General features: G+C 43.3%; 1 protein-coding gene across 1 annotated transcript; it reads left to right on the top strand.

Annotated features, from left to right (window-relative positions):
* Window positions 1–20275: 20275 nt before the first annotated feature.
* Window positions 20276–62836, top strand: ARSA (arylsulfatase A). Its single transcript, XM_082255286.1, has 8 exons — window positions 20276–20766; window positions 24886–25126; window positions 27542–27760; window positions 29846–30015; window positions 31238–31362; window positions 41014–41141; window positions 55704–55806; window positions 62423–62836. The coding sequence occupies exons 1-8, from the start codon at window positions 20456–20458 to the stop codon at window positions 62719–62721; spliced, it is 1596 nt and encodes a 531-aa protein (XP_082111412.1). The 5' UTR covers window positions 20276–20455; the 3' UTR covers window positions 62722–62836.
* Window positions 62837–72089: the final 9253 nt, after the last annotated feature.

Raw genomic sequence — 72089 nt, 5'->3', positions numbered from 1 at the left:
TCAGAGAAGAAAAAACACACGGAAAGTAAACCAGCACATGACATCACTTCAGAAGTAGATTTTTTTTGGCCGAGAAAATTTGTGTGCAGTCTAGGCACATTCCAACCAACAAAACACCACTCTGGACAAAAGTCAGACGATTGGTCGGCCTATAATCGTTGCGTGTGTACGAGGCATTGGTCTGTATGGTTCAATATTGAGTTTGCCCACCCTTTGCAGCTATAACAGCTTCAACTCTTCTGGGAAGGCTGTCCACAAGGTTTAGGAGTGTGTCTATGGGAAAGTTTGACCATTCTTCCAGAACGCATTTGTGAGGTCAGGCACCGAAGTTGGACAAGAAGGCCTGGCTCGCAGTCTCCGCTCTAATTTATCCCAAAGGTGTTCTATTAGGTTGAGGCCAGTCAAGTTCCTCCACCCCAAACTCACTCATCCATGTCTTTATGGACCTTGCTTTGTGCACTGGTGTGCAGTCATGTTGGAACAGGAAGAAGCCATCTCCAAACTGTTCCTAGAAAGTTCCGGGCATGAAATTGTCAAATATGTCTTGGTATGCTGATGGCTAAAAGGTGGTTGTTACCCTAAAAAAAAAAAAAATTAGATCCTGTTTCCTTATAGCAGGTTAAACAGCACAGTGCTTAGGGGTGTACTCACTTTTGTTGCCAGTGGTTTAGACATTAATGGCTGTGTGTTGAGTTGGTTTGAGGGGACAGCAAATTTACACTGTTATACAAGCTGTACACTCACTACTTTACATTGTAGCAAAGTGTAATTTCTTCAGTGTTGTCACATGAAAAGATATAATAAAATATTTACTAATATGTGAGGGGTGTACTCACTTTTGTGAGATACTGTATCCCGGTGGTGAAAATAAAATAATATTTGTCCAGTAGCGTGCGTTCATGCTCAAAAGCCATACACACATAAACACATAAAAATGCGCATACATGTTGTAACATTAGTGGTGGTTTTTCTGTCAAATTCTGGCAGAAAAAAATGCTGCTTATTTTCACACTCATAGCCAGGGAGTGGTTTAACTAGGTGGATTTACAACCCCCTGACAACCCACCTGAACATAGACATGCAGCTGTTTAGGGCTGTTCATATGCCGCAGCAAAAGTTAACCACTTGCCGACCGCCGCACGACTATTTACGGCGGCGGTCAGCCCCTCACAGGCAAAGCGACGTAGGACTACGTCGCTAGCCTGTGAGGCTCTAGGGAGCGAGCGCGCGCCACCGGAGGCGCGCTCCCGCGCGGTCACGGACTTTCCCGCGCGTGTGCCCGGCGGACCCGATGTCCGCCGGGCACTCGCGATCGTCCGTTACACCAGGAGAAAGGCAGGCGGCTAATGTACACAGAGCCGCCTGTCATTCTTCCCTGTGTAAGAATGGTGATCAAACGGTTCTGCTATGTAGGACCATTGATCACTGTTCTTACACATCAAGCCACAGCCAATCACAGTTAGAAACACGCCCCTAGGCACACACTTAACCCCTCCCTCTCAAAAAAGTTAACCCCTTCACTGCCAGTGTCATTTTTACAGTAACAGTGCATATGTATAGCACTGATTACTGTAGTAATGTCACTGCTAACCCCAAAAGTGTCAAAAATGTCAGTCAAGGGTCCGATCTGTCCGCCCCAATGTCGCAGTCCCGCAAAAAAATCGCAGATCGCCGCCATTACTCGTTAAAAAAAAAAACAACAAAAATGACAAAAATCTTTCCCTTTGTTAGTAAACGCAATAACTTTTGCGCAAACCAATCAAAATACGCTTTTTGCAATTTTTTTTACCAAACATATGGTAAAAAAAAAAAAATTGGCCTAAAATGTTAAAAAATTTTGATTTTTACATTTTTTATTGGGGAATTTCATATAAAAAAAAATGTGAAAAATATTGTTATTTTTGCAAAATTGACGCTATTTTTTTGTTTATAGCGCATGATCAAAAAAATCGCACAGGTGATCAAATACCACCAAAAGAAAGCTCTGTTTGTGGGAAAAAAAGGACGTCAAATTAGTTTAAGTACAGCGTCGCACGACCGCGCAATTGTCCGTTAAAGTCACGCAGTGCAGAATCGCAAAATAGCCCTGGTCAGGAAGGGGGTAAAATCTTCCGGGGCTTAAGTGGTTAAACAGCAAGTTGCAAGCAGCAGGCATTACTGCCAACAAGCACAGTTTTTGCATGTCCATAGGGCCGCACCACAACCGTGTGCAAAGCATGTGATTGCAGCATTGTGGCAAAAGCAGAACCGTTTGATCACCATTCTTACACAGGGAAGAATGACAGGCGGCTTTGTTTACATTAGCCGCCTGCCTTTCTCCCGGTGTAACGGACGACAGCATGACATCATCCACCTCCTCTCTACCCCAGCCAATCACAAGATGTCTTGTATTCAATTGGAAAATACAAAGCTTGCTATGAATGGCTGAGAAGTGCTCAGCCCCAATAGATTTTGCTTAGGATGGGAACTCCCTGTACTGCTGCCGGAATACAGTACTGTAGACTGTATACAGAGCTCTACTACTGGATAGGAGGGGCGGTGGGTGGACCAGCTTATAGAAGAACTGATCCCCTCTATTATCCTTCTGGCTCCTGCAGCTGATGGGAGTGAGAGGAGGAGAAGCGGGCTTTCAGCAGCTGCAGGAGCCAGGACGATATTTCAACCAACCCTGGACAAGGTAATTTTACCCTGAAAAGGACTATAATGGCCCTTTTTTGATCTTTTGGAAGTACATCTAAATTCTTTTCCTGTGTATTTAATACAGGTTTCTCATACCTCTATATCCATTCACAAATGAAGCATCCAAAATGTGAGTTTAACTATGCAGTTATATACACTTTTTCATGAGAAATATATTCTTCAAGAGAAACAATGGCATTAATCAATCACCTTATAGGATGTGAAAAATCCACACCAGAGGGTACAGGAATTTTTGGGAGGAATACTCTGTCTACTCCTTCTGAATCGTGTAAGTAAATATGAGACATAAGATACCTAAATTTCTCCATATATGGAGTAATATGGAGTAATACTAATTCCACACAACCTTTGCTTTTTTAGCAAACCAACTCCTTGCCATACTCCATGCATTAGGGATCTCGCTGCTACCCAGGGGAGGAAAAAGAGAGATACCCCATGTACACTGATCTTAATATGTCTGCACAAAAAACAAAATGTAAGCTATTTACTTTAAAAAGTACAAACGATAACTTTGCAAACAAACTATGTATACTCATCAACTATTATCAATGTTATTGTAGATATGGTGAATCCTAGACAAAGGCACAAGCCGAAACGCGTTGGATTTTAGACGCCCTCTGTACATCCAGAAATGCATGGATGACAGAGAACGAATTTCTAAAGTCACCAGTATCACATTGTCACAACCTTTACTTTCTTTCACCTACTCACTGATGGGCCTTTAGCCCAACAAAGCACTAATAAACTTGTACAATGCAAATCTAAATAAAATGATTTTATAAAAAAATCACATGAATCGCATCTGCAGAAATTTGCCTAAAAGTGCAATTTTTTGCCTGGTTTGAGGAACCAAAAGTTTTGAGGACGATATTTCAGGGGATCGGTTCTTCTATAAGCTGCTCCGCCGCGCCACTCCTCCTATCCAGCCAGGTGCCCTGATCCACTGACGTTTACAAGGAGTCATTGGTCTGCTTCTGAGCTCCACCCCATTCAATGCCAACTCCCTTTCCTCCAGGAAGCTCCTGCTGGGTAAGGCTTACTCCCTGGCTAAGTCTACAAATGCATTCTCTGCCTCCCTCCTGTCACACTGCCCCCCCATCCTGTCACACTGCCCCCCATCCTGTCACATTGCCCCCCCCAATCTGTCACATTGCCCCCCATCCTGTCACACTGCCCCCCTGTCCTGTCACACTGCCCCCCTCCTGTCACACAACCCCCCTCCTGTCACACTACCCCCTTCCTGTCACACTACCCCCTCCTGTCACACGGCCCCTCCCCTGTCATACTGCCCTCATCTGTCAAAACTGCCCCCCGTCCTGTCACACTGCCTCTCCGTCCTGTCAAACTGCCCCCTCCTGTCACTCCTGTCACACTGCCCCTCTATCCTGTCACACTGCCCCCCATCCTGTCACACGGCCCCCTGTCCTGTCACACTGCCCCCTGTCCTGTCACACTGCCCCCATCCTGTTACCCCCATCTGTCACACTGCCCCCCATCCTGTCACACTTCCCTCCCGTCTTGTCACACTGCCCCCTGTCCTGTCACACTGCCCCCATCCTGTTACACTGCCCCCATCTGTCACACTGCCCCCGTCCTGTCACACTGTCCCACCATCCTTTCACACTGCCCCCCATCTGTCACACTACCTCCCTCCTGTCGCACTGCCCACTGCACTCCCCCCTGTCCCGTCACACTGCCCCCTGTCCTGTCACACAGCCCCTCTCCTGTCATACTGCCCCCATTTGTCACACTGCCCCCTATCCTGTCACACTGCCCCCCCCGTAATATCACACTGCCCCCTCCTGTCACACTGCTCACCCTCCTGTCACACTGCTCCCCCTGTCCTGTCACACTGCCCGCCCTCCTGTCACGCTGCCCCCCATCCTTTCACGCTGCTCCTCCTCCTGTCACATGGCCCCCCTCCTGTCACATGGCCCCCCTCCTGTCAGGGGGCTCTCCATGGTTCAGTAAATAATATGTGTGGCGCTAAATCAAACAAAGTGCATATGAAAAATATTAAAGATATTCAATCTCAAAATATTGCAACAAAAGTCCATGTGATTAAATACGTGACATGAATATTGAATAAGTCCTTTCGGAAATAACATATATACAAATCCATGTGTATATAAAGTGCTGTGATCTCTAGATAAATGACTCCTCCAACACAAAGGTGACCAAAACTTCTCAGTGACTGTGAGAAAATCCACCACCAGAAGTGCAAGCCTCTCACCTTAATGTCTGACCCAGGTGCCACCCAGGGTCAGACAAAGCAGTCCCCTAACAGGGGTAATCAGTTATCAGCAACAAGGTATGAGCAAGAGGGTCCAGTATCAGCACAGCTCATCCATCCATATCACAGGGCTATAGATGAAAAAAGGGGAACAAAGCAAAGATTTCTTTGCTTTGCTCCCCTTTTTTCATCTATGGCCCTGTGATATTGATGGATGAGCTGTGCTGATCAATATTCATGTCACGTATTTAATCACATGGACTTTTGTTGCAATATTTTGAGATTGAATATCTTTAATATTTTTTATATGCACTTTGTTTGATTTAGCGCAACACATATTATTTACTGAATCATTTATTTGTGTAGTGGGATCACATTTTAGTGTTTGCAGCTGATCACATTTATTTAGGTTTCATACTGCGCTGATAGTTTTTCACATATTTGTCTCTCCATGGTTTCCTGCACGGGGCCCTGAAGGTTCTAGTTACGCCTCTGAGGTGACTGTAAGTACTGCTTGGACCTTAGAAGAAGTTTGTAGGCCCTGAAAGTTTGTCCTGGAAGTATAACTGTTGGGTACGGGAGTGAGAGGAGGAGAAGCGGGCTTTCAGTGGCTGCAGGAGCCAGGACGATATTTCAGGGGATTGGTTCTTCTATAAGCCGCTCCACCGCACCACCCCTCCTATCCAGCCTGGTGCCCTGATCCACTGACGTTGACAAGGAGTCATTGGTCCGCTTCTCAGCTCCACCCCCTTCAACACCAACTACCTTTCCTCCACAAAGCTTCTTCTGGGTAAGTCTTACTTCCTGGCCAAGTCTACAAATGCATTCTCTGCCTCCCTCCTGTCACACTGCCCCCCTATCCTGTCACACTGCCCACCCATCCTGTCACAGTGCCCCCTATCCTGTCACACTGCCCCATCCTGTCACACTGCCCCCTCTTTGATTCTGCCCCCCTCCTGTCACACTGCCTGCCCTCCTGTGAAAATGCCCGCCCTTCTGTCACACTGCCCCCGTCCTGTCAAACTCCCCCTGTCCTGTCACACTGCCCCCCTGTCCTGTCACACTGCCCCTTGTCCTGTCACACTGCCCCCCCCTGTCACACGGCCCCTCCCCTGTCATACTGCCCCCATCTGTCAAAACTGCCCCCGTCCTGTCACACTGCCCCTCCGTCCTGTCAAACTTCCCCCCTATCCTGTCACACTGCCCCCCAACCTGTCACTTTGCCCCCCAACCTGTCACACTGCCCCCATCCTGTCACACTGCCACCTGTCCTATCACACTGCCCCTCTGTCCTGTCACACTGCCCCCCTGTCCTGTCACACTGCCCCCCTCCTGTCACACAACCCCCCTCCTGTCACACTACCCCCTTCCTGTCACACTACCCCCTCCTGTCACACGGCCCCTCCCCTGTCATACTGCCCTCATCTGTCAAAACTGCCCCCCGTCCTGTCACACTGCCTCTCCGTCCTGTCAAACTGCCCCCTCCTGTCACTCCTGTCACACTGCCCCTCTATCCTGTCACACTGCCCCCCATCCTGTCACACGGCCCCCTGTCCTGTCACACTGCCCCCTGTCCTGTCACACTGCCCCCATCCTGTTACCCCCATCTGTCACACTGCCCCCCATCCTGTCACACTTCCCTCCCGTCTTGTCACACTGCCCCCTGTCCTGTCACACTGCCCCCATCCTGTTACACTGCCCCCATCTGTCACACTGCCCCCGTCCTGTCACACTGTCCCACCATCCTTTCACACTGCCCCCCATCTGTCACACTACCTCCCTCCTGTCGCACTGCCCACTGCACTCCCCCCTGTCCCGTCACACTGCCCCCTGTCCTGTCACACAGCCCCTCTCCTGTCATACTGCCCCCATTTGTCACACTGCCCCCTATCCTGTCACACTGCCCCCCCCGTAATATCACACTGCCCCCTCCTGTCACACTGCTCACCCTCCTGTCACACTGCTCCCCCTGTCCTGTCACACTGCCCGCCCTCCTGTCACGCTGCCCCCCCATCCTTTCACGCTGCTCCTCCTCCTGTCACATGGCCCCCCTCCTGTCACATGGCCCCCCTCCTGTCAGGGGGCTCTCCATGGTTCAGTAAATAATATGTGTGGCGCTAAATCAAACAAAGTGCATATGAAAAATATTAAAGATATTCAATCTCAAAATATTGCAACAAAAGTCCATGTGATTAAATACGTGACATGAATATTGAATAAGTCCTTTCGGAAATAACATATATACAAATCCATGTGTATATAAAGTGCTGTGATCTCTAGATAAATGACTCCTCCAACACAAAGGTGACCAAAACTTCTCAGTGACTGTGAGAAAATCCACCACCAGAAGTGCAAGCCTCTCACCTTAATGTCTGACCCAGGTGCCACCCAGGGTCAGACAAAGCAGTCCCCTAACAGGGGTAATCAGTTATCAGCAACAAGGTATGAGCAAGAGGGTCCAGTATCAGCACAGCTCATCCATCCATATCACAGGGCTATAGATGAAAAAAGGGGAACAAAGCAAAGATTTCTTTGCTTTGCTCCCCTTTTTTCATCTATGGCCCTGTGATATTGATGGATGAGCTGTGCTGATCAATATTCATGTCACGTATTTAATCACATGGACTTTTGTTGCAATATTTTGAGATTGAATATCTTTAATATTTTTTATATGCACTTTGTTTGATTTAGCGCAACACATATTATTTACTGAATCATTTATTTGTGTAGTGGGATCACATTTTAGTGTTTGCAGCTGATCACATTTATTTAGGTTTCATACTGCGCTGATAGTTTTTCACATATTTGTCTCTCCATGGTTTCCTGCACGGGGCCCTGAAGGTTCTAGTTACGCCTCTGAGGTGACTGTAAGTACTGCTTGGACCTTAGAAGAAGTTTGTAGGCCCTGAAAGTTTGTCCTGGAAGTATAACTGTTGGGTACGGGAGTGAGAGGAGGAGAAGCGGGCTTTCAGTGGCTGCAGGAGCCAGGACGATATTTCAGGGGATTGGTTCTTCTATAAGCCGCTCCACCGCACCACCCCTCCTATCCAGCCTGGTGCCCTGATCCACTGACGTTGACAAGGAGTCATTGGTCCGCTTCTCAGCTCCACCCCCTTCAACACCAACTACCTTTCCTCCACAAAGCTTCTTCTGGGTAAGTCTTACTTCCTGGCCAAGTCTACAAATGCATTCTCTGCCTCCCTCCTGTCACACTGCCCCCCTATCCTGTCACACTGCCCACCCATCCTGTCACAGTGCCCCCTATCCTGTCACACTGCCCCATCCTGTCACACTGCCCCCTCTTTGATTCTGCCCCCCTCCTGTCACACTGCCTGCCCTCCTGTGAAAATGCCCGCCCTTCTGTCACACTGCCCCCGTCCTGTCAAACTCCCCCTGTCCTGTCACACTGCCCCCCTGTCCTGTCACACTGCCCCTTGTCCTGTCACACTGCCCCCCCCTGTCACACGGCCCCTCCCCTGTCATACTGCCCCCATCTGTCAAAACTGCCCCCGTCCTGTCACACTGCCCCTCCGTCCTGTCAAACTTCCCCCCTATCCTGTCACACTGCCCCCCAACCTGTCACTTTGCCCCCCAACCTGTCACACTGCCCCCATCCTGTCACACTGCCACCTGTCCTATCACACTGCCCCTCTGTCCTGTCAAACTGCCCCCTATCCTGTCACACTGCCCCCCAACCTGTTACTTTTTCCCCCAACCTGTCACACTGCCCCCCATCCTGTCACACTGCTCCCTGTCCTGTCACACTGCCCCCTGTCCTATCACACTGACCCCCTGTCCTGTCACACTGTCCCCATCCTGTCACACTGCCCCCTCTTTGATTCTGCCCCCCTCCTGTCACACTGCCTGCCCTCCTGTCAAAATACCCGCCCTCCTGTCACACTGCACCCGTCCTGTCAAACTGCCCCCTGTCCTGTCCCACTGCCCCCTGTCCTATCACACTACTCCCGTCCTGTCACACTGCCCCCCTCCTGTCACATGGCCCCTCCCCTGTCATACTGCCCCATCTGTCAAAGCTGCCCCCCGTCCTGTCACACTGCCCCTCCATCCTGTCAAAATTCCCCCCTATCCTGTCACACTGCCCCCCAACCTGTCACTTTGCCCCCCAACCTGTCACACTGCCCTCCAACCTGTCACACTGCCCCCTGTCCTATCACACTGCCCCCTGTCCTATCACACTGACCCCCTGTCCTGTCACACTGCCCCATCCTGTCACACTGCCCCCTCTTTGATTCTGCCCCCCTCCTGTCACACTGCCTGCCCACCTGTCAAACTGCCTGCCCTCCTGTCACACTGCCCCCCGTCCTGTCAAACTGCCCCCTGTCCTGTCACACTGCCCCCTGTCCTATCACACTGCCCCCGTCCTGTCACACTGCCCCCCTCCTGTCACACGGCCCCTCCCCTGTCATACTGCCCCATCTGTCAAAACTGCCCCCGTCCTGTCACACTGCCCCTCCGTCCTGTCAAACTTCCCCCCTATCCTGTCGCACTGCCCCCCAACCTGTCACTTTGCCCCCCAACCTGTCACACTGCCCCCATCCTGTCACACTGCCACCTGTCCTATCACACTGCCCCTCCGTCCTGTCAAACTGCCCCCTATCCTGTCACACTGCCCCCAACCTGTTACTTTTTCCCCCAACCTGTCACACTGCCCCCATCCTGTCGCACTGCCCCTGTCCTGTCACACTTCCCCCTGTCCTATCACACTGACCCCCTGTCCTGTCACACTGTCCCCATCCTGTCACACTGCCCCCTCTTTGATTCTGCCCCCCTCCTGTCACACTGCCTGCCCTCCTGTCAAAATACCCGCCCTCCTGTCACACTGCCCCCGTCCTGTCAAACTGCCCCCTGTCCTGTCACACTGCCCCCTGTCGTATCACACTACTCCCGTCCTGTCACACTGCCCCCTCCTGTCACACGGCCCCTCCCCTGTCATACTGCCCCCATCTGTCAAAACTGCCCCCCGTCCTGTCACACTGCCCCTCCATCCTGTCAAACTTCCCCCCTATCCTGTCACACTGCCCCCCAACCTGTCACTTTGCCCCCCAACCTGTCACACTGCCCTCCAACCTGTCACACTGCCCCCCCATCCTGTCACACTGCTCCCTCTTTCATTCTGCCCCCTCCTGTCACACTGCCCCCCCGTCCTGTCAAACTGCCCCCTGTCCTGTCACACAGCCCCCTGTCCTATCACACTGCCCCTGTCCTGTCAAACTGCCCCCATCCTGTCACATTGCCCCTTCATTCTGCCCCCCTCCTGCCAAACTGCCTGCCCTCCTGCCCTCCTGCCACACTGCCCCCATCCTGTCACACTGCCCCCTGTCCTGTCACACTGCCCCCGGTCCTGTCACACTGCCTCCTGTCAGGGACACAGCCGTACTGGCATTTCTGCCAGTACTAGTCATGGACGCTCCTGGCTCAATCGACACAGCCCTCTGCTGGCCTGTCAGGGAGATGGCCGTAGGAGAACTGGCAACATTGCCAGTAATAGCAATGGTCGTTTCTGCCTCAATTGACACTGCCCTCTGCTGGCCTATAAAAGGTGGCCATAGGAGCAGACTCATTGCTGGATTATCTCTCAGCTTCCTGTGTTCCTGTGCTTCCGGTTTCCTGTTTGGACTTCCTTTTGTGACCCGGCTTGTTTCTGAACCATCTGATCTCCTCCTGGTGTTTGACCCTCGGCTTGCCTCTCGGACTTTGATCTTGCTACTACCTGCCTGTTTTCCCAGTGTATGACCCCGGCTTGCCTAAGGACTCTTGTTTCTGCCAGCTCACCTGTGTATAACCCCGGCTCGTCCCTGTTCTGCTACTTACCTTGCTCTTGGACTGATCACCGATGTTTGACCCTCGGCCTGGCTTTTACTACTCCTCTAGTTGCCTGCCTTACCCAGAGTTCCTGAAATCATCTGGTGGTGCTCACCATGGGCGACCTGTGCTACTTGGGATGCTTCACCTCCTGTACCACTTCCAGGGGTGACTCGCACTGAGCTGCAAGGGAAGCCCTCTCTGCACTTCGGCCTCCATCCAGATTGTGACACCTCCGTTCTGTCACACTGCCCCCTCTTTCATTCTGCCCCCTCCTGTCACACTTCCCCCTGTCCTGTCACACTGCCCCATCCTGTCACACTGCCCCCTCCTGTCACACTGCCTGCCCTCCTGTCAAACTGCCCGCCCTCCTGTCACACTGCCCTGTCCTGTCACACTGCCACACTGTCCTGTCACACTGCCTTCCCTCCTGTCGCACTGTTCTTCTTCCCGTCACACTGCTCCCCTTCCTGTTGCACTGCCCCCTGTCCTGTCACACTCCCCCCTGTCCAATCACACTGCCCCCCATCCTGTCACACGGCCCCTCACCTGTCATACTGCCCCCATCTGTCACACTGCCCCCATCCTGTCACACTGCCCCCTCTTTCATTCTGCCCCCCTCCTGTCACACTGCCTGCCCACCTGTCAAACTGCCCGCCCTCCTGTCATACTGCTTCCCCCATCCTGTCACACTGTCTGCTCTCCTGTCACGCTGCCCCCCGTCCTTTCACGCTGCTCCCCCTCCTGTCACATGCCCCCCCTCCTGCCCCATGGCCCCCCTCCTGTCGGGGGGCTCTCCATGGTTTCCTGCACCGGGGCCCTGAAAGTTCTAGTTATGCCTCTGAGGTGACCGTAAGTACTGCTTGGACCTTAGAAGAAGGTTGTAGGCTCTGAAAGTTTGTCCTGGAAGTGTAACTGTTAGTACAAAAACAAAAGTAGCATTCACATTACTCAACTGTATTGTCCCAAGTGCACCAATACATCTACAATTACCTTTAGCTTGTATTAAAATCATGTAAAAACTACAAGCTAAAAAAATGAAAATCTGCTTTATTGTTATGGGCAACTGAAATAGTACTTCAATACATTTTAAGGTGTAAAAGTGAATGCTATCCTATCACTGCCTTGCATTATGTGAAGGGACAAGATAGCCTATAATGATGGGGTGCAAACTTATTTTTATACTATGTATGTCCTGGGTTCAGGGAATATCAGCACATGCAATGAAGACATTTTATTTCTAGAGCAATGAAATTTACCACCACATAAAAATGGACTTCAAAAGTGGGCATTATATACAGTAAATTGGAATGCTGTGTCCATGCAAGCATTCCACACATATCTAACTATATATAGACCCCCTACGGCAACAAGAAAAATGTGTGAACATTACCCGCATTCAACCCAGTAGATCATTTAAAAGCCTATCAATGCATAATGAAAAAGTACATAATGAATAATATTTACATTTCTAAGGCATAGAATATGACAATAGATTGAACAGGTCACATCTAGTGCAATGCAGTGACAAACTGGTAGTAGAATTAAGTGAAAACATTAATTCCAAAAGAAGGAAAATGAGTAAAAAATAACTTACCTATGTTTTATGTCTCACCTGTTTCTGTAAATTTAACAAAGTGTAGATGCTTTTTGTTAAATGCCAATCTGATGAAGCACATCAATTCTATACAAATAAAAGGCAATCCTCAACAGCAGCTTTTCAGTAAACCGCAAAGTTTTTGGTTTCAGTAACTAAAGTTCATGAACAGTCCGTATGTCCTCTGGTCATCAGGTTTTAGGCTTTCTTCACACATACGCATTTTAAACCTACATTACCGCAATGCAGGGCAACGTACACACCGACAATGCAATCCATCACATGCCGTTTACTTTGATTGGCACCCCAACACATAAAAGCATAGCTCCCAACTGTCCCTGACTTTTAGGGACTGTCCCTGATTTGGAACAAAGTCCCTCTGGCCCCCTTTCTTCTTCGGGTGCCACACATTGGGGGGTGCCACGGAGCACCAGAGTTGACACCCAGGGCCAGCCGCCAGACTGCCTCCACTGCTCACTGACATAGTGAGCAGGAGGCAGTGAGTCTGAAGTAGAACGGGACAGGGAGGATCACCAGCCCTAAATAAACAGCGGGCGCTGCCAGAGTTAACTTTCTAAGTTAATGAGCAGGTGATTGGTTGCTAGGACCCCCTAGCAACCAATCACCTTCTGTTAACTAGCAAAGTTAACTCCGGCAGTTCTCGCTGTTTATTCAGCGCTGGTGATTCTCCCCGTCCTGTTTCAAACTCACTGCCCCCGCTCCGCTCTCCTACTAATAAGGTAGAATATAAGGGTTTTGCTGTGTAATGTAAATAGTTCCTTGGGGGGGGGGGAAGTATAATCTAAAGGGTTCCATGGGGGGGCTTTATAGTCTAAAGGGTTCCATGGGGGAGCTTTATAATCTAAAGGGTTCCATGGGGGGGCTGTATAGTATAAATGGTTCCATGGGGGGGGGGGGGCTGTGTATTGTAAAGGGTTCCCTGGGAGGGGCTGTACATTGTAAAGGGTTCCATGGAGGTGCTGTATAATGTAAAGGGCTCCATGGGGGGGGGGGCAGTTGTATAACGTAAAGGGTTCCATGAAGGGGGGGCTGTATGAATGTAAAGGGTTCCATGGGGGGGCTGTATTAATGTAAAGGGTTTCATGGGGGGGGGATATATGAATGTAAAGGGGTCCATAGGGCGCTGGATAATGTAAAGGGTTCCATGGGGGGGCTGTATAAAGTAAAGGCTTCCATGGGGGGCTATATGAATGTAAAGGGTTCCATGGGGGGGGCTGTATGAATGTACAGAGGTCCATGGGGGGGCTGTATAATGTAAAGGGTTCCATGGGGGGGCTATATGGATGTAAAGGGGTCCATAGGGAGGCTGGATAATGTAAAGGGGCACATGGGGGCTGTGTAATGTAAAGGGGTCCATGGAGGGGCTGTGTAATGTAAAGGGGCCCATGGGGGGCTGTGTAATGTAAAGGGGTCCATGGGGGGCTGTGTAACGTAAAGGGGCCCATGGGGGGGGCTGTGCAATGTAAAAGGGTTCAGAGGTATGGGGGGAGCAGTGAAATGTAAAGGGGTCCAGAGGTGTGTGGGGGGCTGTGTATCGTAAAGTCGTCCAGAGGTACAGGGGCTGTGTAATGTAAAGGGGGTCTTCCTACATTTTACCTGCAGTTATAGCTGCAGTCCTATAGATTTTTTACTGCTTTTTCTGAAAGTGCACCAAAAGTCCCGCATGCCGTATCATTTTTATGGGGGGGATTGACACAAAGGATTATGGCACCAGGTGACACCTTGGGGAGGTGCCAGATATAAGACTCGCCCCGGGTGCCAAATGCTCTAGGTATGCCCCTGCCGTGACCATCACCTTTTAGACACTGGCAAAAATAAACTGAGGTACTTCCTGTGTAGGAGGGGTTATATAGAGGGACTTCCTGTCTGATTGGTTGCCAGTGTGCATTCAACTGGAGGTGGCGTATAACCCATATGGTAATGAATATGGCCCTGTGTCCTGTGATGTACGAAAAGAAATAAGGTATTTACTGGCAGCAAATTAATGTTTTACTATCTGAAATTAAAACAGCAAGGGCAAAAGATTTAGTATAAGGAAAGATGAAAAAATGACTGAATATCTGCTTTTTTTTTCAAAGCTAATCACCCATCCATCCATGTCTTCATGCTTTATTTTGTAGAGAAATCACTTTGAAAAACATCTATCATTTCTAGCCGCAGCCATCTTGAATAAGGTCAGATGATTCCCTTCTCCAGATCAAAGAAAAAAAAAAACTCCATCAAAACTCCTGGGATATACAGTATGACTTAATTTTGGCCTAAACCAGAAACCAGGATACAACTGAAGAAATGCAAAAAAAATAAAAAATAAAAGTTTAAAACAATTAAATATAACACATCTTCGTATCTATTTACGAATGCTAGCTGCATATGGATTACAATTAGTCAATGTTGATTAAGAGAGTTTAGTTCCGCTTTAATTAGAACTGTCTGCATGACTAAACTGAGAGAATCATATTCAAATGTGAACTTGAAACAACCAACAGGTGTAAATTAAAGTGGAACTGAGCTAATAAAAAAAAGTGAAGACTTGCTATGTTATAGGAATATTTATGCTAATTGACCCTAAGCAGTGCCCTAAAAAAATATAGGTTTTGTCCTGAATTTCTCCTAAAGAACAAAAGGCAGCGGATTTCCTAGTGTGTATGAATGTCTAGATCCTCATAGCTGTAAATCTGCAGTGTGAGATTAGAGCACTGTCAAGATGTGGCAATGTCACTCTTGTGCTGCTCACTTGTCTCCTCAATGGAGGCTAGGGATGAGCTTGGTTTCGGTCCTAACCTGGAAGGCCATTGTCAGTACCGGGCCAATGAGCTGCAGGCAAGAGGTTCCTGGCCCTGAAGCTTCACATACACAAAGGGAGAGGGATACTGATCAAATTGTGGCATATTAGGTCAATGAGGTCACAAACATCCATGCCTCTGTAGCCCTCATTTGGGAGGGTTATCAGAAATGGTCCTTCCCTAACCTGTAGGTAAATAAGGGAAACAAAATCTTCACAAAGTGGAGGAGTGGAATTAATAAAAAAAAGTTGGCAGTACCGCCACCCAGGACAAGGTTCCTGTGAATAGAAGGGATTCCCTTCCTGGGAAATAACCCAGCAATCTAATCAAAGTAATTGGGAGCAGAAGAACTACTGCAACCAGCATATAACATTAACCATAAGAATATAGATGCATGCCAGTATAGAAATACTACAAGCTCTATACATTCCTCCCATCCGTCCCGGATTCGCCAGGACTGTCCCAGATTAGCCGGGACTGTCTCAGGATTCAAGTAAATCCCGGAATCCTGTGAATCTGGGCTGAATCCCGCAGTGAGGCCAAGTGCGGGAAGAAGTTCCGGGAATTGACTCCACCTGTCAGTGTGTGCCACGCTGCAACTGTCAAGGCTGAGAACGACATGCCAGCCAGAAAAGCCCCCCTCCATCCAACCTCCACTGACCCGCCCACTCACCTACTCTACCCTACATTATATATGAAAGGGAGAGGAGGGAGGCCAAATCTCCTTCACCTACCCCAATGTCCCCCTGTGCCCAGCATTTTGTGCCTGTGAGGGGGTTTTGTGGGTGGGAATTTTGAAGCAGTGATGTCTCTGCCTGAGTCTCTGGAGACCAGCCAGTCTCAGGTGAGTGAAAGTCTGTGACTGAACTCACCCGTCTCTCTTCCTTCCACACAATATAATGACTCTTCCATGTGCCATAGTGGTCCTTCCTTCCATGTACCACAGTGATCCTTCCTGCCTTCCATATACCATAGTGATCCTTCCTGCCTTCCATGTGTCATCATGATCCTTCCTGCCTTCCATTTGCCATAGTGACCCTTCCTTCCTGCCTTCCATGTGCCTTAGTAATCCTTCCTTCCATGTACCACAGTGATCCTTCCTTCCTTCCTTCCTTTAACCACTTGCCGACTGCCCACAGTAATATTACTGCAGCAGTGCGGCTCCCCTGGGTCCAGCCATGTGGATATACGTCACTGGAGGGGAAGTGGTTTCGGCAGTGCAGTGTCTAAACACAGCTGGAGTCAGGCCGGGGGAGGTGAGGTGGCGATTGCAGCCTTCCTCCCCCGATCGTCAGGGAAACTGGGAGAAGACCCAGCTGCTTATGTCAACAAAGCAGGCAGATCTTCTCACTGACAGGCAGGGACAGATTAGCAGATTCAGCATAGCTGAAACTGCGATCTCTCTGCCTGTCACAGAACCCCCCCCCCCCCCACACGTCAGTAAGCATTAGGCATACATTTAACCCCTTGATCACCCACAATGTTAAGCCCTTCCCTGCCAGTGTCATGGCTGGTGTAATAGTGTGTGGTAGCGTCATGCAGCGGGTGAAAAAAGATCAGGCAGAGCCAAGGCGTCCGCGATCTCGTGGAGGAGAGGAACGCTGAAGGCGGACCTCCCCGTCCCGCAGATGTAAGAGCACGCAGCAGCGTGATAACGTCAGTGGAAACACTGAAGCACAGCGCTGGAGGTGCAGCATAACACCAATGTAAAGGTGGACCCGCTCGTCCCAAGGGGACAGCAAGGGGGGCGGAGCCTCCCTCTTAATACATCGCAGCTCCCGGGGCTCGAACAATCACCACTTAGCACATAGGAGCCAATAGACCATTGAAAGATATGACATCCAGTGTGAAAGGCATCACAGGGGGAGAACTCAATGAGTATAGTTGCATGTTACATACTGTAAAAAAAGAAGAATAGATGTAAAATAAAAAGAGGGGGGGGGGGCACCAAGATTGAAATACCAGCCAGGAGGAAACCAGATCATTAATGGGCACAGTGGGTGTCTTCCACCCTAATACAAGTACAACAAGGGAAAATGGTCTGGTTCCCACCAAAGCACACCTCCATCCCAAAATACCTCCATCTCCTACACAAGATCGCGGACGCCTTGGCTCTGCCTGATCTTTTTTCACCCGCTACATGACGCTAGGCAGGGCCGGACTGGGAATAAAAACCAGCCCTGGAGATAATTTCATACCAGCCCCATAGTATTATTATACCGGCCCAACAGCAGAACGTCATTATTTTCTTGTTCATAAAGGGGAAAACCATGCATTTTAAAGCACATTTGAAAAGTGTATTATATATAGATAAGACAGATATGTTCTGGCAATATATGCTACAGCATAGCAACACAGGACAGATGGTCAGAGGCTGCATATTGGATGGAACAGGAGACTTAGGCTGTGCGGACATGGTACAAGAGATGTCAATGGCTGTGTGGACATGGTACAGGAGATGTCAGGGGCTGTACGGACATGGTACAGGAGATGTCATAGGCTGTGCGGACATGGTACAGGAGATGTCAGGGGCTGTGCGGACATGGCACAGGAGATTTCAGGGGCTGTGCGGACATGGCACAGGAGATTTCAGGGGCTGTGCGGACATGGTACAGGAGATGTCAGGGGCTGTGTGGACATGGTACAGGAGATGTCAGGGGCTGTGCGGACATGGTACAGGAGATGTCAGGGGCTGTGCGGACATGGTACAGGAGATGTCAGGGGCTGTGAGGACATGGTACAGGAGATGTCATAGCTGTGCAGACATGGTACAGGAGATGTCAGAGGCTGGGCGGACATGGTACAAGAGATGTTAGGGGTTGTGCGGGCATGGTACAGGAGATGTCAGAGGCTGTGCGGACATGGCACAGGAGATGTCAGAGGCTGTGCGGACATGGTACAGGAGATGTCTTAGGCTGTGCGGACATGGTACAAAATATGTCAGGGGCTGTGCGGACATGGTACAAGAGAGGTTAGGGGCTGTGCGGACATGGTACAGGAGATGTCAGGGGCTGTGTGGACATGGTACAAGAGATGTCATGGGCGGTGCGGACATGGCACAGGAGATGTCAGAGGCTGTGCGGACATGGTACAGGAGATGTCAGGGGCTGTGCGGACATGGCACAGGAGATGTCTTAGGCTGTGCGGACATGGTACAAAATATGTCAGGGGCTGTACGGACATGGTACAGGAGATGTCATAGGCTGTGCGTACATGGCACAGGAGATGTCAGAGGCTGTGCGGACATGGTACAGGAGATGTCTTAGGATGTGGGGACATGGTACAAAATATGTCAGGGGCTGTGCGGACAATTATCTGCAAGTATAAAATGAATGACTAAGTTATTGCTAGACCTGCCAGTCTTCACATGTTTGTTTCACAATTGCAGCAAGTCCGCATTGCGTGACTCCAAATCAGGGCCGGACTGGCCTACCGGGATACCGGGAAATTTCCTGGTAGGCCGGCAAGTCCGCCTGTCCTGGGGACGCTTTGAGGGCAGCGGCGCCCATAAAGAACATGTCTCCCGGCCCGGCTGACATGGAAACCGCGCATGCGCCGTTCCGAAGATTGCCGGGCTCTGGAAAGCCCGTCGGCATTTTCGGCCATACAGCGCATGCGCATATCCAGTGACGTAATGGTGCTGGGCGGCGCCATTTTTAAATGTATTTCCACTGGTCTCCATGGTGGTGCACACCAGCCCACCGGCCGGGCAATAGGACTGGACACCTCCGGCCTCTGCAGCCTCTGGTCAGTGATCAACTGTTCTCTACCATCCATTGCACAGCCTCTGACCACCTGTCATATTTTGCTCTCCGGTCCCATCCAATGCACAGCCTCTGACCACCTGTCCTGTGTTTCTATCCTGTACCATGTCCGCACAGCCCCTGACATCTCCTGTACCATGTCAGCAGCCTCTGACATCTCCTGTACCATGTCCGCAGCCTCTGACCTCTCCTGTCCCATGTCCGCAGCCCCTGACATCTCCTGTACCATGTCTACACTGCCTAAGACATCGCCTGTGCCATGTCCGCACAGCCTCTGACATCTCCTGTATCATGTCCGCACAGCCCCTGACATCTCCTGTACCATGACCGCACAGCCCCTGACATCTCCTGTACCATGTCTGCACAGCCTATGACATCTCCTGTACCATGTCCGCACAGCCCCTGACATCTCCTGTACCATGTCCGTACAGCCCCTGACATCTCCTGTACCATGTCCGTAAAGCCCCTGACATCTCCTGTACCATGTCCGCACAGCCTCTGACATCTCCTGTACATGTCAGCACAGCCCCTGACATCTCCTGTACCATGTCCGCACAGCCCCTGACATCTCTTGTACCATGTCTGCACAGCCCCTGACATCTCTTGTACCATGTCCGCACAGCCTCTGACATCTCCTGTACCATGTCCGCACAGCCCCTGACATCTCTTGTACCATGTCTGCACAGCCCCTGACATCTCTTGTACCATGTCCGCACAGCCTCTGACATCTCCTGTACCATGTCCGCACAGCCCCTGACATCTCCTGTACCATGTCCGCACAGCCCCTGACATCTCCTGTACCATGTCTGCACAGCAGATGTCAGGGGCTGTGCAGGTCTAGCAATAACTTAGTCATTCATTTTATACTTGCAGATAATTGCTTGCTATCTGGGCTGGTGACACCCTGGGATTCCCTCACTTTGTAGGCATGTGTGTATGTAGGAATTGTGGCATGGGACAGGAAGTGAAGGGAAATCTCCCCTATAGGACGCAGATGGATAGGTGTCATACCCTCCCTTACAAATGTTTTGCCTTTAGTTCTACTTTGATTTTATATCTAATGCCTTTTCTATTGCTTGTACTTTATTCATTGTATATGACATATGAGGACTGCCCGGTGCTCAGTGTGAGTCCCCTGTTAGTTATTAATCACGAGGAATGGATGAGTGTTCAGCAGAGTGATAGCTCCGCCCTCCTGTCATCGACAACATTTCTGTGTGTGATCGTCCGCTCCAACGCCCCGCCTCCTCCCTTCACGTGACCCGAACCCTCTGTACTCCAGCGGCAGGAGAGAAGAGAGGTGCGGGGATTTAAATGTGTCGGTGTGTGATCGCTATGTGTATGTAAGGGGACGGCTTCTATAGAATGTCATCTCACCATCCATGCAATGATCTCATACTGCCATCTCTCTGCAGTACTGTATTACCTCTATCTCTGCACTTCTATATAACTGTAATGGGTGTCATCTCCCCAGCACTCACTCCTTCCTTACTCCTATCGCTGACCTCTGATCAGTCCCTGCACTCTGTATTGTATGTCTAAGAGGATAATCTGTAGCATTGTGTTATTGTACAGGAATGGTGAGAGGAGAGAAGTCCCCAGCATCATAGGAGATCTGATCATGTCCCCCTGGATCTATTTCCTGGCCAGCTTTCTGCTCTGCTCTGCTGATCCCTCTCCAGGTCCTCCTAACATCATCCTGATATTTGCTGATGACATGGGCTATGGAGATCTGGGTGTCTATGGGCACCCCACCTCCCACACCCCTAATCTGGACTCAATGGCCGCCAGAGGACTGCGCTTTACAAACTTCTACACCACCGGAGCCGTGTGCTCACCATCCAGGTAATCATTCTATGGTGTAACTAATGGCTTTCTTTAGATGTTCGTTGAAAACTGACTTTATGTACGCATTTATGTGTGCGTGTCTCTCTCTCTCTCTATATATATATATATATATATATGTGTGTGTGTGTGTGTGTGTGTGTATATATATATATATATATATATATATATATATATATATATATATATATATATGTATGTGTATATATATATATATATAATGTGTATGTATGTGTGTGTGTTTTTATATATCATACTATTATATCATATTATTAGACTAATCTATAGTAGCAGAGGGGCCCCTTTTTTTAAAATTGTCTCTATAGGTAGCATGGTTAAAAGAAACCTGTTTTGATAAAGTTGAAGCTGCCATTGCTGTTCTGAAAATACTAGCTGTCATGCCTATGCCTTAATTTCAGCTCTTTCAGAGATCCTGACTTACAACACGTATTACAATTACTAATATTATTACAGCTGCTTGTATAGTGCCATCAATTTACGCAGCGCTTTGCATATTTATTATATATTCACATCAGTCCCTGCCCTCGAGGAGCTTTTAAAGAGGAAGTAAACCCTCCTCTGCAACTTTTACCTATAGGTAAGCCTATGATAAGGCTTACCCATAGGTACTGTAAATATCTCCTAAACATGTACCGTTTAGGAGATATTTACCTTACATGCAGCCAGTGACATCACTGGCGCATGCGCTCTGAAGGAACGGCCGCTGGTGCCTTTCCTACAGAGCCCCGTGCCGTGACCGTCGGCTCCCGCGCGCGCATGCGCGGGAGTGACGTCACCGCGGCTCCAGCCAATCAGATGGCCGGATGCCGCGATCCCGGAAGACGGGCGACTGAACATGTCGCCCGTCATACAAGTAAGCGGGCAGCACGGTGGGGGCTCGTTCTAAGGTAAGTATTTCATAATGAGCTAGTATGCGATGCATACTAGCTCATTATGTGTTTCTCTTTCAGGTTGAAAAAAAAAAATTTTTAACGGGTTTACAACCTCTTTAACGTCCCTAACTCACATTCATGCATAGACATACTAGGGCCAGTTTAGTGATGAGCCAATTCACCTAGCTAGTAGAAGTAGTAGCAATAAAACAGTCAGGAATCTTGTTTTGTTTTTTTTTAGAAGAATGCTAGCGATGGCAGCCCATATTCTTCTTTTGTGACTGGTGTACTTTAACCTCTTCCGGACCACCCGCCGCAGTTTTACTGCGGCAGGCAGCCCCTTCTGTAGTTCTAGTTCGGTTGCACGCCTGCAGCTACAAAGCGATTGCCGCCTGCCACCCAGGATCACTCACCGCTGAGAAAGGACGGTCAGCTGTTGTAAACACAGCTGACCGTTCTTCTCTCTGGAATGATCACAGAGCGCCCCCGTACAGTTAGAAACACGCCCATAGGTACACATTTAACCCCTTGATCACCCGCAGTGTTAACCCCTTCCCTGCCAGTGTAATTATCACAGTAACCGTGCATATTTTTTAGCACTGATTACTGTAGTAATGTCATTGGTCCCCCCAAAAGTGTCAAAAATGTCAGGGGTCTGATCTGTTCGCCGCAATGTTGCAGTCCTGCAAAAAAAAAAAAACGCTGATCGCCGCCAATACTTGTTAAAAAAAAAAAACAATATAGTTAGTAGACGTGATAACTTTTGCACAAACCAATCAAAATACACTTATTGCGATTTTTGGTTAAAAAAAAAAAAAATGTAGCTGAAAACAAATTGGCCTACAATGTTAAAAAATTTTGATTTAAAATTTTTTTTTTTTTTCAGAATTTTTTTGTTTATAGCGCAAAAAATAAAAATTGCACAGGTGATCAAATATCACCAAAAGAAAGCTCTATTTGTGGGAAAAAAAGGACATTGATTTAATTTGGGTACAGCGTCGCACGACCGCGTAATTGTCTGTTAAAGTAACGCAGTGCCGAATTGCAAAAAATGGCCTGATCATTAAGGGGGTCCAGAAGTGGTTAAGTGAAAAAAAATATTATAATCTTATGGATTTAGATTGTAAGCTTTTCTGAGAAGGGCCCTCTTAATCCTCTTGTATTTTATTGTATTGTCTCCCTCTAACATTGTAAAGCGCTGCGTAAACTGCTGGCGCTATAGAAATCCTGAATAATAATAATTTTTTTTTTGTGTTTTTTTTTTTTTTTTTTTTTTTTTTATAGCTGTTCTTTGGATATTAGAATGTTAGGGAAGGAGCAGACTGGCCCACTGGAGGACCCCTCATAGGTTCCTAAACCCTTATCAGTAATGGCTGCTTCCATGCAGCTGTGGCTTTAATTACATTTTTTTTTTTCTACCTCTAAATAGAAAAAATAAAAAAATTGTAGGTAGTGTGCAAATGAGCCTATATGGAACTAGATCTATAACACACTAACTGTACTGTTTGATTTGCCCTACCATATTAATTTATTTTTGAATTTTTTGCTTCGCTTGTCGTATCAGCACTGTGTTAAAGATTAAATACCAATATCGCAAGCATTTGTAGAACTAAAACATAACTATATTTTTTGAGTGTTCACTGTTATTCGAATTGTATTGTACAATTGTGTATTTTAAATGATGCTGCTGGGTTTCTGTGGCAAATGTTATACAAAATCTCTTTTTTTCAGCCCTGAGATGTCCAAAGACTGGGAACAAATTACACTTGGCAATGAGGTGTGCTTGATCTCCGATCCATTCATTGCTATGGACCAGCGGGTGTAAACAGACTTGTGTACGTTACACCCGCCTACCTCCGATCTAATCCGCTAAAAAAAAAACGGAAACGGATCTGTCTTCCTCCATCTCAGCTGATCAGAGGGCAGTTCAGTGTAAACGGACAGTGGAGTACATTTACAACTGGCCGCTCATAGAACAGAGCCAGCTCTGTCCATGTCTGCTCTACAGAAGCTGAGTGGACAAGGACCTGTCATCACCCCGCTCTGTTCTGATCAGCTGACATATCCGCTGCTGATCAAACCAGTGTACGCCCTGTGTGAAAGGGGCCCTAAAGCTGTTGTATACTGCCGAAAAAAACAAACCCTGCAGGACAAAGGCATAAAAGCTCATTATGAAATACTTACCTTAAAACGAAGCCCCGACATGGACCCCCGGACACCGCTGTGGGAGCTGTCATGCTCCCTTGGCATCTCTTCCGGGTTCGGGGGCTCCGGCGCTGTGAGTGGCCGGAGCCGCGATGATGTCACTCCTGCGCATGCGTGCGGGAGTTACTTTCTGGCAAGGAGCCGGCAAGGAACTCTGAAGGTCAGCCGGACCTTCAGAGCGCATGCGCCGCTAGCGTCAGCGGCTTCATGCAGGGCAAATATCTCCTAAACCGTGAAGGTTTAGGAGATATTAATTGTACCTACAAGTAAGCCTGATTATAGGCTTACCTGTAGGTAAAAGTAAAAAAATTGAGTATACTACCGCTGTAACGGCATCTGACCAGTGAAATTTTAACTTTTTCCTACCTTTATTTAAAAATGGGAAAGAATAGGGGTAGCATTTAGAGCCGGTTCACACTACCGCGACCAGAACGTCGCCCCATGAAGGAGCGACTTTTTAGCGTGACTTTGAAGAGACTTGGAAGAGATTTGTGCACTACTATGAAGAGACTTACATGATAGGCGACTTTGTCTGCGGGGAATGCCTGGTTAATCTCTTTCTTCTTCCTGGAAAGTCTGATAACAAGTCGCTTGAAAATAGATAAGGATCCGACTTAGAGGCGACTCCCATTGAAGTCTATGTGCACAAGTCGGATAGAGGTCGCCTTGAAGAAGTACAGGAACCTTTTCTGAAGTCGGAGCGACTTCTGTAGTGCATTTTAAGACGGCTCTCATTCATTTACATTGAATTTGTGATGACAAGAGACTTGGGGCGACTTGAGGGCACACAAGTCGTGTCCCAAGTTGGAGTAGTGTGAACCGCCTCTTATACGGCTTTAATGTTACAAATCAATTATGTATATTACGTTTGTAGATCAGCTTAGAAAGGGAAATGTTGCAAAATATTCTTCTTACACGTTATACAATTTAGCATGAGTTCTCAGTTGGCTAATTTTCGATTCACACCATTTTTCTCTGTTTTAATAGTCATCTTAAAATGTTTCTTTTCTTTATCCTTTAGAGCCAGCCTCATGACAGGTCGCTTCCAAACTCGTTCTGGAGTGTACCCCGGTGTGTTCTACCCCAGCTCGGTTGGAGGTTTGCCTCTCAGTGAGGTTACTATTGCTGAAGTATTACAGTCCCGTGGTTATGTCACAGCCATGGCAGGTAAATGGCACTTGGGCCTCGGGCTGAATGGGACTTTCCTGCCCACTCGACAAGGGTTTCAGCACTTCTTGGGAGTTCCCTATTCCCATGATCAGGTATACAGCTTCTGAAAAGGGTGATGTGACTACTATTTGTAACCCTCCTAGTCAGCAAAGTGTGTCCATGCAGCGAGGGGGATGTAGTAAAGACTTTACTAGGCTTATATGTGTTTGTTAATCACTGACAGCTTACACCAGGGGTGTCCCACCTGCAGCCCACAATGGCTATAATGCAGTCCAACACAATCATAAACTTAAAAATATTGACATTTTTTGGGGGAATTTTTTTGTAAAAACGCATTTACACTTAGTGAACGCATGCGGCTGAAGAAAAATTTGACAGTCTCTCTTTACCGGACTTTAAAAAAAGTTTTATCTTCCCAAAGAATAATATCCCACTCTTCACAATGCCAACTTATTCATGTCATTAGGGAGCAACTATTTTCAAGCACGTTAAGGAAAAAATTAGAATAAAAATATCTGATGAGCACTTTTAGATATAATTGAGAATTGCTACTACTTCCATAAAAACAGTTATTGATGCGTTTGTTTATCGAAAACAGTGTCTGATATCGCATTCATTTTATGTTACCCTCTTATACTTTTATAATAAAAAATATTGCAAAAAAATTACGTTTTATTACTCAGAATCATTATCTATATCAATGATTGTCAAATTGTGATCTGCCCAACTTTTTTTGCTCATCCGCTATCCTTATGGTTAGTATATTTTATGTGTGACCCAAGACCATTCCTCTACTTCCAATGTGGCCAAGGAAGGTCAAAAGGTTAGACTCCCTTGCCTTACAAGTTCATTAGCAGTGGGTTTTGCTATTATGTAGCAAGGCTGCAGAGGGAAAACCTGCAATTTTCCTTAGTGCTGGCAATTTGCAAAGTAGTAAGACTCCATCCACACTAGCACGACTTGTCAGGCGACTTGTGTGCCCTCAAGTCGCCCCAAGTCGCTTGTCATAACAAATGCAATGTAAATGAATGAGAGCCATCCTAATATGCACTACTGAAGTCGCTCCGACTTCAGCAAAGGGTCCTGTACTACTTTGAGGCGACTTGTATCCGACTTGTGCCAATAGACTTCAATGGGAGTCGCCTCCAATTCGGATCCTTATCTTTTGTCAAGCGACTGTGATCCGACTTTCCAGGAGAAGAAGGAAAATTAGTCAGGCATTCCCCACATTGCAGCCATGCCTACAGTTCCTATATACCATTATCTCTGCCTGGTCTGTGTGAGTGGTACTGGTGGACACTGATACGTGGCACTGGTGGACACTGATACGTGGCACTGATACGTGGCACTGGTGGACACTGATACGTGGCACTGGTGGGCAATGAGGAAATGAGTACAAAAAAAAAAACAGAAAAGGGGAATTAGGTCACAACACATCATATTCTGATTGGCCAAATACAAAGTCGTCTATCATATAAGTCGCTTAAAATAATTCACAAGTCGCGCTGAAGTCGCGCTAGCAAGTCGCCCCTTATGAGGCGACTTTCTGGTCGCGGTAGTGTGAACCGGCTCTAATGCTCCGCTAAAACCGTTTTAACATTTCATTTGATGCTGAATATGCCGGTGAGTGTTTTTAGATCATCTACACAGAGCTAAAATGGGTTGGGACTAGGAATGAGCTTGGGCTCAGGCCAAACCCAGAAGGAAACTTTCAGTACCAGGCCATTCAGCTACTGCTGAGTTATTTCCCACACTGCATCTTCATGTACAAAAGGGGGCTGGGATTCATGACTTAATACGACCATGCACATTCCCACTCCTTTGCGCATGTGCAGCTGCAGGTCTGGGAATACCTTGACCACAGCTGACTGGGCCAGCACTGTTGGCCTATTTCCAGATTCAGCCAGACGGGGGGTTCAGAATGTGAACCCAAGCTCATCCCTGGTTGGGACACTCAAAACTGATATTTTGCTTTTTCGCAGATGCCAGCCGCTTGATTTTTGTCTATAGAGTCCTGAATCAAATATGGGAATAAACCCTGATAAACTCCTTCTCAAAATGTTAGTTGACTGGTATTCTACCTACTAGCTTTAATATTTTCTGACACACTAACCCCAAAACAAGTATGCAGATCAAGTTGGATTAAAGTCCGAATTTTGGCTGCATCTCTAGAATGGGGGAGGGATCTCAATAAGGGTAGCTTCCATATTTTTCTTGTGATAGGCTTCTTTTAGGATATTCCGGGGAGGTTCTGCATACGTGAGTTCCTTGGCTTGTCCACTTGATAAGGCTTAAAAGTTTATCAGGGAATTTTACCATGTTTGATGTTCCATAATATTGAGAATACAGCAGAGAAATGATTGTTTTCCTTGTGGTAGCATTAGGATGGGCACCCATTGGGGGAGCCATAGACTTCAGTCGTTTTCCACTGTTGTTTATGGAGGTCTAAGAAAACATGATGTTTGCTATCTGTGCTATACTTTTATTTATGTTTTTCTTACATGCAGGGCCCCTGTCAGAACCTAATATGCTTCCCTCCAGACACACGTTGTTACGGTACATGTGATTTGGGGGAAACTCTTCTGCCGGTGTTCATTGATGAGAATATCTTGCAGCAACCTGTGGACTTTACTGAACTCGTCCCTCTGTATGAGCAGTTCAGCAAATCATTTATTCAGAAAGCAGCTGAACAGAATAAACCATTCTTCCTCTATTATGCGGCACATGTGAGTCACCACTTTACTTATTCCTAAAGTACCAAGCAATGCATTCAGAGTTGTTCTCACACTGGGGAGAGTTCTGCAATAACACAAGGTCAAAGGGCAGTGTCTTTTCCTGGTACAGAAAAAAAAGAATCCAGGATTGTGTTTGCATTCATAGCATGTAAGTTAGGGCAACGGCTTTGCCATTTTTAGGCTATGGATGGATATGCACATTTTGCCTTAGTCAGTTGTCCCTCACTATCCTTAAAGTGGTCATAAGCTCTGGTACATCCATTGTACCTACCTCCCCTTTTAACTAAACCCACTACATCTTTTAAGAAAGCTCTTGCATAGAGGCAAGTCAATAGGCGTTTCTATGTGGAGAACCCAGTGGTGCTTGTTTTTCACAATCTGCCTAAGATCTACAAATCGGGCGGTCCTGATCAGGGTCACCTGATTGTGGTAGGTATTGGATCACTTTTAGAGCACTTTGGGGAGTAGGCAGACTTCAATTTTCAGCTGCTGGTTTTGTGTTTACTGGGCTATATTAAAGCTACTAGGGTGGTATTGTCTCAGGTCAATACTTTACGTTGGATTTCTAAATTTTTTTGGTTGGTGACTCTAGATCAGGAATCCTCAAACTACGGCCCTCCAGCTGTTGCGGAACTACACATCCCATGAAAAATTGTAAAACTCTGACATTCACAGACAGGACTAGGCATGATGGGAATTGTAGTTCCTGAACAACTGGAGGGCCATAGTTTGAAGACCCCTAGTCTAGATATTAAAGCTCTCTGTTCATTGATTCCCCACAACACTGGACTACAGGCCATAAAATATAATTTGTATAAATATAGTTCTATTCCCAGAAGTGTCAGAAATTAATAATTTTGTGTAGATTTTTTACTTACACATGATTATTTTCTTAATGATAGCTGTTTTTACATCCAGTGTTGTGGGGCATCGATGGGTGCAAAATTCTCACCCTCCATGGCAAATTTGTATATGGGGTGGTGTGAGGTGTTCTCTCCTACCAACTCCCTTTACCAGACACATTCACTGGTATGGGGGCTATATTGATGATGTCCTGGTGGTGTGGGATGGAGATTCTAGCTCACTTGACAGCTTTTTGATTTATGTGAATAAGTCATAGTAATCTTCATTTTACTAGCACATGACATTCTGTCACCGTTGATTTTTTTTTTTTTTTTAGATGTTACCTTGCAGGGTAATTTTGAAATAAGAGCTGTTCTTTCCTGTACATCTCACAAACACAGTTTAGGTAATGCCACTTTATATGCCACAAAGTGTCATCCCTCCCACAATCAGGGCGATACCAGTTGGAGAATTTACTCAGGCTTGTAGAAATTGCTCTACAAATCTTGCTTTTCATAAACTATGGAACATCATGTGATAAGGATGTATTTGCAGTTTTGCAGAGATGTTTAGATTTTTGGGCCACCGTGCGCCCACTTTGGGTACCCTCCTCTTTCCAACCTTTTTTGCAAGGCACAACCAACGTGGCTGTCATATCTGGGATGTTATCCATGTGGCCCAATACTTTGTTTGAATCAGGTACAAAATTGTTTAGCTCTCAGCTCACTGGTGGACAGTTCAGGTTAATACAATATATAAACTGTGGTACAAGTTATGTTGTTTTATATAATTATCTGCACGTTATGCAATTTTCAGTATGTAGGCTGTACCACCTGATCCTTGAGAACTAGAATCAGTGAACACTATTATGACTCTAGTAATCCTAATGTAAAATTTATTTCTAATGCATCTTGGCATTACTTTCCTACGCTGCTCTGCATATGTGGGTGGAACAGTTTGGGGGTTAACAAGGAAGGGGGATCTACCTGTCACCGGTTTGCTCTAGTGGCAAAGTGATTATGTATGCTCTAGTGGCAAAGTGATTATGTACACAATATAATATAGCATGTATTACCAGTTTATTACGATTTGGATTTAATGACACTTTAAAAAATACACATCAATGTACTCTTAAAACAACTAGGTTAACATGAGAACAATGGGACTGTAACATTTTCCATAACATCCCATATAGTCAGCCGATGCACTGGAACTTTGATTTCTTTTCCACAGCACACTCATTATCCACAATTTGCAAGCGCTCGATATACAGGGCAATCTATAAGAGGAAAGTATGGAGATGCATTATTGGAATTTGATGGAACAGTAGGAGATCTTCTAAAGACTGTGTGGGATTTGGGAATTCAAAACAACACACTTTTCATCTTTACCTCTGACAATGGGTGAGTTACACGTGGGTTGGGGAGAGGACCGTGCTTGTTTATAAAATGGGATGCACTGTGTCTTTTTATTTTTTTGGCCACTTTAGAAACAGACATCTGAATCTGGTATTTTCACATGGTGGGATCATTACATTTGATGGAGAACAATATACCAATGTTTCTGAGTAATGCTTTAAGCGTAAAAAAAAACTATCAGGACTTTAACGGTACCACCAAACAAAAAAAAAATTATTTAAAATATCAAATTTTGTTTGTACAATGGTTCAAAAGCATATGTCGTTTAAAATCATAAATACATATAGTAACCTATTAAAGATACCACTATCATCTCCTACAATTGTTACATAGTACATCATCCATAATGGAAGTAGTGTGCTAGGTCGTTTGCCATTTTTTTAATGCGTTTCAAGGGTCATAGGCCGCTTCATCAGGAAGATAAGCAATAACAATGAATCTCTATTCTAGATGAATAGGTTATTTAGTAAAACTAACAAGTCATTCTAGCTCACATTTACGATATCATGGATCCAAGAGGGTTGGAATGTGTCCCATTAGGTCGCCATAAAGAATGGTCTCAGATTAAGGTGCAAGTCCTACATAGTGTACTTTTAGACTTTCAGTGAAATGCGTAGGTTAAGATGAATCCCCCTAGATTAGTATTCCTTGCCAAAAGACCTCCATAAATGATGGTTTGGAAGCAGGGTAGTTGCCCTAATGTTTTAAGCTAAATGGCAATGCTCTTGTGGTTTACAAAACATAATCACATCCAGTGATTGTGAGCCACAAATGTCAGTGGACCTAATTTACTAAAGCACAAATGAATCTATAAAACAGGAAAAAATCTAATGAATCTGTTTTCTAAAATCTAGTCCTACATGGAATTTTAATAAAAATAGTTATTTCTCCTGACTTTGATTGGATACTTGAAGATAATAGTCTTAATCACTTTATCACACTTTTACTTCATGCAAATCGGACCCTGTATGTGTGAGGGATGATCTGTGTTGTTCATAGCACTCAGTTAAGTGTGAAAAACAGAATCCAATGGACTGTATTGGGTAGGCCAGTTTGTCCCCCGTCATATTGTTGCTTGTGGTCCAAGGATGTGTATAATGGCTGTGTTGGATATTAATAATGAATGCAGAGAGTATGACTGTTAAGCTCAGGTATTTAAGATATATATGTACAAGTCTGTATTGATTAACTTTTGTTACTTCTCAAGGCCTGAAACCATGCGCAAGGAGAGGGGTGGTACCTCTGGACTCTTGAAATGTGGCAAAAGTACAACCTACGAGGGAGGCCTAAGAGAACCTGCAATAATGTACTGGGAAGGAACAATAAAACCAGGTAACAAAATGAGCGACACTCCTAAGAGTTTGATCATCTTTCTAGCATCAAGGTCAAGTTGAGGGCCCCTTTTTTGACTTGAGATTAATCTGTAAACAGTGCTCTTCACATCACAGGTCCACTTTCGGTTACATTTATATTTCTTTTTTTTTTTCTCTTCCTGTTTTTTTTTTTTTTTTTCAATGTTAAGCTTCTCTAGGGGATGAAGTACATGTTGTACTTTGTCCCACTTTTTTTATTTGATGTGGAAGGCTAGCTATGTGGTCAGGCAGGAAGCTCTCTTCCCCACGGCCATCTGACAATGCAACTATCACAGAGATGGCTGCACTGATAGCCGACACTTCGAGCACTCTCCTGAGACAAGCACTGGCAAAAGGAATGTAGACAGATGAAAGGCTAACAACCTCCTGAATTACTCTTGCTGGGCCTGGTTCTGGGGAAAATGTTTAGAGCTAAAGACATATGTTGGCTATCAATGCAGCCGTCTCCTTGCTAGCTAAATTGTCTAATAGCCATGGGGAAGAGGCAGACTCCTGTCCAATCGCATAGCTAGCCATCCACAACCCATAGGAAGATAGAACAAAGTACTACATGTACTTTTATCCTCCCAGTGACCGAACACTGTAATAAAAAAAAAAAAAAAGGAATGAGACCGCTTCCTTGATTATTTAGTGGTAACACCTCTTTTACAAATGTAATAGTAATTTGCCCAGTAGCCATAATCTTCACAAGCTTTGTTTGTTATATTTTACTTGTAGGGTCATTTTGATGTATTTTCCTCCAAATGATATATATGTATAAGTTCGGAATTAAAAAAAACATTTATACTTTCCTAGGTTGATGCAGCATTAATCTAATGCTGCATCTGTCCACTGCCGCCTCTACACAAGAACTGCGCAATCAAAGATCACTGGTTGCTCAATTCTTGGTCTTCAGTGAGCACCAGAGTGCTGAGCTGTGGAGTGGCAGGAGCAGCTATTTCAGACTCCCAGTTATCCAGCTGTTAGCCCAGGCATCTGGGTGGATCCGGACTCGGGATCTCTCCGGAGTCTGGACCGACTGAGTGACATCACCCAACAATGGACTTTAGCCTGCTGTCGACTGATTACGGGTCACAGGAGTGTAGAACTAAGTGCACTCCTGTGATCTCCAGGAGAGGTAGGACCAAAGGAGCTTTGACTCTACTTCTCCTTTTAGTTACAATGGGTGAGGAAAGCGAGGAAAGCAGTCCAGTAGATGAATTGTGGATGTGTATACTGCTCCTGTAGTAAATGTATTGCTGCAAGCATGCTTCATACTTTTGCATTAAGCACAACAGACACTTCTAGTCAATACATAGAGGGGAACTGGACAGTTAAGGTACACTAGTCGGAGCAGGTAAAATGAACCTATTAATTACCTGTATGGATCATAACTTAGTATAATGTATCATCGCAAATTTGCATAGGTGCAATTGCCAAATATAATGTTGAAAACTGTGATGCCTACATGTCTACAACAAAATAGCTGTTCTCATGCAAATGGTGTTCTTGTTAAAACAACATACCAAAAAAAAAAATATCTTTTGGGATGTTAAAGGGTGTCATGGCCGATGGCAAACTTTTATGAACCAGTTCAATGTGAGTCTATCCAAATATAAATCCTTAAAGGATAAGTTCACCTTTCGTAACATGGTACACCTATATTTAGGATGTAACATATTACAAATGGATTGGCCCCCCGCACCTCCCCAATCCCTGTTGTGACAGATAGCGGGGTTCTTCTCCCTCCCCCGCTAGCTGTCACAATTTTAAAATAATGTGGCTGAGCGGGGCTCCACCCGCCGGGACGTGTCACTGATTGACAGGGCTCTGGGCATGGAAAATTACAAGGTCTGGCAGTCTTTGCAGATGTCGGCTTTTAGTTTTCAATGAACTACCACTGCGTTGTGGAGCACCGTGGTAGTTTATTCATGCTTCATGTCAGATTATATCTGCTTACCCATACCAGATGTACAGGCATACAGATACACTGGCAGATCTGCTGAAGACCTGCATGGTACCAGCGATCTGCTGGTGCAATGCTTTCCAAGCTCCAAAAAAAAAAAAAAAAATGCTCATTTTTTTTACTTGCAAAATGTGCATTTATTTGTTTCTTTTTCAAAAAGTGAACTTTTAAACCTCATGTTTGAACTCTTAAACCTACAATGAGAGAAGCCCAGCTTCTAAATATTGATCCCTTTGTTAGGCCAGACTTTGTTCAAATCTAGTTTAAAACTGATAATGAGATCTGCCAGTACTGTACCGACAGGATTAATTAGGACAAGCACAGCTGCTCAGCCCCCCATGAAAAAAGTGATTTAAAAAGCATTTTTACAGAGGTATCAGAAAAGAGAATCTAAAGGGAATCTTATTTTTTTATTTTATGCTACTCTATGTGAATGGGAACATGTAACAAAATAAAGTCAGTGTTATCCCAGGTTGGCTGCAGAAGTGAGAATACACTTTTTAATGTAAATGGTCAATCACCCTGTTGTACAAGCACAACAAAGTTGGGTACAGCTTGTCTATAAAAAAATGAAAAGAAATAGATCCATTGCAAACACATAAAGCATTTTAACATGGGTAATGCGGTTTGATGCTAGTTTCAAAGTAAAAAAATATTTGTTTACTGATGAAGAGATGTGTGTACTTGGCACAGGCCTCCAGGGAGTGTAGCATGGAAGGGATCGCTAAATGAATTAAAGAGTACTTGTGATAAAGCTAAGATCTATCTTGGCATCCATCCAGTTCTTGCTATTTTGGTGTGAGGGGCACCCTGGTAAGCTTGTTAAGTGATGTTTGGCACTGAAACTATGTTTCGAAGACCTGCAGATTTAATACCTCTATACTGATCGCTTCTTAGCTTATCCCTGTCTGTACCAAAAGGGCATTGCCTTCAATCTTACTAATCAATTGTTTTTTTGTTGTAAACTAATGCAAGTAGGGATTTACAAAAACAAAATGATAGAAAAAGATGGGGCTTTGCGGGCCAGTGGGAGTAGAAGGATCAGACAGAGAACCGTTTGTATATAATGCAAGTAGGGCTTCCCTACGACTTGTTTTATCTTGTTACTTTGTTCCTCTGTGTATATTTATTTCTCTGTATTGTAAAGTTCTGGATAAAACTTTGGCTTTATGGATAAAATTATAAATGATTAGCCTTGGCACAGACGTGTCACAAAATCACAAGCAGGTTACCATCAAGTGAACCAAACAGGAGAAAAATCACAAGAAATGGCCTCATACAGAAGCATTACTTTTGATCTTTTAACAAAAATAAAGAAAAAATCAAAGCTCACTTACCAGCCTGAAAAAAACAGAATTGACCCTGTCTAAAAGTTCACGTTGAAACCAGGGGTTTAGTTTGCACACATTTGCAAATAAATGAAGAGACACTTCACGGCATCCTAGTTTACTGCAGTCCTAACTCAATAAACTTTGAGTGCCTCCAAACTTGGAACATGTGCACTATATTACCAAAAGTATTGGGACACCTGCCTTTAAACACACATGAACTTCAATGGCATCCCAGTCTTAGTCCGTAGGGTTCAAGTTGGCCCACCCTTTGCAGCTATAACAGCTTCAACTGTTCTGGGAAGGCTGTCTGCAAGGTTTAGGAGTCTGTCTATGGGAATGTTTAACTGTTCTACTAGAAGCGCATTTGTGAGGTCAGTCACTGATGGGGTTGAAAAGGCCTGGCTCGCAGTCTCCGCTCTAATTCATCCCAAAGGTGTTCTATCGGGTTGAGGTGCAGACCAGTCAAGTTCCTCCACCCCAAACTCGCTCATCCATATCTTTATGGACCTTGCTTTTTGCACTGGTCCAAATCATTTGGTGGAGGGGGGATTATGGTGTGGGGTTGTTTTTGGGTTTGTCCCCTTAGTTCCAGTGAAGGGAACTCCTAATGCATCAGCATAGCAAGACATTTTGGACAATTTCATGCTCCCAACTTTGTGGGAACAGTTTGGGAATGGCCCTTCCTGTTCTAACACCAGTGAACAAACAAGGTCCATAAAGACATAAATGAGCAAGTTTGGGGTAGAGGAACTTGACTGGCCTGCACAGAGTCCTGACCTCAACCCAATAGAACACCTTTGATAGTGGAACTGAGAGCCAGGCCTTCTCCTCAAACATCGGTGCCTGACTTCACAAATGCGCTTCTGGAATAATGATCAAACATTTTCAAATGAATGTGGTAGTAGCGTGCTGCCACCCAGTGATAGAAATAAGGAAATTGCAGAGTTCAGCTGCTGCCTTCACCAAATGTGTTCCCACATCCGCAATAAATCAATAAGGGGAAAAAAAAAAAAAAAGTGTGATTGCGCTGCCTCTGAATCACGGTAAAAAAAAAAAAAAACTAGAAAGTGACAAAAATTACTAAGTAGATAAGTGTTTCTCTATATATATATAATATATATATATATATATATATATATATAGTGCCAGTGCAAATTAAATCCATAAACAAACCTATAATGCAAAAAAGGGCTAAAGCAATAAATCATAAAGCTTCTTATAGATTGTGCAATCAAAAAAGTCCTCTATTTGATAAGGTGGTTCATAGAGACAATTTTCCACTTGTGCTCCTTTCACCAGGTGAAGTGCAAGCTCACCTCCATTATAACCGAAAAAATTTCAGCGCTATAAAAACTAAACACAAAAATGAGTACTAAAAGGTTACACAATCAGTTAATGAAACCCAGAATAAGTCCGTAAAGTCCTACTCTGTTCACACAAGAAAGTCCCTCACCAAGAACTGCAAATGGAATATAACAGAAGTTCTCAGATTCCATGAAAATACCTGTGCAGACCATTCAGCCAAGAGGCCTGTTCCTGATCGTGAGTGTTGCCATCTCTCCCAATCTCGAAGCATGGTGAAAACATAAAAAAAATATAGAACTCATAGTGTAGTAAGGTATGAGACTTATGCAAAGCAGATAGGTGAAGTGCACCCGTGATGGAAAAAAAAACAGACTTCCAGTGCTCCACTTCTTCTGACCCACATGCAATGCAAACTCACCAGATGTATGACTTTAATAGGTCTGTCATTAGCATCACTGCGTTCCGTCTCCGGTGTCACCATTACAAGGATTCCAGTAAGTACGTGGCAAAAGGGACAATCACACGCTCTCTCCTCAAAAGATTTAGATCTCTGCTGTAGATCTCAAACTGGGACTTTTGAGTTTATATAATGGAACAAATTTCAAGTAGTGGAAACTAGGGCTGCAACTAACAATTAATCTATTGATTTTTTTTTTCCGATTAGTCGACTAATCTAACGATTATTTTTATTTTTTTTTGCTTAATCTAGTGTTCTTTCTTTGATTGGTTAAATAATCCTTTTGAATAACTTTCCAAAAAATTATACGTACAACTTCTAATATAATATTTCAACTTTTATTAAATTTTTCCCAAAAAATACTTCAATGCGGTTGGAGTTTTTACAGTGTACAAAAATTAAGTGGCAAAAATAAAATGTAAACAACACTTTAGCATCAGGCACAAATAATGCCATTAATTCAGAACCAAAAGCATTCAAAATGCCATATAAATAAACAAAGCACTGCTCAACACTGTGTGTGCAAAAATACAAGAGAGACACATAAAGTGCCAAACATTTTAGGGCATCAGGCATGAAAATGCCATATCTGCCTAACACTTTAACTTCTTTAAACTGCAAGTCAGCTCTCTGCCTTCAGGTAATCTTTTGCTATATTGGCCATTATTTTTGGCCATTGCTTTTGCACAGTGTTGAGCAGTGCTTTTGTTGGACTTGGCTCCTTTAAAACTAGGTTACTTTTTTAGGTATGTTTTACATTTACACATACAGTGTTATTGTTGACCAGTATTTTTTTGGTGTGTTACTTCACTTGTACACAACACTTCATGGCATCATCAGGCATGAATAATTATGCCATATAAAATAAATTCTGCCTAACACTTTGCAAAAGATGCATTCTGAAGGCAATGCATTTGCATTATGTGGTGGTTAAAGTAGTAAACCTTACTACTTTAAACCACATAATAATGGTCAACAAAAACACTATGATGTAAATGTAAAACATACCTAAAAACTAACATAGTTTTAAAGGAGCCAAGTCCAACAAAAAGCACCGCTCAACACTGTGCAAATTATAATGGCCAATACTGAGGAATGATTACCTGAAGGCAGCCATCTTGTAGTTTAAAGCAGTCCAACATAATAAATACAACCCAAGAGTGCAACAGGTACAGGTTGAGGGCCTGTATCTATAATCTAGCATTGCAATGGAGGAAGGTTAGCATATTGACATGCTCTGCAGTTAGGCTTGCTCTTTTTTTAGTCACAATGTTGCCAGCAACTGAGAAAAGCCTTTCAGATGGGGGTTGATGTTGCAGGCACAGACAAGTAACTCTTTGCCAGCATGGCCAAGATGGGAAACCTCCCTTCATTTTCCTTCCACCATTTCAGTGGATTTTCTTCCTTTGGAATGGCCTGCTCACTAAAGTACATGTGTATCTCATTCCTCACAACTTCACTGTGAATTTCTGGATCTTGGATGTGACCAGTGTCATCCTCACCATTACTGTGGTGTTCATCTGAATCTGAACCAAGCAAAGAGTCCAACATAGACACTTGCCTCTTTTCTGAAAATGTCATGTCTGCACTGGCTGACTAAACCTGTTCCTCACATTGACGTTGATGTGTTTGCTCTTCCTCATATCTTCTTTTCTTTACAAGAGCAAGAGCTTGGACCTTGAGGTGAACTTTTAAACTATCCTCTGCTGCCAGGAATTTTAGTTTGCGGAATCTGGGGTCCAGGGCTGCTGCAATAAGACATATGTTTTCTCCACCGTCCTCTCTGAATTTAGTTTCCCGCTCCCATCTTGAGGTCATTTCCTGTGCAGCAACACTTTGGAAAGCCTTGACTGCTGCTTTCTCGCAAATTTGTGCTCTGTATGGATTTCTGGAGGCCTTTTACCAAGGGAGTTAGAGCGGAACCAGTCACATAGGACTCTCCACTCAAGGAAACAGTAGCACACTCAAAAGGCTTCGGGACTTGTTCCACTTCCTCAATTAAGCTCCACTGATCATGTTTTAAATCCAGGAAGCACTTCCCTCGTGGTGTGATATCAGGATCAGAAAGTGTTGCAGTGACAGGCCACCTCTGTTCAAGCAGGCGACTGATCATGTGTAAAGTACTGTTCCATCTTACGGATACATCATTTATTAGTGCATGATCAGGGGTACCCATTTGTTGTTGCTTTGCTTTAAGCTTTGTAGTGGCCAGCTCACTTTTTTTAAAATGTTCCACAAGGCACTTCGCAGCCCTCAATGTCTTGCTGATCTGGGGATCCCTCAGGGCATGGTTGACAACTAACTGCAACGTATGACCAGCACACCTGAGAGAAGAGATACCAGGATGCTTTTCTTCCAAAATACAGAGCAGCGACAACATTTGCAGCATTATCATGGACAACTGCAATTACATTGGCCATGGATATCTCCAACTTCTCAGCTGCTTTTTCCACCCAGTTAGCAGATCTGATTGACCTTTTCATTGGACGCCTTTGCTGCCATTCTGCTATGTGTGGTGCAAAGGTTCATCTTCCAACAGGACAACAACCCTAAGCACACAGCCAAGATAACAAAGGAGTGGCTACGGAACAACTCTGTGAATATCCTTGAGTGATCCAGCCAGAGCCAAGACTTGAACCCTATTGAGCATCTCTGGAGAGATCTGAAAATGGCTGTGCACCGACGCTCGCCATCCAACCTGATGAAGCTTGAGAGGTCCCGCAAAGAAGAATGGGAGAAACTGCCCAAAAATCGGTGTTCCAAGCTTGTAGCATCATACTCCAAAAAGATTTGAGGCTGTAATTGGTGCCAAAGGTGCTTCATCAAAGTAATGAGCAAAGGCTGTGAATACTTATGGATGTAGCACCCTCTTAGGTAAGTGCTAGAAGAGTATAGTTTTTGGGTCTTTCTGTTTACCAGAGAGATTGCCAAGTAAACTTAGATTGCTCTCTGCCTACCAGAGAGCAGGATCCATTGGTAGGGACTGCTCATGGTGCTCAGGTGCAGCTCAGTTTGTCTGAACGTTTCACACTGGTAAAATAGGGAGGCATATTGGACTGTGCAAAGAAAACCTGACAAATGAGTGCACAGGCATTGTTACAGCCCTGGTGATTGGCAGAGGAAAGTGCCTCGTTGCTTGCTGGATGACTGTATAAATGCCAAGAGCACATGTGCTCGGGGTCTTCGGCTGGCGAGCGGGTTCCCGGAGGGAGGAGGGGCAGCCGCCCCTCCTCTGTAGAAGCTGCCATCCAGCCTCGACCTGAGGGCCTAAAAGTCAGATAGCTGAACCCAGATGTCCTGCAGAGCTGGCCTGGAAGGGAGACACTGGATGGGATCTGATTCTGCCTACAGTGAGTACAGATCTGTGTCATGGAGCCTGTCATGTGAGGGCCACCCCTTCAGTGGAAGAGTCAGTGGACAGGTGTCAGTCAAGGGGATGCTAGAGAGTGTCCTGAAGCTAAAGTAGTTGCATCAAGTCTGCTGCTAAAGAGAGCAAGAGGACCTAATTAATCCAGACAAGTAGCAGTATAGTAAAGCAGTGTGTCTATTTCCACAAGTAATCCAGTGAGGCCAAGTGAGAGTTGCCCTTATCTACTGGGAATAGTTCAGTTTGAGTATCCTACTATTCCCTTCTCCCATCCAAGTTCCACAATAAATATCAAAACCCAAACACCCTGGACTGTTTGAGTAACGAGCAAACGGAAGTATGGATGGATGTGTGAAAAATCCTCTAGTGACTGTCTGCAGATAATCAGAAGGAGACCCAAAAAGTCATCACACAGCAAGCCCTACGGGGACAGTGCTACATGTACGTGTGATTTTTTTTTTTTAATCAAATTTGCAAAAATTTCAACCAAACTTCTTTCATGTTGTCATTATGGGGTATTGTTTGTAGAATTATGAGGAAAATAATGAATTTAATCCATTTTGGAATAAGGCTGTAACATAACAAAATGTGGAAAAAGTAAAGCGCTGTGAATACTTTCTGGATGCTCTGTATATTTGCAAATGTGTGCAAACTAAACTGGTTTTAACGTGAACTAGACTGACAACTCTGTTTTTGCAGGCTAGCTGATAAGTGAGCTTGGAATTTTTCTTTGTTGTTTTTTTAAACTTTTAACCCATGCTGTCCTGGCAAGATGTATATAGGTTTAGGTGGACTGGTTGGTTTACCGATAACTAAAATGTGAAGCAGAGACATATTGGTATTGATCTGTAGTCAGTGATTTATCATTTATAAACAATAAAGGGTGTATTTTAAGAAAATTTGAATAGCAATTTGCGCGGTAAAAGTACATTCCTTCTGTGCAAATGGGGCAAAAAATTAAGGTTTTTCTAGATCTAGTGACCAAATGCACCTGAAACAGCCTAAAACATTCATGTTTTGCTCTATTTGTACATGCACTTTCACTTGGGCAAATTGCTATATGATTTTTTGTTTTTGTTTTTCTAATATCCACCAAACTGTTCTGGTACGTCACTAGTTTGCGATAATATGAAATGGCCCCTACTAAAGAAATATAAGCATGCAATGCATTATGTAATTCCTTGCTTCCTTGGTGATCATTGCAGGAGTTACCTCTGAGCTGGCCAGCACACTGGATATTTTGCCCACAGTGGCAGCCTTGGCAGGAGCCAGCCTTCCCAATGTCACCTTGGATGGATATGATCTGGGTAAACTGCTTTTTAGAAATGCGAAAGTAAGTAGTTCTAAATACATATAAAAAGACTATAGAGCTTTATTTCAATTTATGTGCACCAACATATTATAATTTGCCAATCTTCTTAAGATATGAGATGCCACTGGGTAGCTTTGTTTGAAGTAAACTGTATTCACCACAGGATGAACCCTATAATAAAGGTGCGAATTAGATGTGTTCTTCTGACGAATGAATACTCAACGTGCTACCAGCAGTGTATCTTGTATCCAGAACCATTTTTAAAATAACATTTTAGTATCTTTGATATTGGTTTACTCTGATAAGTTTTAATATTGCTAGCTGTTGTAAATTGCTATGCTATTATTTGTAGATCCTTTTATTCATTTAGGTGCCCACACATGTTGAAATCTGCTGCTTTTACATTGAGCTGTGCAACAATCTTGGGCGGGCGCAAACATGACCAAGTGTGTGATTTGTAAATCTGTGTGTTGTAGTTGTACAATCATGTCAAGTTTTTTTTTTTTTTTTTTTGTTTTCTAGGTTTAGCAGTAATTTTTATGAATTGTAATCAAATATTGGAATTTTGTTTTGGCTAGTATACCTTTTTAAAAGCTAATTTTTTTATATGAAGGCAGCGACTGAGCTTGTTTAACATTAAATCATGGGGTCTTCCTCCAAGCCTGGGCAGCCTGTACAACTCCCTACAGACATGAATGGATGTCTTGGCTATACTCCAGGTATACAACAGTACTTATGTGAAACACGAGTGTAGCGCACACCCCAACCTCCTAGGGCCTGATGGTGACCCCCAGAGACAGAGAGGGCTGACATTCCTCCTCAGGGTGTAGATCACTAGGCATGGTGGGTGGTGAACAAGTGAAAAAGATGGGCACCAGTCACTAATGCTTAACCAAGAAGGGTTTTATTTCTTCTCAACAGCAACAACAAAAAATGGGAGAGAGGGGTAGGGCACAGAACACCCTTATTAAACAATCAAATTGGTAGACTCCATACACAAAATTAAATATCAACAGACAGCAGTACAGGAAACAGACCTTGAAGTTCAGACCGACTTGGGAGGAAACTCCTCTCCCCTGGGTCCAGTCCCTTGTAGCAATCTGTACTGGCAGCACAGCTGTCTCCTATATCAACATGACGGGTAACTCACAAAATGATGTAGGAACTCTGTGGAGGCTCCTATCCTGACACTTCCAGGCAGTACACAGGCTCTCTTCAGCAGAGCCCCAGGCACGTGGCTAGGCCTCAGGCTTCAGGCCTACCCAGCAGCAGCTGTTGCATACACCCACCCCAGACAGGTGTCTGGTAGGCAGGAGAGAGATCTTTGGACTTGCTACAAATAAATAGTCTCTCCCAGCATGCTCTAGTTGCAGTGTAATTGGCTGGGATAAACATACATATTCATAACCCAATTGACTGTAATTTATCACACTAATATCAAAGGTGACAGTGCCACCTACTGACAGAAAGGAGAACCACAGCCAATCCAGGATTAGGGGGGAAATCCAATTACCACAGAACTATAGATCAGCCTGGCTAGCTACCACCCAGCCAACTAAATTTAACAGCAGTTATATATGAAGTAGAAATAGAAGAAAATTTAATTTGGATAAAAAAGAAAAAGACTTTATTAGAAACAACAGTAAAAATATACTGTAATTGGAAAAATTACAATATAATATACAAAACTTAGTTGTATTAAAAACACAAACCGTAAACAGCCATATGATTTCATACAAATATCGGCACATATACTCTCCTAACACAGGGGTAGATGATGTATATGCTTTATACCCAGTTGCATCCACAGTGGATGATCTCTGTGCAGGAGACGTAGTGGCCCACAACAATTAACCCAACATGTTTCGCGGCACTGCCACCGCTTCTTCAGGGGTATCTTTGAGGGTATCACATAAGTATATTTGTCATGAAAAAAATAGTAACAGACTAAGATAGATAAAAAAGAAGAAGAAAAAATCAGTACAAAAATAATATGCATGTTTACAATAACGTATACAATTTCTGATAAATTGTCCAAAATATAGAAATGGTATTTATAGTGAACAAATTTGAACTGTGTCCATGACAAAGAGACAGCAAGACTGGTACACAACATCATACCTGTTTGGCATGCAATACAGCACGCTATAGTGGGAAATACGACCACAAGGCAAAGGGCAGATCCCCCCGGGGGCGGACACGGGAGACCGACCACAAATAGGGCACAAAAATGCAGCTGATGGAAAGTGAGGTCTGAAAATTTAAAGTAAAAAGATATACTTTCAGTTCCATGTATAGCCATCCAGTGTCTCACCTTACAAGGAGAGGAAGGAAAGGCACATATGTGGTGCCAGATTAGACTATAAACTCTGGAACTATAGTATCCAAGTAGATTCTTACCTCGATATTGCCCACTAATAGATATGGGCGGGGACTGGGTAAAATAACGATGGTATATATGGTAGATCGAAAAAGATCCACAACACTGTTTCCTAAAAAAAGCAGATATGCAATAATGTATATAGGGTGTTAAGCAGGTATATACATCATATCGCCACAAAAAGTACGTCCTATACGTCATCCGGGTGGAGTTACTCGAACATACAAATAGCGGCAACTCGGCGTCTCTCATTGCGATCTGCAGGGACTGGACGTGACTCCTGTTTCTTCACTAGGTAATGATCTGATTCTATGCCATCTATCATTCAATCTTTCAACATGCAATACTGTCAATGATGGGCGAGTCCAATTCAGTGGCCTGTATCCTTCATTGACGATGCATTGGCCATTGCTGAACATACTCTGATTATAGTTTGCCAGCTATGTTCCCTATATTTTACCATTCAATATACTCATATATGTTCAGATGCATGTGTCATTGGGCTGTTGATGCACATACACGCACTGGCATATTATTTCTTGACCTTATGGCTTAAACTTACTAGTTTGATTTTTGTGGTGATATGATGTATATACCTGCTTAACACCCTATATTATCCTTCTGTTAATATACATTATATATACATTATTGCATATCTGCTTTTTTTAGGAAACAGTGTTGTGGATCTTTTTCGATCTACCATATATACCATCGTTATTTTACCCAGTCCCCGCCCATATCTATTAGTGGGCAATATCGAGGTAAGAATCTACTTGGATACTATAGTTCCAGAGTTTATAGTCTAATCTGGCACCACATATGTGCCTTTCCTTCCTGTCCTTGTAAGGTGAGACACTGGATGGCTATACATGGAACTGAAAGTATATGTTTTTACTTTAAATTTTCAGACCTCACTTTCCATCAGCTGCATTTTTGTGCCCTATTTGTGGTCGGTCTCCCGTGTCCGCCCCCGGGGGGATCTCCCCTTTGCCTTGTGGTCGTATTTCCCACTATAGCGTGCTGTATTGCATGCCAAACAGGTATGATGTTGTGTACCAGTCTTGCTGTCTCTTTGTCATGGACACAGTTCAAATTTGTTCACTATAAACACCATTTCTATATTTTGGACAATTTATCAGAAATTGTATATGTTATTGTAAACATGCATATTATTTTTGTACTGATTTTTTCTTTTTCTTTTTTATCTATCTTAGTCTGTTACTATTTTTTTCATGACAAATATACTTATGTGATACCCTCAAAGATACCCCTGAAGAAGCGGCGGCAGTGCCGCGAAACGTGTTGGGTTAATTTTTGTGGGCCACTACGTCTCCTGCACAGAGATCATCCACTGTGGATGCAACTGGGTATAAAGCATATACATCATCTACCCCTGTGTTAGGAGAGTATATATGTGTCGATATTTGTATGAAATCATATGGCTGTTTACTGTTTGTGTTTTTAATACAACTAAGTTTTGTATATTATATTGTAATTTTTCCAATTACAGTATATTTTTACTGTTGTTTCTAATAAAGTCTTTTTTATTTTTTATCCAAATTAAATTTTCTTCTATTTCTACTTCATATATAATAGATATCTAGCACCCCAATTGAAAAGTCCCCCCCTTTGGCACCCAAAATTCTTCACAATATATTATCCATTTGGGACGTGGTGCTTTTATTTGTAACAAATTTATAGAGATAGTCTTCCTTCTAAATTTAACAGCAACCCTGCTTGTGACAAGGGTGCTACACGAGTATAATGTACAAGTGTATCCAAACAATAGAACATTTTCTATTTATTTTTGTACTGTCTGCAGCGCTCCAAATACACACGTTTTTATACCATGTTTACATGGATCAAAATTTGATCGGTCCGCGCTGAACTTGACAAATTTAGATCCATGTATGTCAGGCTTTAGTTTAAAAAAAAATGTTCTGTTCCTGAGTAGTTTTGAAGTTCCCTTTTTATGAACCAAAATATTCATGTCTTCCATAGTGTGGTCTGGTTGTGAGAAATGATGTCCGATAGGTGTGCAGAAATAATTTTCCTTATATTCCTTAATAGTGTGTCTGTGTAAATTCATTCTTTTTTGTAATTTCTGTCCTGTTTTACCATCCTAAGATATTTTTTTTTTTTTTTTTTATTGCATTGGATGAGGTACACAACATTGCTAGAGGTGCATCTGTATGATCCTTTAGTACTGAAAGTCTCTTTTGTGTGTATGTGTGACACTTTTTGATGGATTGATTGGGATGCGCAGTTTGTAGCATTTTTTTGTTGTAGACATGGTTCCTTTTATTTGTAACTTCATAATCAGAATGAACCTAAATGCAGCTTTGGATCTCTGCTCAGGCTACCCTGGTCCTAAGGGCTGAAGGCTGGAGGATAGCTAGTCCATCCTAACTCGGAGCACACTGTAGAAGCATAGAAACCATTCTTTTAACCATGCACCATGCCGAGTCATGTATCAAACAAATAGTAGCAGCCTCGGCCCGCTGCGTCTAGGCAATGCCCCAATGCGTTTGTCCCTGTCCTCGTGGCCTAATCAGAATGAAGTTGCCTGCTAAATGGTTTGTCTGAGGTTGGAAGATTGCCTGAAAGCCAGCATTGGAGGTTGTTGATATATTTTTAGTTTGATTGATGAAATTAAAAATGGATTGTTCAAGCACTCATGTTAATTTCCTAGATACTACAGTATACAAATCAGAGATGAAAAGTTACACACCTGCATATACAGGAAACCCACTGATAGATAAAACCATCTTCACAGTTCCAGCTGTAAAGTATAACTAAAAGCAAAACTTCTTTTCTTTTTTTCTTTTTTTTAAGTTTTAGATAGAGTGGAGGTGGATTAGGACACCTGTCGGTTTTCATTATTGTCAGTGCCTCCCATTAGGGAGATTTACCCTCCCTTTTTGTCCTGTTTACCATTATCATTGAAAGTAAAAGAAAATCCCAAATTTTTGGTTGTTCCCAGAAAAGTAATTGAGGGGAAATATTGCAATGAGACACTCGTTCTGGTGACCTGGGGGTCCTCAAGAAATTCCTTTAATTTGCAGGGATTTCCTCTCACTTCCTGTTTGGCTATGGGACAAGGCGTGAAGGGAAATTCCTGCAATGGGACACAGATGGCAAAAAAAAAAAAAAAACTGGCAGGAGTTTTAACCCTCCCTTCCTCTATCCAAAATGGAAAAAAAAGCCCATAGTTCTTCTTTAAGTAAAAAGTGCACTAATACAACTATAATTGCCTCAAAAATGAGAGAAACCTTTACAAAGGCAGGCGTCCAGTTGGAATCCTCTATCCTGCGGATATTTTTGATGCAACTTAGGGCACATACAACTTTGTTAATAAATAAACCCTTATCTCCCTGTTGGACTTCTGTCCCATAATGAAGTGTTTAAAACTACCTGCTGTTTCTTCTACCTTTGCTTGTGCAGTAGAAAGGTTTTTTAAGAGATTACGTTATGTCCAGAGGCACAGCTTGCCCAAAAGGCCTACAGTATTGTCCTCCACTACTACTTTTTACAGATTGGCGTTTGTTTGCTTGTTTTGTACCTGTGTCTAGATAAGGAAACAATTTTATTATCTAAATTCATAAGTGCTATTTTAGTTTAGGTATATGCTGGTGGGTTCAAGTGACCTGATATCTTAAATATCTTAGATACTCCAACAGTGTTACCTTCCTTCTATACAAGAGACAAAAAAGGTCCTGTGCACTGCACATTGGTGAAAAGACTCTTTGAATATGTGAAATGGCAGTCACGCTGTGTTGTGTGCTGATAAAAAGTAGAGCAGGCTGCATTTTTGCCCTTTCCAATGTGTGTCAATGCAAGTCTGCGCAACGCACATTAGCTCATTTAGATACAAAACGGCTGCATTTTGACTCCTCTGGTGACCTGTAGTCCGCATACTATTTCCTGAAAAGAGCAAAGGAAAACATGGAAAACTGGAAAAATTGCCAGCACAGGATGGTTAGATTTAGATTCCTTTATCGCCATGGTGCAAGACAACCCTGAGATCTTTGACCAAGCCCATAGGCTGTAAGTAAGTAACAAAAGACCCAGATCTTATTGCCCCCCAAATATACCCAGATCTGGCAGCAGATTGCCTCCTGAATATACCCAGATTACGAACAAATGTCAAAATGACAGCAGACAGCCACTGGTGAGTAAAACAATGATTTCTATATTGGGATATATGCATCTGTCCTGTTTTGTTTGAGTGAGGGATATTGGAATCCAGTAAGAAGTCTGTGAAACCAGGACATAGCATTGAAGTATTTGGGTGTTGAATCCTACCACTCTGATTACATACAGCAGCACCCCAATATTATTTTCTTTTTCTTTTTCAAATTCAACCCCTACCATATCCATTAATGATGCCAGGGTGGCCAGGGAAGGGAGGGCAGCAAGCATGTTCAGTTGATTATTCCAAATTTGGATTAGTTAAAATGGGGGGAATCACTGCTGCTTCTGTAACACCTCACATCTATTTAGTTGAAGTAGTAATCTGCATTCACAACTGCCAGCAGGACCAAAGAAATATACTAATTTTATAAGTATTAACATCGGAGTCCCACAATGCACTGCACCGGCCCCGCTCGCCACTTCCGGAGCTGGCGTGGCATCCCTGCACAGCTTCTGGGAATGCCCAGAAGCTGTTTAGCAGTGAATGCCGCACCTGCACCGGAAGTGACGAGCGGGGCCGGTGCAGGCGCATTGATTCCTGGGAGCGATGACGTTCAGCTCCCAGGAATCATCGCAAACCGGAAGGGACGGCCGCAGAGGGAAGAAGTGGAAGGAAGGTGAGTAGATTTTCTTCTATAATAAGGTAAGTGACCAACAAAAAAAAAATCGGCACTATCCATTTCTCTTTCAGGTTGCCCTTTAGCAAGCGGATGGCCCAAAATCAATTTTTTTTTTTTTTTTTTTTTGCGATTTTGAGGCCGTAACTCCGCTTTAAAGTTTTACTAAAACCACAATAGTAAAATCAGTCTGTATATGCAGTAAATTAAGGGGTTAATCCTCTGCATTGTGTAAAAAGACTGTTTGATCCGGTCTTCTCTGATCCTCCCTTTTTTTTTTTTTTTTTTTACTGTCCCCAATCCATCTGCTAATAAAACAGAGCCCTACGAGGCACTCTGCATATGCTTAGTTTAGTGTATAGTGCTAGAGTTTTTTTTTTTTTTTTTTTTTTTTTTTTTAGAGGGTGCATGTGATCAACACAAGGCCAATCGGCTCTGCTCTGACAGAAAGTTAGGGGTCGTGTAGACTCATAGAACAGTCAGAGGAGAATGAAAACTCCTCCCATGAGCTTTAACTCGGCCAGATACTGATAGAAGTCCCAGGACTGCTATATACTGCTGATGAAAAATTTACCAAAATAATTACATTTCCATGTTCTGTGTACTGTGGGAGACCAGATATAGTGAATGCAGGGTCCTGGGTTTAGTAACACTTTAACCAGGTCCCATCCGCGCTACAGCCTATATACGGCTGCAGCGCAGACTTTTTAAACGGCCTCCCATTAACACGCCCTCCACGCGCTCCCGCGAGCGCGCATCGGGCAAAAGCTGTGTTGGCCATGTCCCTTGGACACAGCCAATCACAGATCGTGACGAATGGCCAATCACAGCGGCCATTCGTCACGATCGAGGCATCCAATGAGAGATGATCTCATATGTAAACATATGAGATCATCTGTCATTGCCTCGGTAGTAACAGACTCCCGCGAGCGCGCACCGGGGATAATCTGTGTTGGCCGTGTCCCTTGGACACAGCCAATCACAGATCGTGACGAATGGCCAATCACAGCGGCCATTCGTCACGATCGAGGCATCCAATGAGAGATGATCTCAAATGTAAACATTTGAGATCACTCATTGCCAGCTCTCCCTCCTCACACACAGACTGCAGTGTGAGGAGAGGAGAGATCGTAAGTGAAAAAAAGTGCCCACCAGTGCCCACCAGTGTGCCATCAGTGTGCCAAGTGATCATCAGTGTGCCCATCAGTGCCCGCCCAGTGCTCATCAGTGCCGCCCAGTGCCCATCAGTGCCTGCCCACCAGTGTGCCCATCAGTGCCTGCCCAGTGCTCATCAGTGCCGCCCAGTGCTCATCAGTGTGTCCAGTGCTCAGTGTGCCCACAGCGCTCATCAGCGTGCTCATCAGTGCTCATAAGTGTGCTCATCAGTGTGCCCACAGAGCCCATCACAGTGCCCATCAGTGAGCCAGTTTAACCGGGCCCATCAGTGTCACCGGGCCCATCAGTGTCACCGTGCCCATCAGTGTCACCAACGATGGCAAAAAAAATTTTCTCAGCCGAGGAGGCCTTCAATATCATCAGTGAGGACATGGACAGGGAGCTTTCTGCTTCGGAATCTTCGGAGTCAGAGTCTGACTCCGAAGTAAATTACGAGCCGGTCATTAGCAGCGGGACGCAGACCGACTCCGACGAGGAGGAATACTGCCCGCCTGCCAAACGAAGGCGTTCTGGTGAGGAGGAGGCATTGCATCCACCAGCTCCGCAGTGCCATCCACCAGCTCCGCAATGCCATCCACCAGCACCACAGTGCCTCGGCAAGAAAGGCCAAGCTCAAGTGGGGTGTCACCTCGCCCCCAAAGGGTTAGGACCAACGCCAGCCTTCCCTATGCCCTTCTGAACCCCCTGTGGCTTCCTCCCAACTCAGGAGAAGCCATCATCCCCCCTTTCACTGCCCAGCCAGGAGTCCAGGTCAACACGGAGAACTTTGCCCCAATTGACTACTTCCGTTTAATTTTTACGGAGGACCTGCTGACGTCCATTGTGGCCCAGTGCAACCTGTATGCACAACAATTTATCCAGAGTAACCCCACATCTTTTTATTCCCGTCCCTTTGAATGGAGAGACCTAACGGTGGAGGAGTTCAAGATATTTTTAGGCCTCACCTTCAACATGGGACTCAATAAAAAAAACGAACTGCAAGCATATTGGTCAACCAAACCAATCTACCATATGCCCATCTACTCTGCAGTAATGCCCAGGGCCAGGTATTTGATGATCATGAGGTTCCTCCATTTTAACGACAATACCCAGTGCCCTCCCCGAAATTCCCCAGCATTTGACAAGCTATTCAAAATTCGGCCACTTCTAAATTATTTTTCAGAAATATTCCCTCAATTATTTACCCCAGACCAAAATATATGTGTGGATGAGTCCCTTGTTAAATTTACCGGCAGGCTGGGCATCAAACAATTCATTCCCAGCAAACGGGCCCGCTATGGGGTGAAGCTTTACAAACTATGTGACCGAACCACAGGGTACACATATGCCTTCAGGGTGTACGAAGGGAAGGACACCCAGCTGCATCCCCCTGAATGTCCGGACTACATGGGATCAAGCGGGAAAGTTGTTTGGGACCTCATTTACCCTCTCCTTGAAAAAGGCTACCACCTGTACGTAGACAATTTCTACACCAGTTTGCCCCTGTTCCGAAACCTATACAGAAAGAAGACTCCTGCATGTGGCACGGTCCGAAAAAAACGGAAAGGCTTTCCTCAAAGGCTAGTAAACACCAAGCTGAGAAGAGGGGAGACGGCGAGTCTGAGAAATGAGGAAGTTCTGGCTGTGAAGTGGAGGGACAGAAGAGACGTCTACATGTTGTCTTCGATCCACAATGACAACTATGTGGAATCCCGACGAAGGAATGGCCCAGTCCGAAAGCCAACATGTGTACATGAGTACAACTTATTCATGGGGGGAGTGGATTTCAATGACAAAATGATGGAACCCTATCTACCCACAAGACGTACATACCATTGGTACAAAAAAGTAGCAATTTATATTTTTCATTTGGCCATATACAATTCCTACATTTTATACCGCAAGTCCACCGAAAGCCCCCAACCCTTCCTTTATTACCTGGAGGAAATCTTCACAACCCTCATATTTCCAAACGGCCCACCAGAAAACATTAGATCTGACGTAATAAGCAGACTGTCTGAACGCCATTTTCCCAGTAAAATCCCTCCCACACAAAGAGACCAAAAACGGCAGAAAAAATGTAGGGTGTGTACCAAGGCAGGAATTCGAAAAGACACCCGCTATTATTGTCCCCAGTGTCCTTCCCAACCAGGCCTCTGTGTAGACGACTGTTTCCGCCGTTACCATACTTGTCTAAATTATTAGTATGGTAAATGTAGTCCTCCACCTTCACCCCTTATGCCACTGTATGCTCCTGAAATGACCCTGGACTGTTATTCAACGACGCCTTTGCCTGCTGATTTTGTACCCATGTCTGCCTGCTCCGGAACTGACCCTGGCCTGTTTTTTGACCACGCTTCTGCCTGCTGATTCTGTTCATACCTCTGCCTGCTCTGGAACTGAGCCTGGACTGTTTGACCACGATTTTTGCCTGCCTCCTTGAAGTAGTGGGATTCATACCACAGGGGTCTCGCATATGTGAGGGAACCAGAATTGTTTTTCTGGATGAAGAAAACAATTTTTTTTGTTTTTCTTCTTCTCAGATTAGGGTCTGGATCCCGGAGGCTTCAAAGCGATTTGGGTGGGAGAAGCCTCTACCCCTGTCCCCATTCTATCCCGACAGAGGCCCTACTTCTGCCTGCAGGACTACCATCATGCCTCTGCCTGCCGCATGCACTGACACTGGACTGGTATCCTTGCCTGGAGAATTGCATGCACTGTTGCTGACCAAGTCCCTGCCTGCTGCCTGGACTCAACTCCTGTGGACAACTGCGCTTCTAAAACTACAGGTAAGCTTTTGTTTACCCTTTGCTCAGCAGAATGTATTGTGGGGTGTAATTCATGGTAATTCATGGTATGTGCATGCTATGTGTCTTTGCATGTTGGGCCTCTGTATGTGACCTGACTGCGTAAAAGTCTCACACATGTGGCATCGCCATACTCGGGAGGAGTAGCAGAATGTATTTTGGGGGGTCATTTTTGCTATGTACATGCTATGTGTTGGAAATATCTTATAAATGGACAACTTTGTGTAAAAAAAGTGTTTTCATTTTTTTTCCACATTTTCCGAAAGATTCTGGAAAAAAAATGACATGTTCAAAAGACTCATTATGCCTCATAGATTATACATTGGGGTGTTTGCTTTCCAAAATGGGGTCATTTAGTGGGCTTTTTCATTGTGCTGGTGCTCCAGGGCCTTCAAAAGTGTAATAGGTGGTTGAGAAATGAAAAGTGTATTTTATGCTCTGAGAACGCCTGGAGGTGCTACTTCAATGTTGGACTTCTGTATGTGGCCTGGCTATAAAAAAGTCTCACACATGTGGTATCGCCATACTCAGGAGGAGTAGCAGAATGTATTTTGGGGTGTCATTTTTGCTATGTGTTGGAAATATCTTATAAATGGACAACTTTGTGTAAAAAAAAATGCGTTTTCATTTTTTTTCCACATTTTCTGAAAGATTCTGGAAAAAAATTACACGTTCAAAAGACTCATTATGCCTCATAGATTATACGTTGGGGTGTTTGCTTTCCAAAATGGGGTCATTTAGTGGGCTTTTTCATTGTACTGGTGCTCCAGGGCCTTCAAAACTGTAATAGGTGGTTGAGAAATGAAAAGTGTATTTTATGCTCCGAGAACGCCTGGAGGTGCTACTTCAATGTTGGACTTCTGTATGTGGCCTGGCTATAAAAAAGTCTCACACATGTGGTATCGCCATACTCAGGAGGAGTAGCAGAATGTGTTTTGGGGTGTAGTTGTAAGTATGCATATGCCATGTGAGAGAAATAACCTGTTGAATATGACAATTTTGTAAAAAAAAAAAAAAAAAAAAATTAATTTTGCAAAGGATTGTGGGAAAAAATGACAACTTCAAAAAACTCACCATGCCTCTTATTTAATACCTTGGAATGTCTACTTTCCAAAAAGGGGTAATTTGGGGGTCATTTGTACTTTCCTGGCTTGTTAGGGTCTCAAGAAGTGAGATAGGCTGTCAGTACATTAGGCGTGATCAATTTTCAATGATTAGCACCATAACTTGTAGACTCTCTAACTTTCACGCAGACCAAATAATGTACACTTATTTGGGTTATTTTTACCAAAGATATGTAGAAGTATACATTTTGGCCAAAATTTATGAAGAAAAATTACTAATTTGCAAAATTTTATAACAGAAACTAAAAAAAAAAAACTTTTTTTTTTTCATTTATAGCGCACAAAATAAAAAGCCCAGCGGTGAATAATTACCATCAAAAGAAAGCTCTATTTCTATGAAAAAAAGGACGAAAAATTTATATGGGTTGAGTGTTGCATGACCGCGCAATTGTCATTCAAAGTGTGAGAGCACTGAAAGCTAAAAATTGGTCTGGATGGGAAGGGGGTTTAAGTGCAAAGTAGGCAAGTGGTTAATACTAATGTCCACTTTATGGCTCTGCCTACCTCAAGCGATTTTGTATAAGAACAAAGGGATTACTTGTAAAGCTGAACAGTATTTCTTGCAGAAGATATAACTGTACATGTATATGAAGGCAGTTAGTTTATTCAGTACCAGCTATTAGAAAAAGTTGGATCAGTGATTTTCTCATCGAAATAAATAAAATTATTCTCCTATTATTTTTATAAATGAGTAATAGGTATAAAATGGATAATCCACAACAAAACAAATTGAAAAACTTGGGAATTCATTACCACAGCAGATTACTACAATATTTCTTCAAATGTCAGTTAATGCAAAGAAAGCAGAATCTGAAACAAAATTATATTTCATACTAAGTGGATTTCAAATAGCAGATGAATAATAATAATATAAAGTATATGAAATCTTTACTGGTCCTGCAGGAATACCATCTTTGGAAAGGCCAGGGCAAGCACAGTCCTGGATAGTTGTGGCATTGGATTGGGATGTAACATATTGGATTGTTACATGTTGTGGCATTGGATTGGGACAGGTAGACAATATGCTGTAAAATAATTGCAATTGGTACCTAACTTTTTTTTCTATTGAATTAAATGGAAGCATTTTGTTACCTGGCTTCCCAATATTGTTGGCTTTTATTTGGATTGTCTTATTAATTCAACAGTAAGTTCTAAGTCCCTTTATATATGAATTTGACAGTAATTTGCCAATATCTAAAATATTAGAGAGTCATCCTCTGTGATAGAATATTCTTAGCAATGATAAATCCTTTTTATATGCTAGTAAGGCATACAGTACATGCAACATAATATACATATTTTGATTATTATGGAAATGTAATTCCTTAAAGGGGAAAAAAATGTATATGCTAGCATTGGGTCGGGTGATATAAGAAGATCCTACTGCCTCCTTATCCCTGGAAATGTGGCTGACCCTACCGATAATTTTCCAAATAACTTGCTGCTTGCCATTTTGAATGTTTCAAAGCAAATGCAGAAATACAATATAGCCAAAATGTAAATTCTGTGATTTAAGGCAGATTTGATCCATATTGGCACATCTTGACATTGGTGTATGTTTTATGTTTGTATTTTTGATGAAGATTTGCCTCTGTGGTTTTGTGCCCTTTGGGGGGAGACTCTTCTCATTTTTTTCTCAGAATATGAAGGGCAGTATTTCCAGCAGGAACAAGGCAAGGAAAGGGCAAACATCATTGTAGAGACAAGGCATGGCTTACTGATCTGAGGCTCCTGCTAGGTTTCCCAGTAATATTGCTTACTAGTATTGGGATTTCAGCCTCCTAACAAACATTCATTTTCCTGGTTTACCCTCTTCGGGAAGGCGGGTTACTTTGCCACTCCTAAAGATCCCTCCTACCTAATAATATGGACTGTTACAATGTCAAGCCCCCTTTCATTTGCCTTGCCAGGAGCTTATCGTCTTGCCAGTGTTTTGACTGGCTTTCCAATGTGAAAAATAATTATATCCAAAATTAGAGTGTTTTGACTGTTGGGGAGGGTTAGAACCTAAAAGACATGCATGTAAAATTTAAATGCCCATACTGGTAACTTCATTACATTTCAGGAAAAATTGATTTTTTTTTTTTTTTTTACCTTCAACTGCCGTAATGAAACTCTTTAATATAAACATTTCCAATTATTTATTTATTTATTTATTTATTTATATATATAATATAATTTTTTTTTTTTTTTTTGCATAGCATTACTAGATTTGTACCAATTAGGAATAGAAGTCCTGATGCAGTATTAAACGAACATGAATTCTTCTAACACTTTTTTTTCCTTGTATCTTTTTTACCTTTTAGAGTCCAAGGAACACCTTTTATTACTACCCACCTAGTATCGATCCAAAGCGTGGCATTTATGCTCTGAGAATGGGGAAATACAAGGCCCACTTCTATACTCAGGGTGACTATAGGCTTCTTTTATTTTGAATTATTGACTATGTTGTTGGACAGTGTTGGTACGCATTGAGGGTGCCTGCCAGCTGGTCACTACACATTTTTAATAGCAAAATGAACAGAACAGTACACACGCAGACAGTCATTTAGACATGTCTGGCAGCTTTCCATGACCATCAGCTGCTTCTGACGACTTGTGCTAATTCCAGTGAAAAATATTGGGAGCAGATAGTAACTGGTTCACTACTATTTCCTATTTTTAAGCATTTTGTCAGTATTGTGACACTTTCGAAAAACTATTAAGCAAATGAAATGCAATAGAAGTAAATAACTATTCTAAGGCTTTTTGAAATTATGTATGGACTAACCCAAGAATCAAAAATTGGAGTTTCCTACCTTCTTACCTGTAAAATCTATTTCTTTGAGTACATCACACGACACAGAGCAGCCATAATAATTATCTGGGTCACCTATAGGTGAATGGACACTGGTAGATCAATTAGGAGGAAGTCCTCCCCTATATAACCCCTCCTACACAGGAAGTACCTCAGTTTTGTAGCAAGCAATAAACTTCCAAGACAAGAGGGGAGGGACCTCTGTGTTCCGTGATGTACTCCAAGAAATAGATTTTACAGGTGAGAAAATCCAATTTTCTTGATCGTACATCACGGTGGGATGTCCCAAAGCAATGCACTTGAGGGGAGAGAGACACCATCACAGAAAACCCACTAGAGAAGGACCTACTCTGCTGTTTGTAATACGCTGAAGCCAAAGGCAGTATCAGCCACGGTTTTGACATGCATCTGGTAAAAACCTTGTGAATGTATAAACCAAAGACGAAGTAGTGACCTTGCAACCTGAGCCACTGATGCCTGATGGCGGATAGCCCAAGATGCAAACACACACCTGATAGAGAAGCTCTCCCCAGCAAGGGTGGGATTTTGCCCTTTCAAACCATAGGCTTGAATAATTAACTGGTAGATCCTATGAGAAATAGTTGCCCCGGATATCAGCAGCCTTTCCAGAGCTCTTCTGGCAGCACAAACCAGGATTCCAGACCTGTGCTGACATTTCAAGTAAATCCCAACTGCCTGAACTACATGCAGAGTATGCAGTAATCTTTTCCCTGCCAATTGTGGACTAGGAAAAAGAAAGGAAAGATACTGTCCTAATTCCAGTGGAAACTAGAAAACCACTCAAGAAAGATGGATGAAGACGCAACATCATGTTAATATAATGCAAGACAAAGAATGGCTCCTTAAATGAAAGAACGGTCATTGCAGACATTCTTCTTGCTGAAGCGATAGTAACCAAAGAAGCCACCCTCCAAGTCAAAAGATTACAGAGTTTCTTGAATTGGCTCAAAAAGTGGCTTCTTCAGGGACCGTAAAGACCAAATTCAAGTCCCAAGGACACAAGGGTGGCCAAGTTAAATTTAGTTGTGTTTATCCCTTAGACCAGTGATGGTAAACCTTGGCACCCCAGATGTTTTGGAACTATATTTCCCATGATGCTTACCTACACTGCAGAGTGCATGAGCATCATGGGAAATGTAGTTACAAAACATCTGGGGTGCCAAAGTTTGCCATTACTGCCTTAGACCATGGGTGCTCAACCTGTGGCCCTCCAGCTGTTGCCGAATTACAACTCCCATCATGCCTCTGGGAGTCATGCTTGAAGCTATCAGCTTTGCAATGCCTCATGGGACTTGTAATTTTGCAACAGCTGGAGGGCCACTGGTTAAGCACCCATGCCTTAGACTGAATATCTATGACATGTACATGTCATATGTCTCTCTCTCTCTCTGTCAGAATTGATGTTAGTTTATGCTAATTTCAATACTAATAAAAACTATTTTGGATTAAAATCCATCCAGCCATGAGTCAGAACAATGGATGAATGAAGTGATATTCGGTGGGATATTAGTGTGGAGGTTTGAATAGCAGCGTAATGTTTTTTGTTTCACAACATATTTTTTATTTTTTCAAGTTTTACAAGAGCAAAAAAACAGAGAATAAGGCACTGTAACTGAATCCAAATCAAACGTCCAGTTAAAACGTACTATATAAAAGAGATCCCAATGACACAGCATGTTACATTAGCAAAGGTATTTACATAGTGCCGCAAAACAATAGTATTGTGAAGTGTGACAAGAACGTGTAGCGTAGTGCACCAGCCAACATGAGTTGCTCTTTACTGTGAGTAGTGAGCACCCCTAGGTCTAAGGCTCGGTTCACACTGAGGTGGCTTCAAAGTTGCAGCTTGCAAAATACTTATTTTAATAGAATTTAATGCAAGCTGCTCCAAAGTCAACCCCCCCCCCCCCCCCAAGTAGCGCAGGAACCCTTTTTCTAAGTTGGAGCGAGTTGAGTTGCTCTGATTTAGAACAGTTCCATTGCACTGAATAAAGTGCAACTTGTCAGACGATGACAAGTCGCCCCAGTATGAACCGAGCTTAAAAGTAGAAGAAGAAGAGAGTCTGATGACACTCGCGGGGCTGCCAGAATAGGTGAGAAAGAAGAGGAAAGTGAGGAGAGCAAGGAAGAGGGTAGACTGTAGAGTTGAATTGGAGTGAAAAGAGAGGGCTGGGGAATCTCCCCCATATGGCATAATGTGTTTATTTTTTTTGCAGCATTGTTAAGAGGGATGAAGGCAGTTTATAAGGAAGACACAAGTAAGGCAGAAAAACCAATCCTAGGTTTGCATTTCAGCCAAAAGGTCAACTGTCTCTGTAAAAAGAGGTAGCTTTAAAACCAGGCATTTTGGCAAATAATTGACCCCCCCCCCCCCTCCCCGTTTTTATAGGAAAAAAACACAGACAACCCAAAATAAAAATAAGCACATGCACCTACCTCCGTGCTGCCTCTCCTTCTCCTTGTATCTTTTTCTTAGTGCCACTTAGTGCTGTATGTGCCTTTGCTCCCACATCACTATTTTTTGAAAATCTTTCCTGGGGCCAATATAGTCCTAGTGAGCATACAGTGGGTACGAAAAGTATTCAGACCCCCTTAAATTTTTCACTCTTTGTTATATTGCAGCCATTTGCTAAAATCATTTAAGTTCATTCTTCTTCCTCATGAATGTACACATAGCACCCCATACTGAAAAACACAGAATTGTTGACATTGTTGCAGATTTATTAAAAAAGAAAAACTGAAATATCACATGGTCCTAAGTATTCAGACCCTTTGCTGTGACACTCATATATTTAACTCAGGTGCTTTCCATTTCTTCTGATCATCCTTGAGATGGTTCTACACCTTCATTTGAGTCCAGCTGTGTTTGATTATACTGATTGGACTTGATTAGGAAAGCCACACACCTGTCTATATAAGACCTTCCAGATCACAATGCATGTCAGAGCAAATGAGAATCATGAGGTCAAAGGAACTGCCTGAAGAGCTCAGAGACGGAATTGTGGCAAGGCACAGATCTGGCCAAGGTTACAAAAAGATTTCTGCTGCACTTAAGGTTCCTAAGAGCACAGTGGCCTCCATAATGCTCAAATGGAAGACGTTTGAGACGACCAGAACCCTTCCTAGAGCTGGCCGTCCGGCCAAACTGAGCTATCGGGGGAGTAGAGCCTTGGTGAGAGATGTAAAGAAGAACCCAAAGATCACTGTGGCTGAGCTCCAGAGATGCAGTCAGGAGATGGGAGAAAGTTGTAGAAAGTCAACCATCACTGCAGCCCTCCACCAGTCGGGGCTTTATGGCAGAGTGGCCCGACGGAAGCCTCTCCTCAGTGTAAGACACATGAAAGCCCGCATGGAGTTTGCTAAAAAACACCTGAAGGACTCCAAGATGGTGAGAAATAAGATTCTCTGGTCTGATGAGACCAAAATAGAACTTTTTGGCCTTAATTCTAAGCGGTATGTGTGGAGAAAACCAGGCACTGCTCATCACCTGTCCGATACAGTCCCAACAGTGAAGCATGGTGGTGGCAGCATCATGCTGTGGGGGTGTTTTTCAGCTGCAGGGACAGGACGACTGGTTGCAATCGAGGGAAAGATGAATGCGGCCAAGTACAGGGATATCCTGGACAAAAACCTTCTCCAGAGTGCTCTGGACCTCAGACTGGGCCGAAGGTTTACCTTCCAACAAGACAATGACCCTAAGCACACAGCTAAAATAACGAAGGAGTGGCTTCACAACAACTCCGTGACTGTTCTTGAATGGCCCAGCCAGAGCCTTGACTTAAACCCAATTGAGCATCTCTGGAGAGACCTAAAAATGGCTGTCCACCAACGTTTACCATCCAACCTGACAGAACTGGAGAGGATCTGCAAGGAGGAATGGCAGAGGATCCCCAAATCCAGGTGTGAAAGACTTAGTGCATCTTTCCCCAAAAGACTCCTGGCTGTATTAGATCAAAAGGGGGCTTCTACTAAATACTGAGCAAAGGGTCTGAATACTTAGGACCATGTGATATTTCAGTTTTTCTTTTTTAATAAATCTGCAACAATGTCAACAATTCTGTGTTAGTATGGGGTGCTATGTGTACATTCATGAGGAAGAAGAATGAACCTAAATGATTTTAGCAAATGGCTGCAATATAACAGAGTGAAAAATGTAAGGGGGTCTGAATACTTTTCGTACCCACTGTACGTGAGATGGAATCAACAATATCAAAAAGAGATATGGGGGAAGGCAAGAAGGTCTTTTTCTTCTTTTTTTTAAACAGATGAATGTAAGCAGATTAGTTGCATGATTTCCCTAAATGCACCGATGATGTTGCCTTCCCAGGGGGCTTTGGTATGTCATCAGTGCCTTCAGGAAATCCACGAAGTAGATAGAAGAAAGGTAAGTCTGTGAATAAAAAAAATCTGCGTTTTACATAATTTTACATGAGCATGCAGAGATGCGTGCTGATGTTAATTTTAGCCAAATAGGGGAAGAGTCAGCTTTAAGTATAAAGGATAACATAATTTCCATAAAGCTGATGAATGAAATATAATTGAACAAAAAAGTAAGTTGTCTGACTCTGATTTCAACAAGAAATCTAAGTTTAAAGTGGAACTAAACTCCCTCAATCAACATTACCAATCTGTATCCTTATGTTTCTAGCATTAGTAAATAGATAGGAAGGTAAAATATATTTACTTATTTTAATATTTTTTTTACATTTCTTCTGTTGCCCCTGGTCTTTGGCATAAGCCAAAATAATTTCATGCTTCCCAGGAGTCTTCATGGGCATTTTTCTTTCTTCCATCTGGAGGAGGGGCTTTCTCAGCTAAGCACACCCACCTGCTTACATGCCTGAGCTGGGGACAGGTGGATTACAGGGGTTAATTGCTACATGAATCACATCTGCCCTTGCTTAAGATGGCTGTTGCCAGAAATGCTAGGAGGGGGGTTTTTTAAAGTAATTCTCAACAAAATTAAAGTATGGAGACATGGATGAATGGGTGAGTTTGATTTGAACATTAAACATTTAATTAGTAGATAAAAACAAAGGATGGCCGCACTACCATAAATGATGAAATTAAGCTTATTCAGGAGACAAATTAAAAACAAAGAACAGGCAGGGGGAATAAGGTGACGCGTTTCACATGACTAGCGTGCTTTGTGTGCGGTATAGAAGAATACAAACTGGACACATCACATGTGATTCACACCTCTCTATCTATCCATTCTATTTGATCACATAAGTTTAGGAGTTGTTTAGTGCCCCTTAGAGATCAGTGGTCCTCAACCCTGGTCCTCAGGGCCCACTAACAGGCCAGGTTTGCAAGATAACTGAAATAAATCCCAGGTGATATCATTTGCTGCTCAGTGATTGCAGTATTCTAGTCTGCATCTCCTCAAGGTAATACTTAAAATCTGGCCTGTTAGTGGGCCCTGAGGACCGGAGTTGAAGACCACTGCCTTAGATAGCTGGGTAATTTTCCCACTAGTGGCTGTAGTTGGCAATCCACCCAAAGACTTAAATCTTCCTTTTAAAGAACCAATCCCAGCTACTATGGGATGACCCATCAGGGGAGTTAACCCTTGTGTGTCTTAGGGAGATGGTGGAACACTGGGGTAATGGGAAAATCGGGAATCGTGGCTTCACCTTCTTTCTCAGAGAGAACACCAACACAAACCCCTTTATGCACAAGTTCACTCAAAACTTTCCTGAATTTACTAGTGGGGTTTCCTTTTATTTTAACATAAGTGTTCTCATCTGATAATTGTCGGGAGGCCTCTTCCTCTTTTTAGAGATGTTCAGATGTATCTTTTTCTTTTACAGATAACATTTTTATTTTGAATGTGTTTTTTTTCTTGTTGAAAGATATAAGATCTGTTGATATGTCTTCTAGAATGGGAACAAGGATCAGAATGAGCAAGCTTGACCACTCAAACAATTTATTAATTACACTTGTATAATCAAGTGATGCTTAATAGATAGAGATACAGTAAAAATAGCTGTGCCAAATGGCAAAATGTTTGCTTTGGTTTAAGCATTCCAAAATGCACTGGTCTTCAAAAGTATTAAAAACATAGTTGGCATTTAAGATCTTTACCAAAAAAAATTCTTGTACTTGAAAAAAAATGATTTACCAAATTATCAAATTTTTTGTCAGAATTCGACACATTATTACCTAATTAATAACTTAGTTATTTTTCCTAATGTGTTCCAAAAGGAGCATTTCATAGTGAGACAACTCCAGATCCAGACTGCCACATAACAGCACTGTTGACTGAACATAACCCACCTCTCCTGTTTGATCTTGATACGGATCCTGCAGAGAACTACAACTTGTTAAAGCCGTTCATCCCCAAAGACCTGGAACCTATCTTGACAGAAATCCTGAATGAGCGTGACAGATTCAATACGAGTATGAATTATGCACCAAGTGAGATCAACAAAGGCAAAGATCCTTCACTAAGGCCATGCTGTAACCCAGAATGCACTCCTAAGCCAAGCTGCTGCCATTGTTAACTTCAGGATGGTGTGAATGAAGATGCTGTGCCTTTTTAAAAAGCCTACAAATCTACCGGTCATACCAGAACTGCGCTGAAACTCCTCACTTTTCTTTCAGTGTAAAATCCCTGCACCTTGTGTTACTTTTGCCTATTGTCTATATCCGTATGTGTGCTATTTTTTAACAGCTTTTCAGATGTTTTTTTGGTGTGGATTACTTTTCAGTTTCCTATTTCCCATCCTATTCTACTGGATCTACAAACTCCAGCTGGCTCATTGTCTTCAACCAAAAATCAAAAGCAAATCCCTAAAATTCAGGGATTGTTAAAGGGAATAATCAGAACAAAGATTTTTTGAGCTGAATCCTAATGTAAAATCAGTATGTGTTGGTCAATATTTCTTTAAATTAAATTAAAATTCTGCAAACAAATATGTAGAAGTATGCGTGTCCATTTTTAAACTTGTTGGTAAGCTTGCAAAGCTTGTTAAGTTAATCAGATGGCATGCTGGAGTAAATTAGATGCTGCTTGTTACTGCTTTTAGTAATGAACCTCCATTGTTCCCTTCTACATGCTTTTTGAAATTGATCCTTCTTCATCTCTTTCCAAATATAATGTCATGCAGAATGCCCTCTTGTATTCAGTATCTGGGTGACCAGATCAGTTTTGTGAAAGATGACTTTGTCCAAAGACTTGTCTTTTAGAAAATGGCAGTATTTTAAATGATCTTCAAAGAGGCAGGCCAGCAAATACCAAGGTTATATAGAATAAACTCTCCCAGCAAGTTATGGTATTTTACCAATTATGATATAATAATTTAAAGCTGAACATCGAGAAGCTATAAAAGACACATTAAAAGAAGTATGGCCATACTTCTATTCTGGGTTGCGAGAGTGCACTTATTTTTTCTCTCATGTGACTGAGTTTGTAGTGGGGTGAAGCCCGCTGTCAGCTTACATCACAGATTTGCTCCAGGCTCTGGAAGCATCCCAACCATATTGTCAGGATCCACCCAGATGCCTGATTGACAGCTGGCTCTTGCTCTCAGCGCATGCCTGAGACCTGAAGCCAGCTGTGCCTGCCTTCTTTCCAGCATGGACTTCCAGTGACCACATTGAGCGGCATAGCGGATACTGGTGACTGTCAGAGAAGACCGAGAGCTGAGCAATTGGCGGTCATGTGATCGCTCAGTTCTCAGTCTTGGAGCTGATATGAGACCACTGCAGCATCAACCTAATGCTGCAGAATTGAGGTAAATATGTATGTTTTTTTTTTTTTTTTCATGCCCCTATAATACATTCTGGATTCATGAATACATTGCTAAATGTAACTAGTGCTAGAATTTGACTAGATATCAGCTTCTTGCAATATTCTTTACAGAAGCACTCAGACTTAAAGTATAACTAGGGACAAAACCTTTTTTTAGTTTTGGACAGAGTGCCAAGGGATTAGAACACCTGTCAATTTGTATTGCTGTCTATGCCCCTGTATGGGAAATTCATCCACTCCATTCGTTCTGTTTACCATTCATATACCATCATCAATGATTAGAGTAAAGAAAATACCAAATTTATGGACTGTCTCTAGAGCATGAATAGAGGGTAGACGCTGAGTAATGCCCCGTACACACGTGCAGATCGTCGGCCGAACGATCGGCTGTCTTTTGTCCCCGGGCTGTCGTGTCTGTTGAAAAGTGCAAAAGACTGCACAAGAATTTTGTCCGCCGACTACAGCCAACTGCAGAAGTGATGTCATGTGATGGTTAACTTTCCCTGTGTTTTTTCTTTTCTGAGCATGCCCAGTCTTGCAAATCTGCTGTCTGTCGGCCGAATTCTGTATTGACTGGCGAACAATCGGCCGCTCTGGTTTCGGCATACAAAAATTTTAATGCTTTTATCTACAAAAAACGGGCGTTGCAATGGGGGCCAAGTTTGCTCCAAGCTTGGCCAACTTGTTTATGGTCTTATGGGAAGATCGCAACATTTTTTCAGAAAAAGTGAAGGAACTAGTGATATGGAGAAGATATATCGACGACACATTGTTAGTATGGCGGGGGGATGAAGAATCTCTCAAAGTTCATGAAGAACCTCAACTGTAACAGCTGGGGAATCAAATTCTCATATTAATATAGTAAGAGCTCCATCAACTTTTTAGATCTAACCATTTTTAGAAAAGGTAACAAGTTTGCCACCCGTTCGTATTTTAAACCGACAGACAAAAATGGCTTCATTGCCCTAGATAGCTGCCACCACCCTACATGGCTCAATGCAGTTCCTAAAGGGCAATTCAGACGAATAAGAAGGAATTGCACAGAAAAAACAGATTTTCAGGAACAAGCATTGATATTAAAAGGAAGATTCGTGGAAAAAGGGTATGATCCACAAGAGATGGAAGAGGAAATACAGAAAATGAGCCTCAATGAACAATCTGCGTTGACAGAACCAGTTAAGAAAACAAAACCAGAAGAAACTCGGTCTCACCACGAATTCGCCTTTGTCACAAAGTTTTCTACAAGCTACAAATGGCTCAACCATGTATTTCGAAAATACTGGGGGGTACTACAGAATGATAAGGTCCTAGGACCTGTGATACCCCAAAAACCGAAAATCATCTTCAAAAAAGCGGCAAACATTAAAAACTTAGTAGCCCAAAATCCTGTGGAGAAACCAATAATAACAAGAATCTTCCCAGACATGAATGGGTTTTATCCATGCGGCAAATGTAGGATATGCAAAGAAGCCAACACGGTCAGAACTAAGAAATTTTCATCCTGTGTGACTGGTAAAGAATATCCGATTAAAGATTTTATATCTTGTCACACTAAAGGAGTCATCTATTTGTTACAGTGTGAGTGTAACAAACAGTATGTAGGAAGAACCATCCGCACAGCCAGCATCAGGATAGGAGAACACTTGACTAATATTTACAAAGCCTTTCCAGGACACAGTGTTTCAAAACATTATGCCCAATGCCACCGCAAAAATCCTAAAAAAATGAAAATCACTGTTATAGAGAAATACACCCCACATTGGAGGGGGAGTAATTTAAAAAGGACGATTTCAAAAAGGGAAACTTTTTGGATTTTTGAATTAAAATGTTTCCAACCCAGAGGACATAACATAGAATGGGATATTAATGCCCACATCAACAATAGCTAATAAAAATTTCCCGAAGTCCTAAAATATTCATATTCACCTCTATATTAATATTAAATTAGAAGAATTTAATTAAATAAAATGATTTTAATGAAATTTTATTAAATTTTAACATTTTAAATTTTTAGCATACATTTTAATAAAGGTTTTAATCCTTTTAGACACAGAATTCAGTACTAAACATTTAATCCCATCTTAATATAATTTTAATTGATATATGGATTTTTAATATATTTTACTGAATATTTGTGACCATTTTTAGTTATGTATACTAGGATGTTTAAATTCTTATATAAACTCATTAATTTGTAAGTTATGTAGAAGGTTTAAAAGAATTGTAAACAGGAAGTAGTTAATATCCTTCTCCGGTGTCAAATTCCCCCTTTGAGATGTTAATGGATGCAGCATAACAGAAGTCCGAGCGCTAAATATCACTTAAACCATAATTATTTCTTGAGGATTACTGTAAGAGTGAGAATATAAGTGATCCTTATAGTATATATACTATCCGTGAAAAAAAGAGACACTTCCGGCGCTCGGGACATTCTCTGCAGACACCGGAAGAGGAAGATAACACTAACCTGTATAAATTGGCGGAAATGACGGCGCGCGCCTATCTCCCATCTCAAGTTGAAGCCCTATTGGAGGAAATGCATCAGAAGGGAGGCGTGCCGTCATTGCGTCATCGGCGGTCCGTGCTGCAGCCGGACCCGATGCACCTAGAGATCCTCAGCCTGTCAGTACATGATTTTCTGCTCGTAACCGTTCAACCTAACTGTAAGTGCAAGTCTGTATACATAATAAATTGTTTATTAAGGTAACGCACCATTAGTCCCATCTATTCTTTTATGTGCATTGGAACATCGTGGGGAGTATACTCCATCACCTTAAAAGAATAGGAGACATACGTTGGCTTGTACAGAGGGAAGAAAGTGGGAACCATCCTATCCATCCACAGTGTTAAGGAAGCATCCTCATGTCCATGATACTTAGAGGCTTGATTGTCTCTTACATCTGGTAAGAGGCTTGTATATACTTATCACCAGGGTAACTGTGCACGTGTGCAGGTGGAATTAGGACACTGGCTTTACCTACACAAGAATCATTATCATCAGGCACTTACCTTCTTTCCGCCAGGTAAGGAGGCATTTCACCAGGTGGAGGGAACACCTAATCATCACCTTGATTACTATTTGGACTCCTTTCACCATTTCCCAAATCTTTGGATCACATTATTCTATGGACTTTTATTTTAGTGTTTAATTTGTTGTAGTCACACTGAGTGTTTTTTAAGACTTCGTTTGTTGATTTAACACTTTACTCACCCAGCACTGTGATTGGGTTTTCACCCCTTATTTTTGTTATATATTGTTCAATATATGATTTTTCACTCATACAGAAAAGCGCACCATCACCTTTAAACAAAAATTTTAATGCTTGCACGACAGATTCTTTTCGGTCGAAAGTGCGCTGTCGGCTGTCGGAAGCATCATACTAACAAGCCGAAAATCGGCCGATCGGTCGTCGGCCGAATCTTTTCGGCCGACAATCTGCACGTGTGTACGGGCCTTAAGGAGCATAATGGTAGGTGTAGTGAGCAGAGGGATGGCCTCATCAGCCTGCTGCTCCTTTACAGTACAATCAGCAGGCTGGGAATGGAGAGAAGATACAACTGTATTTATTTATTCTAAGACTGCAACAAGGAAATTGGCATTACCCATCTGGCTAGGCTTTGTAAATCCCATGAATTGACAGTAAAAATTATATGGCAGGTGCCTGCACATGCCTTCTGTTTTTTAGATATAAAATCAACATAGGACAGCAAGTGTTACAACTGGCTTCACACCCTTTCACTGTTCATGTGAATAAAGCTAACTGATGTGTTGATATACAGGTGTATCTCAAGAAATATCATCAAAAAGTTAATTTATTTTAGTAATTAAATTCAAAAAGTGAATTTCATATATTATATAGATTTATTACACGTAGAGTGATATATTTCAAGCATTTTTTTTTTTTTTTAATTTTGATGATTATGGTTTACAGCTAGTGAAAACCCAACATTCAGTATCTCAGAAAATTATAATATTGTATAAGACCAATAAAAAAAAAAAAAAAAGAGGATTTTTAATACAGAAATGTTGGCATACTGAAAAGTATGTCTGTCCATGTACAGTATAGTATGCACTCAATACTTGGTGGGGGCTCCTTTTGCATGAATTACTGCATCAATGCAGCGTGGCAGGGAGGCGATCAGCCTGTGGTACTGCCGAGGTGTTATGGAAGCCCAGGTTGCTTTGATTGTATCCTTTTAGCTTGGCTGCATTGTTGGGTCTGGTGTCTCTCATCTTCCTCTTGCCAAGTCAGATGAGTTTTCTGGCCAATCAATCACAGTAATTCCATGATCATTAAACCAGGTATTGGTACTTTTGGCAGTGTGGGCAGGTGCCAATTCCTGCTGTAAAATGAAATGAGCACCTCCTTAATGCTGGTGAGCAGAGGGAAGCATGAAGTGCTCTAGAATTTCCTGGTAGCGGGCTGCGCTGGCTTTAGAGTTTATAAAACCTAGCGGACCAACACCAGCAGATGACATGGCTCCCCAAATCATCACAGACTGTGGAAACTTCACTCTGGACTTCATGCAACTTGGATTCTTTGCCTCTTTACTCTTCATCCAGATTCTGGGACCTTGATTTCCAAATGAAATGCAAAATATACTTTCATCCGAAAAGAGGACTTTGGACCACTGAGCAACAGGCCAGTCCCTTTTCTCGTTAGCCCACGTAAGACACGTTTCTGAACTAGAAGTGGCTTGACACAAGGAATGCAATTGTTGTAGCCCATGTCGTGGATACGTCTGTGTGTGTGTGTGTGTGTGGTTGCTCTGGAAGCACTGACACCAGCTGTAGTTCACTCTTTGTGAATCTCCCCTAAATTCTTGAATGGCCATTGCTTCACAATCCTCTCAAGGTTGCCATTATCCGTACTGCTTGTGCACCTTTTTCAAAAACAGAACAGCCACCGAAGTGGCCAAGTTGCCCAAGGGGACTTTGATTGAGGCACCACACTTATATTGGTAAAGACAAAGTAACATTCTATCTAGTAAAGAATATATTTATTGCACAGATAACAATAATTATATTTATGGGTAGACCCATGTTACAGCGTCAGGCTGTTTAATGACATATTTCACTTCACACTCCACATATCCCACCTTCACAAGATAGCATTACCTCTTGGCCACCCGTACTCCCTTACTTGATTCACATACATTTTGGTCTTTAATTGGCATATTGATTTTCCCTCATTGTTTCCCCCTTCTATCCACACCCAATATAGGTGTTACACACTGCACCACTTGCTCTGCGTTCCTCATCATCCCTTAGCTCTTTGGTCCCCCGCACAGCTCCTGGGTCGGACTTCCCGGCTGACCGCATTCTCCAGTTTCTGTCTTGAGCAGACTGATCCAGTGAGTATAGAGCTATTATAGTTCATTGTCCAATGTTTCACTCTATACCCATGACTTTGTTATTGTCTAGATGTTTATTAAATACTATATATATATATATATATATATATATATATATATATATAAACAAAACTGTGGCGCTAAAACCCTTTAAGATGACAGTCCCACTTGAAGATGTGAAAAAGCAATAAAAAAGCAGTCCATGTGTGTCCGTCTCCACACTTAGAAGTAATTCTCAAGCAGAAAACCACCACCAGAAAGCACTCCAACACCAGTACTTCTTACCAAAAGTAGTTGATCTCCATTACAGAGATCAAAAAGTGTGCATAACCGGTAATGAATGAAGGCTTCTCCAATGTAGTCCTGATATGCTCACGGTATGGTATAATATGCAGAGAGAAAAGGGACATCACATAGCGCAGACTGCTTTTAAAAGGCTTTATTCTTAATTAAATGTATGGTACTCACAAGAAAAGTAATACATCTCGCTTGTATTGCATAGGCACAGAGACCTCCCAGATGTCCTTAGGGCGTCCCAACCGAGGACCACCAAACCGATGGCAGTCCTGTCTCCTCCAAAGATCGCGGCACGCGCCACCCAGCACGCCACCCGACGTACGTTTTGTCCGATTGGACATCGTCATGGGGTGTGGCTACAGGGTGCGCCAATGCCTTCTATAGCGGAGGAGAGAACTGCCCACCGGAACTGAGTGGCCGGAAGTGAGGTATGCGCTCCACACGACCGGAACCACCACTCTGACCGGAAAAGGAAGGAAAGAGAGAACAACATAATGAGGAAAAGAAGGAAAAAAATCCCTCCGAGAAATCTCACACTGCAATGTCTCTACCATCCTTCATATAAGTAATGCCCTATATATGGAATCAACCAAAGAGAGGCACTACTCCATATACCGAACAGGTATATAGAAATCCAATGTATCAAGCCGCGACCCGAGGAGAGACCGCGCCATCTATCGGTGCTCCAAGTGTGGAACATCCCAAGTACAAAGAGGTCTCAAAAAGCATGGGATGTTCCACACTTGGAGCACCGATAGACGGCCATCGGTTTGGTGGTCCACGGTTGGGACGCCCTAAGGACATCTGGGAGGTCTCTGTGCCTATGCAATACAAGCGAGATGTATTACTTTTCTTGTGAGTACCATACATTTAATTAAGAATAAAGCCTTTTAAAAGCAGTCTGCGCTATGTCATGTCCCTTTTCTCTCTGCACATTATACCATACCGTGAGCATATCAGGACTACATTGGAGAAGCCTTCATTCATTACAGGATATGCGCACTTTTTGATCTCTGTCATGGAGATCAACTACTTTTGGTAAGAAGTACTGGTGTTGGAGTGCTTTCTGGTGGTGGTTTTCTGCTTGAGAATTACTTCTAAATGTGGAGACGGACACACATGGACTGCTTTTTTATTGCTTTTTCACATCTTCAAGTGGGACTGTCATCTTAAAGGGTTTTAGCGCCACAGTTTTGTTTTTATTTTTTTAATCTGCTACATTTCAGATTAGTGTGGCTGCTGTACCCACTATTGTATATTTGCTGTTTTTACAGTTATTTATGTTACCTTAAGCGCAGCAATCTTATGTTTTATATATATATATATATATATACTACTGTTCTACTTTCTAGACGCATGACATGCATCCACTCCTGAAGAGCGAATATCACTTCGCGAAACGCGTAGAGTGCATTAAGATGCAGGGTTTCATGATTTTTTATGTGTATGCTTTTATTGTTAATTCACTATTGTCTCATTAATCAGTCCAATATGTCTCATGGGTCTACCCATAAATCTAATTATTGTTATATGTGCAATAAATATATTCTTTACTAGATAGAATGTCACTTTGTCTTTACCAATATAAGTGTGGTGCCTCAGTCAAAGTCCCGCTGGGCAACTTGGCCACTTCGGTGGCTGTTCTGTTTTTGTATGCATATTGGGATGGAGGCATACCACTTTGATGTTAGATCCAGATCACACCCCCTTTGTATTTGTGCACCTTTTTCTACCACTTTTTCCTTCCACTCAACTTTCCATTAATGTGCTTGGATACAGCACTCTGTGAACAACCATCTTCTTTAGCAATGACCTTTTGTGACTTGCCCTTCTTGTGGAGGGTGTCAATGACTCTTCTGGACAACTGTCAAATCAGCAGTCTTCCCCATGACTGTGTGACCTAATGAACCAGACTAAGAGGCCATTTAAATGCTCAGGAAACCTTTTACAGGTGTTTTGAGTTAATTAGCTGATTAGAGAGTGACACCATGAGTCTACAACATTGAACTTTTTCATGATATTCAAAATTTCTGAGATACTGAATTTTGGGTTTTCACTAACTGTAAGTCATAATCCTCAAAATAAAAGAAAGACATGCTTGAAATATATCACTCTGTGTGTAATGAACCTATATAATGAGTTTCACTTTTTGAATTGAATTACTGAAATAAATGACCTTTTTGATGTTGTTCTAATTTTTTGAGAAGCACCTGTACTGACATCATGCAGAATAGAATAAACACTTGGACCAGCTGGAAGTCTATTCGAGTTTTTTTGGGCACAGTACCTGGTCAGCCAAAATATGAATTGTATGGATAGCTTTATTATACCATTTTTGTGTTCCGATATTTTCATTTGCCCCTGTGCTGTGCTGACTACCATAGTTGACTAAAGCAGGTTTGCATGTAGTGAAAGCAAGCACGTAGGGTGGAATTCACTAAAGCTGGTGTGCCACTTTTCTTAATG

This window comes from Pelophylax lessonae (genome assembly GCF_965119305.1).
Source record: "Pelophylax lessonae genome assembly, chromosome: 4".
Taxonomy (NCBI): Eukaryota; Metazoa; Chordata; class Amphibia; order Anura; family Ranidae; genus Pelophylax; species Pelophylax lessonae.
The sequence above is the reverse complement of the archived record's forward strand: the minus strand, read 5'-3'. Positions and strand labels throughout refer to the sequence as shown.

Excerpts from the sequence above, each read along its gene's own strand:
- ARSA (XM_082255286.1), top strand. The coding sequence starts at position 20,456 with ATGTCTAAGAGGATAATCTGTAGCATTGTGTTATTGTACAGGAATGGT. Across the intron at positions 31,363-41,013 it reads GGAAGGAACAATAAAACCAG|GAGTTACCTCTGAGCTGGCC; the intron begins GTAACAAAATGA and ends TGATCATTGCAG. Across the intron at positions 55,807-62,422 it reads GGCCCACTTCTATACTCAGG|GAGCATTTCATAGTGAGACA; the intron begins GTGACTATAGGC and ends GTGTTCCAAAAG.